This window comes from Sceloporus occidentalis, unplaced genomic scaffold (genome assembly GCF_023333645.1).
Source record: "Sceloporus occidentalis isolate IW3139 unplaced genomic scaffold, rSceOcc1.0.p SCAF_81, whole genome shotgun sequence".
Taxonomy (NCBI): domain Eukaryota; kingdom Metazoa; phylum Chordata; class Lepidosauria; order Squamata; family Phrynosomatidae; genus Sceloporus; species Sceloporus occidentalis.
This window is the reverse complement of record NW_028317061.1, coordinates 1,103,844-1,164,791: the sequence shown is the minus strand read 5'-3', so window position 1 is coordinate 1,164,791 and position 60,948 is coordinate 1,103,844. Positions and strand designations below refer to the sequence as shown.

Genomic DNA, 60,948 nt, shown 5'->3' with positions numbered 1-60,948 from the left:
TGCTGAAGGACATAAAGGCTCTGTTCCTATGAGCTTACAGTCTATTTGTATATAGACAGTCTATGTATAGTAAATGGAGCGATATGAAAGTTTCGTTCAGCTGCAGTGTACGTGTGTATAGTTTTAATTAGGAATCCCAATAAGAAAGGGGGTCTTAAAGTTTGCACTAGATGGGCCGTGAATATAGCATAATGCACCATAGGTGTTGGGTGATCAATTGTATACTGTGACTTCATGACAAGGAAACATAGTCATCAAAAATGGGTTGTCTAAATCAGCGGTCCCCAACCTTTTTGGCACCAGGGACAGGTTTTGTGGAAGACAATTTTTCCACGGACCGCGGGCGGGTGTTTTGGGTTTGATTCAAGTGCATTACATTTATTGTGCATTTTACTTCTATTATTATTAAATGTAAAATATAATGAAATATATTTGCAACTTCCCTGGTTGTCTTTCCAGCTATAAAAAGTGCATAAAATTGTGCCACTCTGCCCCCCTTATATGCTTTATGCCCCACCAGATATGCCTATATATGACCCCCCCCCCCCGACTTACCAATGCACCCCCAGACTCCCTGGTGTCCTAGTGGGGGCAGCCGATGTACGTCTGTCATAGAAGCCCCGGCGGAAGTGCCGGCCGCAGCGGAAGTTGTCTGCGCGCATCAGTACCGGTCCGCTGCCCAGTAGTTGGGGACCCCTGGTGTAAATAATTAAGGCTAAATTAGAGCTCCTGGTCGCCAGGAATGGTTGGAACGGGTGGTTGTTATTGTGTCCCTTTAGTTACCGGCAGCAGGCGGCAGGAGCCTTTTTTCTAGTACTTGGCCGGTTGGTATCCGTGGTGGCCGTGCAGCATTTTTGATCCCACTAAGAATATGCCAGCGGTTATCGATGCGCTCAGATACAGAAGTAATAATAAAACAAATTGCAAACAAAGTGACTTTTTATGTTCTGTGCCGCAGGCAGGGGCAGATGGGAAGACTTCAGAAACAGGTTTGCAAATTGGTGCTGGACTACTTTGAAGCCACGTACACTAAAGAACTGGGAAGCATCGCATGGAGGAAGATCAGGTGGGTGAAATACACAGCACTGATCGATCGGTTCACCCGTCTAATATCCTGATAGTGGCGCATCACCACAGCTCTATGCTTATCCCAGCCGTTCCTTGAATTCATTTTGTGGCAGATGAAAGGCTGTTCCATGTATTTACTACATTTTTCATAGCACTTGGGATGCTCCCCGAACCATCCACTCCAACAAGAGCAATGGGCCCTTCTTCTATATGCGCCTCTGAACAAGCAAGTAACTTCCCCTTGTAGCCGAGTCCTGGATTGAACTTGTGTCCCGTCAGCACCATTGGCACTCAGACCAATTGAATGACCAAATGTTGTTGGAAATGAGTGGGAGGCTACACGCAATGCTACACGCAATGCTACACGCAATGCTACACGCAATGCTACACGCAATGCTACACGCAATGCTACACGCAATGCTACACGCAATGCTACACGCGTAGCATTCAGGAGGTGGTTCAGCTCTTGTACCCTATAAATTTAAGCTGTGCGCTCTAGTGGTATATTCACTAAGCATCATAGTGACGTAACTTTCCCACCAAGGTCAATATTTTTTACTTGGGATACTTTGATATGTTTGAAAACCACCTTCAACTAACCATAACACACATTTGTTCCCCGTAATATATAATATCACAAAGGACCGACATTTTGTAGCTTTGGATAATTCTTCTATCTATATACATAATTTAAATATATATTAAATAAAATATAATTTTTCTAGGCCGGCATAATAAAATGCTGAGAAGCAGCTGATATATGGGCCGGAACAGCTCTCTTTACTGCTTGAAGTGTGGATTTAAGTAACAGCGAGGTAACGCTTCTGGTGCAACCGCACCGTTTTTCCGCGTCGACATACAATAACAGAGATAAATGTCTAGTTATTTAGAAGTGTAACACTTGTGAGAATTAACCCATATTTTATTTTACGCAAACTATTAGCCGCTCCAGGCGATCATCGTGCCTCAGTCTATCCTACACGTGTGTTTTTTGTGGAGTGTTTGCTTCTACTTCTGTCCGTTCCTCCGTCTCAAACTCTCCGTAAATTTAGCGTGTGGCGATGTAACGTTAAGTTATTTTATTGCTTTTTATTATTTATTTATTTTTATTATTTTCTGTTTAGGGAAATCCTTACGGCTCCTGAATTGTGGCAGTATGCTGTCTTACTGAACAATTTCACATCTCCCCGCGAGGTGGAAAAGCGTCTTCACGAGAAAGGCTATCACCTGCTGCTTCAAGAAGCCTTATCAGCCCGTCCGGAAACGTTGAAGTGCTACGTTAATAAAAGCCCTGGCAAGTTTCCCTCGCAGCGGCATCAGTTTGACAGACTTAAAGAGTACTATATCCTAAACGCCTCGTCGCTGCTGCCCGTGCTGGCGCTGGATGTCAGAGACGGAGAGCGGGTGCTTGACATGTGTGCCGCTCCGGGTGGGAAGTCCATAGCGCTTCTGCAGTGTGCATTACCAGGTAAGACGCCGGACACCTGTCATCCCACTGCTTACACTGTCGGATGTTTACTCGTATCGGGTGTAAAAGATCGGTCAACAATGACCCCCCCGTTGGTTTATTACAGCTTTCAATTTCTTTTGATGTCTCCGAATCACATTTCAGCCGCAGAGTATATTTTATTTCTCCTTTTCTAATCATGGTCGCCCTACGTTGTCCTTCAAAGCAGGGAGAATGCCATCCACTGAACCAAATTCACTACAGAAAGTAGTTATTTGCGATGATTTTAAGATGAAACGAGTCAACTCCGTGAAGGCCCACACTGGTCTTAGAGGGGAGTCGGTGAAAAGAGGATAGCACAGGCTTAACTAGCCAAACTCATGTGATGGATATAGAGGATCCGAACAAGTATTGCCTGCCGGGAGATGGACAGCAGCTAAACCCGAAGAAGGAAAAAACCCTACTCTTCTATTTTAACACAGTGGGTTTGTTATTGGCGTGTAACAGTCATTAACCCCTTAATCACAAAGCCCGTACATGTACGGGCTCAAAATGCATTGTTTTCAAGGGGTTTTGGGACCGCCCATTGTCCTTAATGGGTTAAAATGTAGAAGTCACAAAGTTGGGTATATTTAACTTTTCAGCATACCCATTGAGAGAGTTTATGCCCCGGGCACTTTGGGCATGTGTCTGATTTGCCCCTTCTTAGTGATTTTTGCACCAATCATAAAATAAGGTTTCAGATCCATGCTGGTAAATATTAAGTTCTCTAGTACTATGCGAATAATATGAGTTACGATATAGGGCTTGGGCACGAAACATGGGGAGGAAAGGTAGATACTAAAAAAGAGGAGCGACAATAGCAGGCGTGTCCAACCTGCGGCCCTCCAGCTGCTGCAGGACTACATTTCCCATAATGCTTTCAGCTAAGGTGCTGGCTGAGGAGTATGGGAGATGCAGCCCTGCAGCAGCTGGTGGGCCGCAGGTTGGACAGCCCTGGACTATAGAGTGTGTTCCCATACACCTTAAAAGCAAAAAAAAAAAACAACTGATAATTGGAACTGGTGCGAATGCTTATGGAGAAAGTAAAAGTAGGATAAATAATCACAGGTATAAAATGTATTCAACGTCAATTAAGTCCTAAAACATATAAACATAAATTATTATTATTTTTTTAATAAAATATACCTAACGCGTTTCGCCTCACTGGGCTTCTTTAGAGGCGAGTATTCCAGTGATAACCCTAAGAACAAGAAAGAAAGAAAGGGAAAGTAAGAGAGAGAAGTGCCTTCCCTTTTTTCCTTCTTTCTCGTTCTTGCTTCCGCTAAGAATTTATTCTATTGACCAATTTATGTTAATATGTTTTAAGATTTCATTGCCGTTGAATACGTTTTATACCTGTGATTATTTACCCTGCTATTGCTTTCTTATTAAGCGCTGGCACCGGTTCCAATTATCCGCGAATAATATCTAACAAATGCACAGTTGTTTAGGAGGGGGGGACCTTTTCCATCTGTGATTTAATACAGCAGGGTAGGGCTGCATTAAACGAATTCTGCATTACACCTCCGACATCGATCTCATTCACGTGGAATATTTTCCTTCACGAGTTTCAGAATGCGCACATAATACACGTATAATTAATTAAAAATATTCCTTTTTACATATGCGTTTTTTTATTTTGCTGATATCTCCTGTGAAGGTCTGTGGTTATATAGACGTAGCCCAATCTCTAAAATGACATTTCTAGAAGCGCGATAATGCGGCCATTGAGACGCGAGGGACACAATAGTGCTTATCTAGCTGCCGGGATCAAGTCGCTCGTCGGAATCCTTGCTCCGTGTTCACAGCCCTCTGATAACTGCTTGCGCGGAGCATCTCTCCAGCGGTGATTAATGTGACGAGCTGCCAGCCCAGAACTGCTTAGTAGGATATTACAGGCGGATGAGGATTTTGCGTCCGCGTTATCTGCTTTTAAGGTTTCGCTTACGTTCATGCTTTTATTAGATACTCGTGTCTTGGGATTTCTTCTTAGGTGATGGTTTTTGATTGTTATGCCTTTAAGCAAAATATAATACCAGCGGGGTTTATTCGCTAAAGCAGGAGTTGGCTGGTGGGTGGGCAGGTGAGTTTTGGGGAACATTCTTCATTATTAAGGGTCAGTGAGCTTTTCCTGCAAGAAGAGCTTGGATGGTCCTCTGTGATCTGTAGAGATTTTGTGGAAGTCGCCTCCCCAATGGAACTGTGATTTGTAGCCTAAATTAACCCCTTTCTTCCTGGGAGCAGATTTTTGACGGCAGATAGGAACTCTTCAGCCCTCCTGGTCTGCTCGTTTTCCGTATTGTAGAGGCTCAGACCTTAATCAGTCGTTGGCCTCGTTTTTGGTTCGGAAGCCATATGCCTGTCCCATTCATGTTTAAATTCCCTCACTTTATTTGCCTCTACCACTTCTAAAGGGAGCCTGTTCCATTTATCTACCACTTCCCTACAGTACTTGCAACTTTGGCAAGCCTTTGCTTTTTTAAATAAACCACAATGTTCCAACATATTACAGCCGCCAGGTATTTGTAGTAATTTGTAAAGGATCGGTTATACTTTAATTTTTTTTTTCCATCCTCGTTCTTGTATTTGCCTTTGGTCCCTCTTCCTCTGGCACTTGGGCGAGATGCGCAGTTTAGTTACCCGGTGGCCATGTGCTGGCAGTTTATCTGTTTTAGTGGTCCGACTGCCTTTTCTGCTTGCCGTTTTCAGTAATGATCCCGGTAAAACCCCATCCGTGCCATCAGCGTGGAAGCTCTCATGACCGATTGTAATACCAGCTTCATCGTATTACATTCTATTTATTTATCGAGTGCTAGCAGTATTACGGCATTGTGAACACGGGCACGCGGTAACAAATACCGGCACAGAGGGAGAAGCGGACCCTGCGTCTGCGTGCTTACATTTTTATTAGATTCATCAAACCGAAGGGACTGTTAGATCCTGGGATGCTGAAGAGGCGATTATAAAATCTATTCTGTGACACTTGATTTAGGAGTTAAACGCCACGCAAGAGACAGATGCAGGCTTGGTTACATCTCGGGTTTGTGCACGTTTTCATAATGAAAGGCTTCTTTGTTCCACTCGGATAGGGGGATTAAGCAAACCCGATTTGAATTATTTGTTTTATACAGCGCCATCATATTCTATAGTGCTGTACAATGTAATCTACTGATCCCCTTAAACGTCATACAACCATCCCAACCACTTGTGTATTTATCCTTTTTTTAAACACATTTCTTTATTCCCATTATTTATTTTCTAAATTACTGCCTATATGTGTTCTTTATATCTGCTTGTTCGTTATAACCATACCTGGGAACTTCTCGGCTCCGGCTATCCGGAGACTTCACTTGCGGGACGCGGGCAGGGCTGCACACTGACGTCAGCAGGCGTTCCCTTGACGTCAGCAGGCGTTCCCTTGACGTCAGCAGGCGTTCCCTTGACGTCAGCAGGCGTTCCCTTGACGTCAGCAGGCGTTCCCTTGACGTCAGCAGGCGTTCCCTTGACGTCAGCAGGCGTTCCCTTGACGTCAGCAGGCGTTCCCTTGACGTCAGCAGGCGTTCCCTTGACTGGTGGTACGGCTGACGTCGCCGGGGCGGTACGGCTGACGACAGTGGGAAACACCCCCTTTTAAAGGGAAAATGGGCGGGGAGCGGGGCTTGTCTTGACCCGGAGAAGCGGTGCTTTACCCGGCAATCTCCGGGTTTGACCAGGTATGGTTATAAGGATCAGGTACAGCTGTATAACCGGTAATATGCCTTTGAGTGTTATTTCGGTTCTGGGGCGGCTCCTCGCTAAGTGCGTTTGCTTTGTCCAGGATATCTCCATTGTAATGAAGCTGACGTTCACAGATCAAGACGGCTGAAGCAGACCCTGGAATCTTTTGTTCCAAAGTTTCACATGAATTTTATCACCAATTTTGATGTGGATGGGAGGTCAATAGGGAAGCTCTGCCCTCAAATGTATGACAAGGTTTGTAGTTTTTTTTTTTTTGTTTGTTTTATCAAATGATCAGTGGTATTCATTTGCCTTCAAGTAAAAAATATGGGTTTCGCTTATACTAAAAAAAAATAAAACAAACAAACAAACAAAAAATCCAATTACACCCTTGGGTATATAGGTAAAGCGGGATAAAATAAGTAACGTTTGCCACCGATTGAATATTCTTACTGTTTGAGCTCCCTGCTCCAGAATTGCTGCCATCAGAAAGTATAGATTATTTAGGAAGGGTAAAACTGTGAGATACACTTAATAAACTTACTGTTTACAAAGTAAACTAGGAATATATATTAAAAATTTGCTTTATGTGTACCTCGGGCGCTGGCATTTATTATCCTCCTTCTTAGGATCTCCATGATTATTCCTCCCTATCAAGTTATTTCCCCTACTCAATGAGGTTATGGATTGTCTTTGGTGGCGGCAGAGGTTCACGTAACCTTTTTTCATAGGGTAGAGGGAGATAAACCTCCGGACAAGAATTAAATTGATATGCTAACCAGCAAAAGTAAAACTGTCCCTTTTTGTCCTCTATATATCTCGAAAACAATCCCTCTTTATTGTCAAACACAAAGCGAAAAGTGCAGGTCCTTTTATTTAAGGAATTTATGCTAAAAGCTGTGCTGTTCCCCTTTTAACCTTAATGGAACCCATAAAATAGTAAGAGATGAAGAAACTGGAAGAAAAGATCTATTAAGAAAAAAATGTGACCTTGTGTGTGTATACCCCTGTCACCCCTGGGTGGCGCTGTTGTAAAATAGATATATACATTTTCAAGTGAACTATCATACTATATAAAATACATAAAATTCTAAAAAGTAAGTAACATTTTATTATATGAATAAACAAATAATTAGCAGAACATACCACCAAAAGGAAAAAAATGTTCACTGTGGAACTAAGCCCTTAAAAGCTATGGCGGTAAGACCCTTTTCAAAGATTGCACCAGAATCCCTCCTATCTATCTATCACTCTCTCCATACACACACCCCCAACATCTCCACCGTATTTGACTGCATAGCAGTAACTTAATATCGAACGCAGGGAAAGATTGTTGGGTGCTAAAAAGTTCCGAATAACTAGCTGTAGATCCCACGACTGTGATGAAATGATGGAACGGTCCAAATAACAATCCAAATAAATTAGGAAAATGATTATTTATGTTTTAACGAATAGTTTTAGGATTTTATGAGCTGATCGGTTTGAGTGCCGTTGGGGCTGCCTTTTGGCATTGAATGCTTTTCTGCCGTCGTGTGTTTTCAGGTGTTGGTAGATGCCCCTTGCTCTAATGACAGAAGTTGGCTATTTTCTTCAGACGCTGAACAAGCCACAACTAGAATACTTCAAAGGAAGACCCTCCCTGGCATACAGACAGCGCTACTCAGGTATACACAATACTTTGTAACACCATTTTCTATTTTATTCATAGGTTCACATGTAGAACATACTCGTTATTCATTATTGATTCATCAGGATACATTTACCTCTGACTGTGTCGCACATTAATGTTCGTTACTCCATGTCCTCGGGAGCCCCCTGAACAATGAATGCATATACAACTCCTTAGTAGTAGGTACTTTTATATGCATTCATTAAACTTGCAGGGAGAAGCTGCAGCTCCACTGTGGCATGAATCCACAGACCATGGAAGAGGAGGGCAGCTTTATTCTTGGAGCATGGAGGTGACATTAGATGCCCCCAAAGAGCACCTACTGAGCCTGCGCTGGAGCTGACGGGCAGTAAGTATATCACCAGTCCGGGACAGGGACGTATTCTGCAGAATCTCCCCTGCGGTTAAAGGAGGACCATGAAATGTATGCATTTAAGTGCATATAATGACTGGTAACTGTATCACACGAGGACTGGATCGCCGCTTCTTCCAGCTGTCAACATATCTTAGCCTTCTGCTGGCTGTGCATGATGGGATTTGATATCAAACAATGCCTACAGGGCTGGCTCAGGGACTGCGTTGCGCTTCTCTTGGTTTTATAATATGAATATAATATAGTATGAATTATAATATTGTAATATTATAAAAAAAAAAAATGATACTCCTCCCCCAAAAAAGACTCTAAACTAGCTGTCCTTCCGTAAACCCGATGTGCATATTTGTTGTAAAACCAAAGTTTTTTTTAATCTAAAACATTTTTACGATAATGAATAAATTGTATGGGTATATGAGAACCCATTTTATTACCTGCCCTTTTTCCCTCTTTTCCTTTTTGTATACTTTCTCCGATCCTTGTGCTTATTTTAAGTGCGAGGTGTCATTATTCCTCAGACATTTGCTTATGTTTCTGTATTAGCCAAAATCCTCAGTTTCCGCACATTTCCCTTGAGCGTAGCAGGCAGCAGAGTCGGGGCATGACCTCTTGTTCTAGCAGTTTTTTTACTCTATAATATGCTTTCCCCTCCGACTTAATGTTAAATCGCTTAATGTGCTGGTTTAGATCCTATCCACCTCCTGCCTTTGCAAAGCTAAATGTATTAAAGTAGCAGAGATGGTAAAAAAAAAAAAAAAAGCGATGTGGGGTGGGGGCAGCAATGTTTGCCCAGCTAAGAGTGATTAAATAAAACCATCGCCCATCTTACGAAGTCCAAAGGGCGAGAGAAGCGGAACAGGGCGAGAGTACAGATTACTACATAATTCAAACCCATAGGACTGGAAGAAAGAGAATTTGTTGAAAGTATGAAGAAGGCTGCTGTTAAAGGGATATTCCAGCACACTCCGCTAAATGCTGCTCAGGCAATGCGTCGACTACTTCAAGCAGCCAATAAAGTGGCAAGAAATGTCATACCAAGGAGGGAAGATGCTGCAGCTTCTAGGTCAATTAAGTGCTGTATTTTTTTTTTATCCTGTTTTGTTTTGGAAGAACGCGAAGAACCCACAGGGGGTCAGGGTTACTTTAATATGCATTCTTCTATAGTGGGGGTGTCGGGCACAGCAGCTGGAGTACCAGGGGGACTCGCCTTAGTCCAATTTTATTTTTATTTAATGTAAAAATCAAGGAGACAAAACACAACTAGGAGACTGGAAAGTAAAATGGCAGATGCATTTCAACGTGGAAAAATGTAAAAATACGCATTTGGATGCAATAAAACCAATTGAAGGCTTGTTTAACCCGCACCCTTTTTCCTTAAATTGGCCCTAACCAGCTTTCACAGTACAGTTCCTTAAAACCAATATAAGATGGCTAAATGGTTTTTTTTTTTCTCAAAAAAGTTATTAAAGTTTTATCAGAAAACATTTTTGTAACATAACAAAATGTATGAGTTACGTAAGATGGATACATTTTAATCTATATGCTCTTTAAATCATTTAGTTTATGGCTGGTGCAGGATTTTTCATGATCCATAATCCAAATGTACTTTCTCCCAGGTCACCAACTTCTCTCACCAAATGTACAGCACGTTTAACCTCTCATGTCCTGTATTCTTCCACATCTCAATATTCCACACTTTGGATAGAAAAAAAATTACATCATCCATTTTTTTTTTTTAAATGTTACTGATGACAATGTTGCTCTTTTGATCTCAAATTAGTCATGGAAAAATGTAAGTAAAAATTACCATTTGCTCAAAAAAAAATTAATAAAAAGCAATTGTTTCATCACACAAAATGTTTGGATGCTATTGACGTTTACAGAATGGATTTATATAATATATATATATAAATATATATAAATTTTTTTAGAAATCCAGAAAAAATTTGATTATTACGCAAGATAGTTAAAATTAATCAGCCCCTAAAATCTACATTGCGGAGGCAAAATATATATTTTTTAATTATACCACTTTTTGCAGAATAGAAAGCTCTGCTCTAAGAACATTCTGATTTATCGCAGAAATATTTGAGCACCTTATTGAAGTAATGCATCTTGTCATCCCTCTTCTTAAGGTAAAATCAATCACAATCTCAGCCCTTCTTTATAATACTCTAGCTCTGTACTCGACGTGAAAAATCAAATCTCTGCATCTGGAGAAAAACGAAGGCATACATCATTGTTTACTATTCCCAACCTCTCGCATGCTGATAAATAAGACATTTTGCTGCAGTTTTTTATGTTGCGTATAATGGGCTGCTAACGCCGGTTAATTGCCCTGTAAAGCCCTGAAGAATCTATAGAAATAAGTGTAAAATAGATTTTTCCGCGGTTAGAGAAAGAATGCTCAATCCATCTTATTTAACAGACTGAGAATGTTTAAATGAAATAAATCTCTTACATATTTTATAATCTATTCACTACTCGTGTTGCTGTATAGTGTCTTTGTACTATTTTAATGATATAATATGCATTGTTTATTAAATATATAATTTTAAGGCCACTTCTGCAGGCCTACTTATTGAGATGGGCTCTTAAAATAACACCGCTAACAATAAATAACAATCAATGCTTGGAAGTGGGTAGACCAAGTTGAGTAACTTGTGGTAATCCATAGGGGAATTTAAAAAGACATTCCAGCCATTATATACACTCTAATGCATATGATAGCTGTGTCCTCCTTAACCCCTTAAAAACCAGGGGTTTTCTATACAGTTTTACCATTTATTTGTACGTATACAAATGAATATCGATATCTACCTATATATTCTGGGCAAGTAGGACTTTTTTTAAAAACACAAGAACAAACTATATGTGGAGTTAAAAAAAAATAATAAAAAAAAAATAAATATATATATATAATACTTATTCCAAAAATATGTTTAATTTGCCCAGATTTGAAAACCACCCTATACCCGTATCTAGATAATGCTGCAGTAACGCACACCAAAATAACTACCCAATGTTACCCAAAAGTACCAGTACTACCGATACTTGAAAAATTACATAAAAAAAAATAAATATATATAATAATCTATTTTAAACCTGGGTCTTGGGACCCAAGAGATCGCTGTTTCTTACAGTTCTGTGTCATTCTCAAGCAGTGCCTTTGTCATGTGACTATCCGTGCATGCAATGTGGTGTAGAAGCAATCAAATGCACGGAAGCCATGGAGCGGTTAGCGATAGCGGTAACCATGCAATTGCGGCAACCTTGTGATATTTGTAAGGCATTCGTTGGGGTGGAGAGGTGATTGGCGGCTCTATCTAATACCATGTGTTTTTTTTTGTTTTTTTTTGGAATCCGACTGGAAGAATTAAACAGGTGTTTAGGTTCCACTGGACATTTTTATTTTAAATATTTCTTACCGACTTCTTTAAAAGCTTTTCTACGTGAAGAGATGTTATATTACCCTAGTTCCACTAAAATAATATAAAGCAACCACAGCAAAAATAAAATGGTCAAAATCAACGTAAGAAACATTTAAATCACAGTTTCTGAAACCTCTCATGTTTTCTGAAATACAATATTGTGGGTCTTTTAACAAAGCAGGTTGAGCCAGTAGATGGCAGTTTGGTGCCATGGAATATTTATACACTGTATATTATAACGTGAGCGGCGGGGTGACTTGTTTCTACTGTCCTTTTAACTTTGAAATTGAACATATTACTCAGACCCTTCTCGCAAAATTCAACATGTCCATTCATGCGTTAGAGAGTACTTTATAATATATTAAAATATTAAAGATGAGAAATTCAGGTTTTGGCCATTTTCTTTAGTTAGATCCAAGGACAGATGTCTCCAAATACTCACCCCCTGGGGTGCTGAATACCTGCTTGCAAGGTAACCTAGAAATCCCAAGGGGAAGCGTTAAGAAATGTGGAGGAGCCTTCCCAAATGTACTTCAGAGCAAAACTGTGGGTAGTGCATCGGAAATCATGAATTCCTCTGTGGTCCTCGTTTGATCCTAGCGTTATATTGGTACAGATACTCGTACTGCTTGATCATTTTGTATTAAAACTCAAATTAAACTAATTGAGGTACATAAAAGTAAAGAAGCAATAGCCTAAAAAGCCAGATTTACATTGCAACAAAAAAAATGCTTTTTGGGGAGAACACTAAAAAAGGGGTGTGTTTGGTGGGTGGAGTTAGCATTAGGCCCTGCCCATTTTATATAATAGGCCGTCCCTAATATGTGGTGCTCTGTGCAAGTGGAAAAATTTGGACCACTTAATCCCAAGGAAACATTTTTTATATTATTTTACGGTATAATAGGCACTTATAATGGGGGGGGGGCAACTATTATGTCATACAGAATCTTCGAAAAATGATCTGGCCTGCATTGTATTATTCATGCTTCAGAATGCAATAGGGATAAATAACATGGGGATATTAATAGCGTAGAAATAATTTTGAAAGTCCAGAGGGGGTATAAAATGAAATATAAATCAATCAAAATGTATAACACACATCACATTAACAAACGAGTCACTGGGTGTTTTTCTTACAATCCAAACAGAGAAATCACGTCTTCCGCCAAGTTTGAAATTTCATCTAATTAGCAGCAGAGCGGTTTAGCGACCTTGTGCCTTCCACCAAAAATGTCACGTCTTTCCGTGGAGGAAGAATGGAAGAAGGCAGGTTACCGTATGCAAATGTTCTTTATTTGCTCTGTGTCATTACTGTGCTCAGGGATCTTATTTTGTCTTCAGTCATTGTATATGTAGAGCAATAACCAACAAGTAGTGTTGCACATACAGTTACATAATGTCCCTTTAGTCTTCCAAACCTTCCGCCTTATTGGTATCTCAAGCATATCAAAGGATATCACTATTTCATTGTAAAATATAGATTGTTAGAGTAACATGAAAGGGACTCTCTGATGTCCTACGCAGGCCCCTTAACAAAGGATGCCTATGCTTTGTAGTTGGGGGGGGCGGAATCCTCTACTCTTAGGAGAAACTGTAGCTCCAGAGCTGCAGCTCAAGATCTCCCCCCGGGCCCCCATTTTGCTCATGAACACAGTGGTCTCATTAAACCCCCCCGGAGCTATTAACAAGCCAATGCAGGAACGAACTGCTGGTAAGTGTATCACGGGGCAGAAAATGTGTCAAACCAAATAGCCGGGGACAGGGAAAAGGTCAGATGCATATGGAGTGGGTCTACAGAATCTCTCTGTGTATTGGCAAGGGGATCAAATGAGAATTTAAAGGGTGCTTTTTTCTGTAATGTTGGTTATGTGATAAGTGGACAACATGATTGTGTACTGACAGGGTTGGTCAGCACAGTGCTATTGGTGATTAATAGTCACATAGTCTCACCATAGTCACATGATTTCATTAATAGTCACACCGTCGATGACCCTAGTCCTGAGAATTTATCTTGACAGCCGCACGCTCAACACACACTTCATATGTAGATTTTTGTAGAAATAAAAGTTTTTATCTCTGGGCCTTCCTGGCCAGACGTTTGTAGAGCTAAGTCCATATATCCTACAAATTGAGGCTCAACGCGTGTGAAATTCTGCCATATTTCTAAGTACTGTGCAATGAAGCTCGCACTATTCACACAGCCTCTCATATCTTACATGATGTGTAGGAACACAGTTGCATAAACTTTGTATAAATCTGTCAGCCTGAACAGTGGTGGCATTTAGCTTTACGAGCTACAGAATCATCCCTGCTCCATTTCACCAGTAGTCTTCCACAACGACCGGAGAACTGAACTTTTAATACAACATCAAGTAGAGGCTGATCCGGAAGAACAAGATGAGATTCATATTTATAAATAGTATAAGAATTTTAATGATATCGGAAACCGCCTTTCTGAAATTCACCCAATCCTATCTGGTTGTTGTGGGGGGGGGGGTCTAGGTTGTCTGTAAAGAATTTATTTAGGAACCTGTAATGTTTGAGAAGCATGATGTATTTTCAGATCGTGAAATATTTTACTGTGACGTTGATTTTTGTTCTTGCTTAATGTACTGTGTTTGGTCATTTTAGGTTGTGAAAAGGCAAGTTTAGGATACTCTTTGTGTTATGTTTTTTATTTCCAGATACTTTGTTTCATGCAAAAGTTATCTCATTAATACCCCTACAATAAGTGTCTAGAGCATCACTGGCGTTAGGATAAATCTTGGGATGCTTATTTAGGCTTTAGGGATGGCCATGCTTCACCCGACAGACAAAATGCAAAGTGAGTGAACAGAAAAAAAAAAATCTAAAATCAAAATTTGGTGTGACCTTACTTTGCCTACAAAACACCATCAACTCTTCTAGGTGCCCTGACACACAGTTTTTTGTTTTTTTTTCGTCAGAGATCAAACTCTGATCTCTGACAGCCGGGGAAGGTCTGCGCGATAGACGCAGACAACCCCCACTGCTAACCACACCTCCTTCCTGCTGCAGCTGAAGTTGTCTATGCGAATCGCGTAGACATCTACACACTGCCCAAGCTACACACCGGGGACTCAGAAGTACCGGTAAGTGGGGCGGGGGGGCAGGAGGATCCAGGTCCCCTGCAGCTGCGGGGGATCTGGATCTTAGTCTCATAGTCAGACCTATTTGAAGTCTGATTATAAGACGACCCGATTATAAGACGAGGGGTATTTTTCAGAGCATTTGCTCTGACAAAAACCTTGTCTTATAATCGAGCAAATACGGTATATACATTATTTATTTATATATATTGTGACAGGCCTCCCTTTTCCTTGGGATTTTTGTGAAGGATCTTGGCTGTAACCACAGTCTTCTAGGGTAAATGAAGTCCAGGACACATCCAGCTCAGCTTCAATGTTTATTTAAAAGGAATAAACAGCAGCAGTTGTAAGCAGAATAACAGTCTTTGCTTAGGACAAAACGGGTCACAAGTTACCATCAATATGGCTTTGCAGAGAGAAAACCACCCCTCAGTTCATCAGCTCTCCTAGCTGGCATAACAGTGGCTTCCCCCTCTGAATCAGGCTCAAACCCTTTAACCTTCTGCCTGCTAATTAATCAGCCACAGGTGAGCTGTTACTTAGTCCACACCTGTGGAGCTCCTATCCAGAATGCAGGCTCTGGACTGGATCAAAACAGCAATTAGTGCTGTTGGAGCACTGGCCCACCCTGCTCTTCCAGGTGCTCCGCCCCAGGGACCCTTACCAGGTTTTGCAAACTGACAGTAGTGCAGTTTGTAAACAAACAACATATTTCCCTGGGACATATTTTAAAGCAGGCTACTATTGACCAAGGCTGGTCTAATATACCTGCCATCTATCACTTTACCACACCTTTTGTCACATATCCTCCCCCCCAGCTCAGACCTAGGGGGTTGAGCGACCATGGATATCAGAGCATGTACTCTGGAAAGGCCATCAGCATTTCCCTGTTTGAGGCCTGCCCTGTGTTCCACTGTGAAATTAAAGGATTGCAAACTCAAAAACCACCTGGTAATTCTGGAGTTTTTCTCTTTGTTTTGACACATCCAAGTCAAAGGTGCGTGATCTGTTATTAACCGGAATTTCCGACCCAGCAGGTAGTATTTAAGAGACTCTAATGCCCATTTAATAGCGAGACACTCCTTTTCTACAATAGAGTAGTTTTTCTCTTGTGGGTTTAGTTTCCTGCTCAAAAAGAACACAGGATGTTCTTCACCCTGATATTCCTGGGAAAGGACAGCTCCTAAGCCCACATCAGAAGCATCCGTCTGAACTATGAAGCTTCTGGAGAAGTCCGGAGTTACTAAGACTGGTTGGGCACAGATAGCCTCCTTCAGTCTTTTAAAAGCTTTTTCTGCTTCAGGGCTCCATTTAACCATAACTGGGTACCTTGCCTTAGTGAGGTCAGTTAGAGGAGCAGCAATGGTAGCAAAATCTGGAATAAACCTCCTATAGTAACCAGTCAAACCCAAAAATGCCCTTACTTGTTTTTTCGTAAGTGGCTGTGGCCATTTTTGTATGGCTTCTACTTTTGCAGTTTGTGGTTTAACCAATCCTCTCCCAATTGAATATCCTAAGTACTTAGCCTCTTCCAAGCCAATAGTACATTTGGAAGGATTGGCAGTTAAACCTGCCGAGCGGATAGAATCAAGCACTGCTTGAACTTTTGGAAGATGGGATTCCCAGTCTGTACTGTGGATGACAACATCATCCAAATAAGCAGCGGCATAGCGAGTATGGGGTTTAAGAATTCTGTCCATCATTCGTTGGAATGTGGCAGGTGCACCATGTAACCCAAATGGCAATACAGTGTACTGAAACAGGCCACTGGGTGTTGAAAAGGCTGTTATTTCCTTGGCCTGGTCTGTGAGAGGGACTTGCCAGTAACCTTTTGTCAGGTCTAGAGTTGTCAAATAGCGTGCTTTACCCAGTCTTTCTATCAACTCATCAACTCTTGGCATCGGGTACGCGTCAAATTTTGAGATGCCATTCAACTTCCGATAGTCATTACAGAATCTCCATGTGCCATCCGGTTTTGGCACCAATACAATAGGACTGCTCCAGTCACTCTGGGATTCCTCAATGACTCCAAGTTTTAGCATTTTTTCGACCTCTATGTTAATAGCCTCCCGCCGGGCCTCAGGTATTCTATAGGGTTTGAGATTAACCCTTTTTCCTGGTTCTGTGACTATGTCATGTTTGATAACATTAGTCTTTCCTGGGACTACAGAGAAAACATCCTTATTTCTTCTTATAAAATCCCTGACCTCTTGCTTCTGATGTATAGATAGTGTCTCGGCTATATTTACCTCTGGCTCGGCCTTAGGAGGTTCTGAAGGCTTTAAAGCTACCAAGACCTCTCTGTCTTTCCAAGGTTTCAGCAGATTTACATGATACAACTGCTCAGGCTTTCTTCTACCTGGTTGCCTAACTTTATAATTGACGTCACTCACTTTCTCGATTATCTCGTATGGTCCATGCCAAGTTGCCAGGAACTTATTCTCTACTGTAGGGACCAGTACCAACACCCTGTCTCCAGGCTGAAACACTCTGATTCGGGCATTACGATTATAACTGTTTTTCTGAGCCTGCTGAGCTTTCTGCATGTGTTCCCTGACAATAGGCAAAATAGTAGCCATTCTATCCTGCATTTGAGATATGTGCTCAATTACGCTCCGGTAGGGTGTGCTCTCCTGCTCCCAGGTCTCTTTAGCTATATCCAGCATTCCACGGGGATGCCTCCCATACAACAATTCAAAAGGAGAGAAGCCTGTGGAGGCCTGTGGAACCTCCCTAATGGAGAACATTAGATATGGCAATAAACAATCCCAGTTTTTCCCGTCAGTGTCAATTACTTTCCGTAACATACTCTTAAGGGTTTTATTAAATCTTTCTACTAAACCATCAGTCTGTGGGTGATATACTGAGGTCTTAAGGTGTTTAACCTGCAGGAGTCTGCATAGCTCTTTGGTGACCCTGGACATAAAAGGGGTCCCCTGGTCCGTCAGGATTTCCTTGGGGATACCCACTCTGCTAAACATCAGCATTAGCTCCTTTGCTATTGACTTTGCAGAGGAATTACGTAAGGGTATGGCTTCAGGGTATCGTGTTGCATAGTCCAGAACGACTAGTATATACTGATGCCCTCTAGCGGATTTTATCAGTGGCCCTACTAAGTCCATAGCGATCCTTTCAAAGGGTACATCTATGATAGGTAGGGGAACTAGCGGACTACGGAAAGCCTTGAACGGGGCCCTGTGCTGGCATTCAGGGCATGAAGAGCAATAGTTTGTTATAGCAGCAAGCACTCCAGGCCAGTAAAAACGTTTAAGGACTCTCTCTCTGGTTTTATCAACTCCAAGGTGTCCTCCTAGTATGTGGCTGTGAGCCAACTTCAATACTATATTACGGAAAGCCTGTGGAACCAACAGCTGCTTAATAGTATCTGCAGCTTTCTTTTCTACACGGTAGATTAAGTCATTTAACGTTTCAAAATAAGGGAATGACAGTGCTTCTCCTGGCTGAGCAGCAACCCCATTTACAACCTTTATATTGTTTCGGGCTGCAATTAAAGTGGGATCTTCCCACTGTGCGCTTTTAAAGTTACCAGGACTGATCCCTATGTCCAATAAGTCATCATTCTCTGCAGTATTAGCCGGCTCCTCACTAGTTTGTTCTGGGTTGTCCCCCACTAGTACTGGTTTAGGGTAGTAAGGTTTTCCCGGGTGTCTCTCCCGATGGTCAAAATCCAATTCGGTATTGGCAAAAGGAAACACATAATCCTCATCAGCTTGGTTAATTTCTGACGAGCTTTGGCCTATCTTTTCTGCAGAGGCCCATAATTCTAGAAAATGGGGAAAATCTCTACCTATTACCACCTGCTGGGATAGTCTAGGTACTACACCCACTCTGTACTTTAGAGAACCATACGGGGTTCCAATATTTACTTCTGCTGTGGGATACTCTCTCTTATCCCCATGAACACAGATAATTCCCACTTTTTGTACATGATCAGACTTCACATAGGGTATTACAGATTCTGCTACTAATGTGACCATACTTCCTGAATCAAGTAATGCTTTAGACATTTTTCCATTCACATTAACATAGCACCAATAAGAGTTATTATCATAGTCATTGTTAATAGACGCAACACAATTAAACAAAAATGAATGCATTCCCTCATTTTCACCCATATTGCACTCCATAGGTTCATCCTTCAAGGGGCATTCTTTAGCCATATGACCAGCCTCATTGCACCTAAAGCACTTCACAGCATAGTCTGACCCCCAATTAGTTCCTCTCCCAGGCCTATTACGTCTGGTTAACCCTCTGAGTCCTGGAGTATTGTCCCTGGTGTCCTGAGAATATAGCTGCAGTTCTTCAGCCCCCCTTAAACCCAGAACAGTCTTACCAAGTCTTGCAGAATCCTTGACCTTAGAATTGCGGGGTTTATCTGGTGAAGCAGGGCTTAACAGTTCTCCTGCAGCCACATATCTTTCCACCAAGGCAATTAGCTGGTCTGCTGTGTGTGGATCACTCTGGCTGACCCATCGACGCAGGGCCGCTGGTAAACCACGCAAAAATCGATCCATCACTAGGATTTCCACAATGTGGCTAGCTGAATTGACTTCAGGTTGTAACCATTTCCGGGCCAGATGTATGAGGTCAAACATTTGGGATCTTGCAGCTTTGTCCTGGGAAAATGCCCATGAGTGGAATCTTTGGGCACGTACCGCAGAGGTTACCCCTAGACGTGCCAGGATCTCAGCTTTCAATTTTCTGTAGTTGCTTGCTTCTGCAGGCTCTAGGTCATAGTACGCCTTCTGCGGCTCTCCGCTCAGGAATGGTGCCAGTACGCTTGCCCACTCGGTAGCCGGCCATTTCTCTCTCTCTGCTGTGCGTTCAAATGCCAGAAGGTAAGCTTCAACATCATCTGATGCAGTCATCTTTTGGAGGTAGTGGCTTGCCCGAATCCTCTTTGGTCCTGGGGATCCCGCCTCAGGGTCCAAGTCCAGCTTTTCAGAAATAGCTTGGATCTCCTGCTGTAGCGCACGGGTAGCATTTTGCTGCTCTTCACGGGTTACTTTAAATGCCTCAAGTTGTGCCACTGCAATCTGTTGCACTAAGGTTTCAGTGCTTTCTATTTGTGCTTTGGCCAGGAGTTTAGCATTCTCTGCCTGGGTCAGTACCAATTGCTGCAGAACTGCACTGTTTTCTGTAGCTCTCCTGTTAGCCTCCTGTTGCACAGTGGTGGATTGGATCAAAGCCTTGATAATATCCTCCATGTTGAGCTGTAACTGACTTCTACCCACAGACTTACGTGCTACCCGCATTCTCCACCATATGTGACAGGCCTCCCTTTTCCTTGGGATTTTTGTGAAGGATCTTGGCTGTAACCACAGTCTTCTAGGGTAAATGAAGTCCAGGACACATCCAGCTCAGCTTCAATGTTTATTTAAAAGGAATAAACAGCAGCAGTTGTAAGCAGAATAACAGTCTTTGCTTAGGACAAAACGGGTCACAAGTTACCATCAATATGGCTTTGCAGAGAGAAAACCACCCCTCAGTTCATCAGCTCTCCTAGCTGGCATAACAGTGGCTTCCCCCTCTGAATCAGGCTCAAACCCTTTAACCTTCTGCCTGCTAATTAATCAGCCACAGGTGAGCTGTTACTTAGTCCACACCTGTGGAGCTCCTATCCAGAATGCAGGCTCTGGACTGGATCAAAACAGCAATTAGTGCTGTTGGAGCACTGGCCCACCCTGCTCTTCCAGGTGCTCCGCCCCAGGGACCCTTACCAGGTTTTGCAAACTGACAGTAGTGCAGTTTGTAAACAAACAACATATTTCCCTGGGACATATTTTAAAGCAGGCTACTATTGACCAAGGCTGGTCTAATATACCTGCCATCTATCACTTTACCACACCTTTTGTCACAATATATATATTCGTATAGATTTGTTATTCATAATAGCATTCTTTAATAAATGTCTCTTCTGTGCTCAGATAAGTAAGGATGTTCCTTTGCTGTTTCTGTCTCTCATAACCTTGAGCACTACGGTTCAACCAAATCCCAGATATGTCAAGTTTCTTATTGTTTTTAAGTCTCAATGCAATTATTCTGGTTCCAGCTTAATAACAGTATCAAGGCTGCAGTTACACCACTGTGCTGTGCAGAAGTTGAACGTACTGGATAGGGCATAACAGATGCAGCATATAACGAAAATGTATTTGAGAGGAAATGAGAAATTTATGGCTGGAGGGGCCGTATCGCTACACTTCTCCGGATCCAGCGCCGAGAATCTTTCTTTGTCATCGCCAATTGTCCTGCAGTGTTGTTGTGTTCCAGTCAAAGCTTAGGGAGTTGGGCAAATGTTTACCAGTTTGTTAAAGTTTTCAATCCTTTTTTTTTTCTCTAACTTTATGATAAATCAATCAATATAGCTTGGTCTGAATTAAAGGTTTGCATACAAATATTTGGTATTGCGCAAACATCTTTGTATTACTTCTTAACATTGCATTGAAAAGCATTACTAATGCAGAATTAGTAGAGATAGCCAAACAAGTAACTGGAACAGGGAAAGAAAGCTTACATTATATTTGGGAGAAGAAAAAATGTTTAAATGTATTTTATTAAATCTTATTTTATAATAATTACGACTATGGGCTTCTAGCAGACATCGCTTCTTTAACTCAGTCCCACCGTCATATGCAGTATCTGGTATCCTAAGCATTGTAAAGTCCAACTCTCATAATGCTCAGCCAAATAACTCAACCAATTAAAGGAGCGTTTCAACCAGTTTACTTCACTGTATATTAAGATGGGTAACAGTAGTGAGCTTTTCCTACAAAAATGGCTGCGCTCTCTGTTTGTAGTGAGAAGTTAAACTATGCACTGTGTTGGGTCAGCTCTTACAAAAGAAACTTCAGGATTGGCCCTTCATAATCTATTGTGAGTTGAAACTACCGAAGCCGTAAAGATTTACACGTGTTTATGGTAGACATGGGCCAACACAAATAACATTAACATGTTGTTAATATATATAGCTCAGGTAGTCAACAAAATGAAGTTACTCAGGTAAGTGAAAACCTTTGACTGTTTTGGCTCTAGGTAGTCATCCGCCTGGAACTGCTGGCCTGAGGCAGACCTGGCCCTTCGCTAGTTTGCCCAATGCTATATAAACCCTCAGTTATATGCAGGAAGAAATTCAGAAATGTGGTCTTGCTGTTATGTCCTGTAAGGTCCACCATATGTTGTCCTCTGCCAACACCTGCATAGGCTGTTGTGGTGCAACCACGTTTGAGGACCAGGAGGTCTGAATTGGCCAACACCTTTCCCCTTAACAATTCAGAATTTGTTAAAATCTGTAATTTAATATAAAACCTGTGGCTGGTTCTACAGGATTAATTATAGATGTATAATGCAAGCATTTAGTATGTAAAAATAATAAAATAGACGTCCCAGTGGTTTAATTATTTTAATCGCTTGTACTTGCATTCTGTTAATTATACAAATACTAAAGGCGGCAGCAATTTTAATATGGCTGCGAGTGAAAGAATGAAAACACCGTGACTATTATTCACTATATAATAAGTGCAGTTATTTGTTTCCCTTTCCTTTGTGTCAGTCGATTATGTTCTATTAGTTATCTAGCTAGACAGGAATTGTTTGTTCTAATGCTTTAGTATTTTATAGCGAGCTTGCCTTGAAATTTGTAAAAAAAAAAAAAACAACAAAAAATACTTTGCCTTTTATTCTAAAGAGAGCTTTCATATTCTTACAGTACATTTTTTCCACGTACCGTCAAAGGAAAATATTTTTTTTTTGTAATTTTAATTTTTTTTATTTATTTTGCATGTGCTGCTCTCGTAATGAACATTTTGACCTCCTACCACAGGAAGTGCCATATACCCTCTATTAAGTATGTCACGGTGGGCCGGTGAAATTTATATTTTTGCTATTAAATCATTAAAATAGTAACATCGTATACTTCCAAGATTATTGCTCTGTAGATTGGGTTTAGAGACATAACAAGGTCAAGCCGTAGTAAGGGTCACACTCCATAACTGCTTTTTCGGAATACTAATGTTTACAATTTGGGTAAAGTAAGTAATTCACCTCTGCATTAATTCTGTGTCCTTGCACACATGCTGAGTTCCTTTCAATCGACTGCAACCATTAATAGAAATCATTGAAATAATAATATTGGGATGATTAGGAATTGAATGCGGAATATTTAGCACTTTTGTGATTTAACATTGAAATTCTTAAATTTATTTAAAAAAAATAAAATAGTGATCACCGGAACAATGTGTTTTTCTTTTAAAATTAGTGGGTGATTTATTCTGATACCACATAACATGCTTTACCAAAAGATGTGATGTTGTGGTGTGGCTCAACAGATACTGGCTTAAAGAGGACCTGTGAGCAAAATAATACTGTTAGAGAATATACAGAGCTAATATTGGCACCCTTGGTAAATGCGAGCAAAGGCGGCTTTGTAAAATTATCTGTATTGTTTAACCCTTTCGCAGATACAAAACTATTGCAAACACAAGTTTATCGCAAAAAAATATTAAATATATTTGTGTGGCACAATTATTGGCACTCTTTTAGTCAGTACTTTGTGTTCCCTCCCTTTGCCAGGATAACAGCTTTAATTCCTGTGATTCTTTAATAATGCCTGATGAGGTTGGAGAATATATGGCAAGGGATCTGAGACCATTCTTCCACACGGAATCTCTCCAGATCCTTTAAATTTCGAGGTTGACCCTGGTGGGCTGTCTTCTTTAGTTCACCCCACAGATTTTCTTTGGGGTTCAAGTCAGAAGACTGGTAGGACCTTGATTTTGTGGTCAGTAAACCATTTTTGTGTTTATTTTAATGTATGCATTGGATCATTGTCCTGCTGGAAGATCCAACCATGGCCCGTTTTTAGCTTTCTGGCAGAGGCAGTCAGGTGTTTTATTTAACATCTGTTGATGTTTGATAGGATATGTGGCATCATAAACGCTAACGCCCAGGTCCTCTGGCAGAAAAACAGCACAAAAACATTAAAGACCCACCACCATATTTAACTCTGGGCATGACTATATGGCTACTTCTCTGTGTGCCAACACCCACCTCTGGTGTTTATTGCCAAAAAGCTCTATTTTGGTTTCCTCTGACCATAGAACCCGATCCCATTTGAAGTTCCAGCAGTGCATGGCAAGTGCGTTTGTATTTTTGTTAAGAGTAACTTCGACGTGAGAGTGACATGGTCATGTAGGTGACCACAGATTGTAGTTTTAGAGACTTTCTGACTCCAAGATGCAACAAACTTCAGCAATTTTCCAGCTGAGATTGTCTGTCCACTTGAACCATCTTCTTTACAGTGTGTTGAGACTTTTATAGACACACGTCTTCTTTCTGGTTTATTCATCACATTTCCAGTTGACCGGACCTTCTTAATTATTGCCTGAAGGTTGAAAATGTGCTTTTGCTGTTTTCTTATAGCCACTTCCCATTTTGTGAGCACCCTTTTGCTGCACATCATAGATATAATCATTGGTCTCACCCATTGTGTTGAATGACTAAGGGAACTTGGCCTGTGTGTTATCTAATATTTATACCCCTGTGAAACAGGAAGTCATGGTTGAACAATATCCTGTTCCCAGTCACCCAGGTGTACTAAAAATGTAAAATACCAGTGGGAATATAGTTGAAATGTATTTTTGTCATATTAATTCATAGGGGTGCAAATAATCGTGCCAGACATACATTTAACAATTTTTGTTTATAAACCTGTGTTTGCAATTGTTCGATACCCATAAGAGCAGAGCGTTTTTGTGTATTTTTTAAAGAAAAGATCAAAGGGTTAAACAATAAAGACACATTTTTACAGCCTTCTTTGCTCATATTCACCAAGGGTCGCCAATATTCGTAGAGGGTACTGCACTTCATCATTTTTGTGTATTTGTATAGTTCCTATGAAGAATCAAATCTATAATCTATACTCTTATTGAGATATGTTGAAGATCACTCCCCTGATTTACCTTTTTTCCCGTGTTTTATTTATTTTTTATTATCACAGGTCAGCAATTCATGCACTTCGCCCTGGTGGGTCATTGGTGTATTCAACCTGCACTCTGTCGAAGGCGGAAAATAGTGATGTGGTCGCCAATATCTTAAATTCTTGCAATGATGTTATACCTGTGGACCTCAGTGATTTGGGTACTGCATTATCTCATGAGTTTACTTTTGCCTCAAGTGTACGTCATGGACTTTTGGTTCTTCCAGACCAAGGAAAATCATGGGGCCCCATGTTCGTAGCTAAATTCAGAAAGAAAATCCAATGACTGCTTTTAGTTTAATAACTAATTATTATTGTTATTTATTGTTTTATATAGCACCATCGTATGCCACATCCCTGTACAATGGGTAAATGGGACATAACAAGTAGTGCATTACATAACAATAACAAAAGGTGAGGAGGGCACTGTTCAAATGAGCTTACAATCTAGGAGGTGGTAGGCATAAATTACAGAAGCTGTGCAAGGGTATCTCATTCTAATTACTGATTAAATGAATAAATATAACTGCAAAACAAAGATTTTTTTATAAATATGTATAATCTAAGATAACATGTAGAAAAGTAACAATTGTGTGTTACTAACAAAATATTTTTTCACTTAAGTAATCTGGTGTTCTGTGTATGGAAGTTGTACACGTAAACTAGATAAACACTTATTTTACATGGGATATATGGCTAGTAAAATAGGGAAAATACGAATGGTTTTGTTTTGCCATCTTATGTATGTACAATGAACATATTTCATGTAAACATTTTGTGAATCCGAACAAGTTGTTCCCTTACAGGCATACAGTCAACCAGACATTTTCCCAACTAAACATAGATTGAGTTCAATTGAATATGGTTTTCATGGAACATGTTTAATGAGGAATTCTGGCAGTTTTTACAGTCTAGGGCAGACCTGGGCAAAGCACGGCCCGCGGGCCACATCCGGCCCGCTGAATAGCTCGGACCGGCCCGCAAGGAGTGTCCTGGTGACTCACCAATGAGTCCGGTGTCCCCCCCCCCGCCCCGGTCACTTACCTTAAACTCCTGTGTTGGAAGCGTTTGTCTCGGGTGCCGGCGCTTTACGCTGGGCGCCGGCATATGACGTCAGACGCCGGCGATCAGCAGTGAAGCGCCGGCACCCGAGACAAACGCCTCACGCTTCCAACACAGGAGTTTAAGGTAAGTGACCGGGGCGGGGGGGGAGATCCTGAGAAGGGGGGGTTAGGGAGTTAGAGGGGAGATACTGAGAAGGGGGGGTTAGGGAGTTAGAGGGGAGATACTGAGAAGGGGGGTTAGGGAGGGAGGTCTTACTGTGTGTGTGTGTCTTACTGTGTTTGTGTGTGTGTGTCTTACTGTGTGTGTGTGTATCTTACTGTGTCTGTGTGTGTCTTACTGTGTCTGTGTGTGTCTCACTGTGTCTGTGTGTGTCTTACTGTGTCTGTGTGTGTCTTACTGTGTCTGTGTGTGTCTCACTGTGTCTGTGTGTGTCTTACTGTGTCTGTGTGTGTCTTACTGTGTCTGTGTGTGTCTCACTGTGTCTGTGTGTGTCTTACTGTGTCTGTGTGTGTCTTACTGTGTCTGTGTGTGTCTCACTGTGTCTGTGTGTATCTTACTGTGTCTGTGTGTGTCTCACTGTGTCTGTGTGTGTCTTACTGTGTCTGTGTGTGTCTTACTGTGTCTGTGTGTGTCTCACTGTGTCTGTGTGTGTCTTACTGTGTCTGTGTGTGTCTTACTGCGTGTGTCTTACTGTGTTCATAGCTTATTCAGTTATTGTAATAAATATTTTAGCCCATTTTTTAGCTCAAAATATTTTTTCCTTTTTTTTCTCCTCTAAAATCTAGGTGCGTCTTATCAGCAGGTGCGTCTTATAGAGCGAAAAATACGGTATGCACTCCGAAGCCTTGTTCATTTTGTTCACTTCTGTGCTGTGCTAATAGTTATTCAGGCCTTACTTATTCAAGCACCTCTACCAATGACGTAGGCTTGAATAACTTTATTAAACAGCACATAAGTTAACAAAATGGACAAGGCTTCGGAGTTTGTAGTTTGTAGAGGTCTGGCCCTCTAAAACCATTCCAATTTCTCATGTGGCCCCATGGGAAAATTAATTGCCCACCCCTGGTCTAGGGTGTGCCGGTAACATGTCACTTAATGAAAAGACTCCTTACAGGGTTTAATGTGCTTTATAACCATTGCAGGAGACACTTTATACACCATTGCAGTTCGTACAGGAATGAATTGCCGTGTGGGCCCTCTACGGCCAGTGCAAAGTAGGTTAACATTAAGGGTAATATTGTGGATTTCACAATATGATTCAAGACATCCAAACTCTTTTTTGAAAAGATGGCGAGAAGATTGGCACAACAATCAGGGATGTTAGAAAACTTGAATTCTCTAAATGCATGTATGATCTGTTTCTCACACGTAAAGGTTCCCAACTGAACAATAATTAGAGAAAGTATTTTGTGTTGCTATACTGGTCCAGATTATAAAGTGTCTTAAGTGTTCATTTGTATTTTAGTGAACTCGTATAATTCTCGTCCAAAGTTACCGCAGCTCTGCAACCACCTGACTGTTGGGGTTTTGTATAAAAGTAATTCACCTGCACCAGAATTGATTGTATCTATGAAAATGATCACTAGTTATTGATTTCTATATCGCCATAATATTCCTCATTTCTGTACAATGGGTAAACAGTGAAAAACATAATAATTTGGATTTACAGAAACAAAAAGATAAGGAGAGCTCCGACGAGCTTACAATTGGCACCTGTAAAAAGTTTTCTTCACAATAATGATATAAATGCAAACATTGCAACTTTTCATGATTATTTGTGCAGTGTACAGTGTCCCATTTTGAGAATAAAACACAATTGTACTTTTTTATTCTTGTATAAAACCCTCTTATGATCTATTATGTCTCATACATATCATGTAGATGTAGAAGTAAGAAATTGGAACAGGAGCGCCAGTTTAAATACATAACCATCTAAATCATATCCGTTAACCGCTGAACCACAAACATCTAAAGACTCAATTTAACAATAGTGAATGTCTCATCGGTATAGGAAGGTAGGATTCTTTTATACAAAAAATGAATGTGAAAAACTAATATTAGCTGCGTCTGGTCACATCTGAAACCCTATGGATTCAAAGGTAACTGAACAGTGAAAGTTAGCATTTTTAAGTTGTGAACGGATATTGCAGTCGGATAAAATAAAATAACTGTAAGACAATTTATAAAACGAAATGTATATATCTGCTATAATTCAGCATATCCCCTTATAGTAAGATTTTTAACTTTTGACTTCTACTATGACAGTGAGACTTTCAATTCTCTTTTTAAATTTATGTACGTCTTATTTATGGTTTAGATGTAACTCATGCATGAACATTAACCGTACTTTCATTTTAAATGCATAAAGATTTCTTTGAGAGACGATTTATATTCAGACGCTGTCATAGGAAAGCATAAAGAGTCTTATTTGCTATGTTGTTTACTGGTAACGAGAGACTTGCGTTTACGGCAAAGGTCAGGGTCTCTATTGACATTGCCTTTCATCTTTTCCAGATTAACTAAATAGAAATTGAAAGGTTAAACTATGTCAAAAAAACAGCTTGAGGTTTCTTCCTCTAGCTTTAAGTAGTCAAGTTGCCGCAGCGTGTAAATTGAATTACCAAAGATGATTAGTAACAATAATTGTTTTGTTTTCCTTGTATTGCATATAAAACCCTCCAACCATGAGAAACACTTTCGCTGTTAACTATAATTTTATTTCTTTGCAATAATTGTCTCCCAACATTCAAAGCAATATTTTGATACCCAATGGGAGTTGTGTTCATTACGTTTCAGTAATTCTGGCTCCAAATGGTGAAAGTGGCGGCATCGGTGGGAACATTCTTTCGGTTACGACGGTAATTGCTACCAATTGGCACCAAAATTGCTCTAAAATCATAACAATTGGGAAAGATTTTTATCTTTTTCTATGTTGGCTAAATAAAAGATATCAGGTCCCTTCTTCGTATGGACTCTCTCTAGTTGAAGTTCTAAAATATTGAGAGCGTATGTGACGCTTTATAATAATCTGCTAGTCCTCTGTCAGAAACATGTTTGGCCTGTCTTCTCTGGAACCAATAAAGCAGTGTCCATTTTTGCGTTATGCTGTTAAGAAATACCGGCAGGGCCAGGAAAGTGAAGAAGAAAAGTATCTTATATACTCAAAAACCTATTTCTGAGGATGTTTGGTTTGCAATTTTTTCTTTTATTTAAAGAATTTCTCAAAATTAGCTGTAAGCGGTTCAACCCGAAGAGGACTGTATCTAGCGGGGCTGACATTCACCCGCTATTGCAACACCCCCTTCATATTTCCTTTTTCAATATGCTATCTTGCAACAACAATCACACTAATTTCTTCCCATCTGTGCTGTTAGCTTTAATCTTGTGCTTCTTTTTCACGATGATCACAAACATAGGCTGGTAACCTATTCATGCACCCTTTAAGGCGACGTTAGCCAGGCAGCTTATTTGTGAATTACTGTGCTTTGCTCCGGGATCCAGTCACGTGGTCCTTGTCTTTTTGTCTCGGACACATCTCTTTCTTGTCTCAAGCCTTTAATCTTTGTTTTACTTTGTACTTCTCCCTTTATCATTAAATTTGTGACCCTTAATTGCTATTTACCTTCCTATGCTGTTTAATCAAGTTTTAATGTTCTTATGAGCATTTTGTGTCTTGATGTGGTGCTACCGAAGTTCTTCCGTGGAACCCATTCCCATTCCCTTCTTGAGGACACACAACCCAAAGGCAATGAAGCCTGAGGGACCAACCATTGGGTGAAAGAGTTTGCGACAGTACATTAGTTCATGTGTAGACCCTAGGTTCTATCTATTCATATATATATGTGGAACAGTGTTATGTCAGTAGTATCACTCCTACATAAACAATGGCTGGCATCTAAAACGTTGGACACACTTCCCCTCCAGAGAGATTACTGGCATCTTATCTTGTGAACAGAGTTATTTATCTCCATTTACAGTTGGATAAGCTGTGACACAGTATGATATTAATCATACAGATGGCTCTGCATTCAGGGTGGTTATTGAACCTGCAACATTGTCCATCAATTCCTGAGGCAGGAAATATAAAACACCTGCTCAAACCATAGGTGGTGTTACGCCTTTAGCTATCTACAGAAATGAAAATGAATACTAAAACACTTTTTGATAACTTAATACTTGTACTAATTGTACCGGCATCCAACGGTGGAAATATATGAAGGACTTTCTGGTATATTCTGTGTGATCGGTATGTCCGTGTTTGAACAGCTGTTCTGTAACAGCAGGTCACTATTTCGCCAGCCATCCACAGAACATTGCAGCCCCATGCTCGGACGGGGTACTTTCTATTATGTGTTGATATAGTTTGTAATATAAGTGACCGTGACCATATCTTTACGGCATCTGTAACTGGCACTCGTAAGAGCTCATATAGTATAAGTATGGCTGCCTTACAAAATGTGCAATCTCCCCTTCTTTCTTCTTATTTCTGTAAATGTCTAATTCTATTTCAATATACTTACTCTGTAGGAGCACAGTCCAAAGACAAGGGGGTGTAAACAGACAGCACATATCTGTGAATCTCGCTATGTCAGAATTGTGTCTAAAGCCAATAACTTCCTTTTATCTCTAGTGTAAGTGCTTCCTCAGCACATTGCTACGCAGGTTGCAATACGATTGCCATCTATCTAGGTTTCACCTGGCAGTTCTGAAATAAAGAGGTCAGTCGGGTCCTGACTTTACCTCAGGTAATGCTGACTTTACCTCAGGTAATGCTGATTTGGTAGTGATTCTAGTCCATGTAGTGTGGATACTGGGCAACCTTTAGATTATGGAAAGTAGCTGACTGCTTCACTTAGCTGAGTCTTGCAACTGCATGGTGCAGGGTGGGATGATCAGTTGCGTAGGGAGAGAGTTGATGCGCCATGTACGCTTGTGTTTATGTGCGGAAGAAAGGTTTGCTTACAGTATTTGGATGTGCTTGTAGGCTTCTCTCCCTTCTCCCTCTTCTTATTTCACTTTTCTTTCCTTTTCTGTTTTCTCTTGTCTCCTTTCTATCTCTTCTACAGTCTCTCTTCTCCTATATTTTTCTCATTTTTCTCCCATCCTCCATTTTCTCATCTGGTACGTTAACTCTACTCCCCCTCATTTCTATCTTCTCTCGTCCCCTCTCTTTGTTCTCTCCCTTCTCTCTTTCTCTCATCTCTTTGTTCTCTCTCTCTCTCTCTCTCTCTCTCAGGAGGGGGGCTATAAAAAAGACTGACCCCATGCACATGGGTAGAAAGTATTTATATTGATTTCAGTGTGAGTGCTTTCCTGCCACTGATTGGCTGCTTTAAACAACCAACCATTGGGGAGGAAATGGGACCATTGTGAGAGTGTTCCGCTGCAGCTTCTCTTAAAGGTAAGTATGTTTTAACAGGTTGAAGAACACATACTAAAGTATTTTTAAGTCCCGAAGCGTGGGACACCAAACTTTCTCTTTAAAAAAACATGTTGCTCAGAACCTTGGAAAATGTAATTATATTATTTCAATCTGCGTATAGGGAGGTAAAATATGTTGAGTCTGAAATAGATATTCATTTTTCAGTTTGAACAATTTAATGTCAACACTATCATCGTGTTTTCCTCGCCAGTCTTATAATCAGTCATTGCTGATCTTTCATTATGCAAGTTGTTTGAGGAATAAGATCGAGCTTTTACCATAAAGTGGCAGACACTGTCCCTGTTAAATCATTGTGTCCATTCCACGAAGCAGCCTGTAAATCATCATAAAAAACATCTCCCAACCATTAGCCAATGTTTTTGCTAATTTCCAGAGTAGGTGATGAATCACGTTGCAGCACCGAAGAAGACATCTTGTACTTCTGTTTCCCCTACCCAATATGATGATCGGTACGATAACTGACAGAAATCAAATACCTTGTTTTCCCAAGTAATATTTGTGGCTTTTCCGTAAATCAGTAATTTTCATCCAGACGCCTGCTTTAATTTGTAAGTCTGAACATCTTGTGTATATTGGAAGAAGTTATTCCTTGTAATATAATAAAATATTTAAGTTTCTGACAGCTAAACGAATAATTTAATAAAACTTTTGTTTTGTAAAATCTATCAATACATTTAATCCAAAAACTGCAGTGGGTGACCATAGAGTTGGTTACTTTTATGACTTCAAAATAGCCACATAGGTTGGTGTTTTTGTTTTTTTTTTACTTTTACTGAAGCGGTGATTGATGAATAAACAGCCACGTAGCCGAAGTGGAAAAGGGTAATACAGTGAGGAAATTTAAACACAGATGGGATAGACGTATGGCTATCCCGAATCTAAGACGAGACAAATGACAAATTTAAGGCCTGAGTTTCTACATCAGGAAAAATGGGAAGACACCATATACTTAAGTGAAGAAAATTAAACATCAGTCAGTTTGGAATTATAGCAATGGGTGCAAGTAGGCCTGCTAAGGTGACTCAAGTGTAAGCGTGTGAACCGGGCCCTCTTTACATTAATAGTCTCAGTCTGTCTATTCTAGTTTTGTCAGACCCTTTGAATGTATGTACTGAAAGAAGCGCTGCATAAATTGGTGCTTTATAAATAAAAGATGATATTAATAAAAAAAGGAAACACCAACACTAGCGAGGCATGCCATAATATGCAGCTCCAAGGAGTGTGAGTGAAGTAAAGGCTTGCAATTCTCATAATATCCAGCATTTTGTAACCAAGTGGAAAACAGACATGCACAAGAAAGCACAGCACACGTGTGGCCCCGGGGGATTTAGTCATAGGCTTGGAACTGAGGAAAGTCTTACTTTACCTTAAGAAAACAAAATGGCTACACCTACTCAGGAAAGTTTGTTCATATTAAGGGCAAGCTGTTAAAAATTAAATAACCTCAAAGTTTAAAGATACGTTTCCAAAAGATGATTGTCACAACCTAGACATGTACCTTTGAATGGATGTATGAGCTTTAGGTGAGGATTCAGCCGCATGTCTGACAGGGGAGTGTTGATTTATTTAACTATTGCATTGATGTTTAAGTGGCCAAATTTAATTTATGTCAGCTTTGTCATTGTTAGGTTATTTTGTACCAAACACTGTGATTTCACTTTTGAATCACAGAATTATAATCATTCAGCTATTTTAGTTATGCTCATACTATTGTGTGTGTATAAAAAGCCTGGGAAACTCACCAACTCACTCTTTGGAAGACATATGATGATAAACTAAGTCCTATCTGCCCACATCCATACATGTCCTTCCTTCCTTACGGAATCAATTGGATTTTTTTTCTAATTTTGAGGCAGGGAGGGGGTTTATTCATGTGGATGTGTCTTTCTGCCAGGGCCTTAACTGTGCCCTGCCTCTTCAGCTCAATCCCTTTCTTTACTCTGGGGGGTCAGTTCTTTTTTTCTAATATTAGGGGAGATTTAGTATGTAAATAAAATTCTGTACAGACTGGGTTTCTCTGTCTGGCAGAGCTTGTGCTTTGCTCTGTCCTTCCTCTGCTGCTGTGGCTCAGTCTCCTTCCTTACTCTGGAGAATCAATTCTTCTTTCTTTCTGATTTCAAGGGGAGGCAGTCATGTAGAGTTGTGTCTGTCTGCCATTGCCTGCCCTAACCCTCCACCTCAATGTCCTTCTTACTTCAAGGGATCAGTTACTGTTCTTTTTTTAATATGTGGGAGGGGATACAGTTTTGTGGCTGCCCTGTACCCTGCTCCTCAGTCCAGGAGGGGATTCAGTCTGTCTGCCGATGCCTATCCTGTGCCCTCCATCTACTGCTAAGGCTCAATCTCCCCCATAGTCTGCCTAAAAATGAACGCGAAAAAAACAAAATTTTTGTCTGAATCAATTTTGCTTGCTGTGCAAAAGTCTATTGGCCACTACCTGAAGCTTTTTTTGTACTATGTATGCTGTTGCATATGTATCAATTGGGATGCCTAGCTCAACAATGACTCAACAAAGCCTTTACATCCTGACTTAATTCTGTGCTCTATTTGTTGGCAGGACTTTTTGGTGGATATTGAACACATTGTTAACCAGGTAAACCTTGGGCTGCTTTATTACTGAGCCACCAGCCATCCCCTACATATAAGATTAGTCACCCAAAAGGACAGTGGGACAAGCCTAGTGCACAGAAATGTTCAAAACCCCCAGAGAGAATTGACATTATGTGAGGGCTAATGGGAACAATATTTAGTCCGCCAATCTTTCACATGGTGCCATTTACTATGCGGATACAATAAAATAGTATTGTTTTTTAGAGCTTTTATTTCTGCCTTTTCATTTTTTCCCATGTGGTGTAACTAGGACTCTTATGTTAAAGAGGACCCGGGCCACACATAAGCAGACATCCCCAGAAAAATGCTCCCATTTGTGGCATTTAATTTACAATGGAATATAATATATTCAGGCTATTATAAAATGCTATTTCATATCAGCATAGATACATATTTTATTTCATATATATTTTTCCTTAACAAAGGATAGTGTTTTGTTAAGAACCTGACTCGTTTCCCATAATGGTTTTTTTTTTTTCCAGTTTTATGACACTTTGCTAAAAAGATATTATTCTAACTACCTGCTGTTTTTCTTCCTCCTTTCCGCGAAATCCTAATCTTGCGGCTTCTTGCTGGGATTCCCTTTTTTGTGTTCTGTGCAGAGATATAATTCCTGAAAGCTACACATTGGCCTGTGTCCCAGAAAATGATTGTTAATGTCCAACAGAGACAAAATGGTACCTAAAGCTGTAATGGTTTTCTATTTTTCTTATCCCTTCCAAAAAATGTGCATCTAAATCCTAAACAAATAAAAAAAGGTTAGAATATTGTACAGACTGATGTAATGTAATGTTCCAATGAAGTAACGTTGTTCTCCTTAAAAATATTTGATTCTGACGTACCTACAGTAATCAGGTACACCAGTGCTGTGGGGTGTGAGTAGAGGCAGGGGCCAACACACCCATCTTACATGAAGGGCAACCTCACTGAGATCAGCTGCAAATTGTTGCAGGGTGGCTATGAGAAGGCTGTAATGGAGATTTTCCATTGACTCTACAGATCCCTAGCTCCAGTAAGGGGGAATCAGATGATCTCCCCAACTCTCCCATGAGCCCCATTGTCTGCAAAAGTGAGACACTTAGGAGCTTTGCAAGTACTTGGGGTAATATTTTTTACAGAAATTTTAACTGTCAATCTAGCATCCTCTGACACATGCTAACACCACACACTAATGCAGTGATACAGATATTTGCTTTTACCTGCTAAGTTGGACCCAGCTGTTGTCACATGATAGCTGGGTGCCACAATTCCTGCCCATCCTCCCCTAAATGTCACGCGATTGGGTATTTAAAAATGTAACAGTTACCTCATAGGGCAGCAGAAAGCCGATGCTGGCACTTGCTGTCAGCCTGATCTCCCGTGTAGCGGTAGGGATGTGTACCTGCTGCTGCAAGAAGGGCAGAACGTACCGGTATGTCCATAGGGGATTCTTGAGATGAGTTTTTTTGATGTACCGGTACGTCCATAGGGGACTGAAGGAGTTACATCTGTTGTCCTGTCTTTATTTGACCCAAGTCCATTAATTATTGCATGGTCATGTACGCAGTGTGACATCACGATGATGTGTGTCCCGTGTTTTGCATCTTGTCACCTATTTAATCCTGATGCTGAGCATAGTTCCTCCTCTGAGTAGTGAGCCTTGGTAATGATTTTTGGGTACACTTTATTGTGATTGTATATCTGACATTTTAATTATAATTGTGACTTGCAAGTTCTTAGCCTGTCCCAACCCTTTGGCGTGTTTATTGGTTCTGTTTTGGCTTTGCCCCTAGGGGTTATTTGCACCTAGAAGAGCAGCTAAGTCCTGGTGGTCATGGTACTCAGACACATGAGTCCACCCTCAGACGTGGTAGTGTCACAAGAGTTGAAAAAAACTACAATTCTATAGTGCTACACCAACTCAGCGCTCTTTCTTACTTTGTTTCAAATGCTCATAAAAATCGTGTTTTCGAAGAGGCCTACTTGTCTCTCTGCTAACCCCAGCCATTTATACTTTACTAAGACTTCACATCGCCTAAGGTATTCTTTCCCCTTCTCTTCAAACTGTTGTGCCCCAAATCTTTCTAGACTATAAAGTTATAGGTCGCAGCCTTACAACACAATGTATGAGATAGCCTCGTGTCTGTCCTTTAACAAATAGTTTCTTGCCTTGCACTATTTATAGTTATGATACAAATAAATGAAACCACATCGTAAATTAGATCACACAAAGATATATAATTCCAAATGTCTTTTTTTTTTCACTAACGTTGAGCGTGTCCAAAAATTTGAAGTTGCGTCTGAATCCAATTATTTCAGGGCACACAGAAGAGTGAAAGCACTTTCAATCTTACGTTCCGAAAAGATTTAGCTGGAGATATACATGGATGGATCCATAACCCTGAAAAATAAGCCGAGACTTGTAGCAGATGTCAGGAGTCTTCAAATTAATCTATTCTCTCACTGCTAGCAGATGCCACAGTATGGTAGGAATTTATAGGAAGCTATAGGGATGTGTTCAGAGATTCAGATTAGTAGCAGTGAAAGATGTCAACAAAAGGAAAAATGTTTCCTAAATACCTTGAGTGAGTATCCTAAACAAGACATATGCTTGTTTTTATTCATTTCTTCCCCTTTTTTGCATAATAAGAAGTTTAAACTCCACTAAAAGCACAATACATCTTGCAGGGAATGTGAATAGAATCTTAACTGAAAGTGTGATGCTAGACATACTCAATCATGTTGTCTTGCCTCATCACCTGGAGCATTATTCCTCTCATTTTTTACATAATGCCGAGAATATTTATGCCAGGAAAACAAGTTTGCACAGTTGGGGAGGGTACGTGGAGTCTGAAAGCCATAACTTTTATGAAGAAGTTGTCAACTCTAATGTAATTGGTGTTCATCTGGCAAAAGAACGCAGCGAGAGCGTATTGTTATTGTTTTGATTCTCCCAGAAGGACAAAAAGTATAGATTCAATAAAATGGGTAAAACTAGGAAAACTTTGGTATTTTACATTACTTTATAAAAGCTATGCAATACAGTTTAATACTAAAAATAGAGAAAAAGATAACAAACATGTATGTGCTTAAATGTATCAACAAACTGCTAGAACAAAAAAGCTACAAAGCCAAAATTCGTGTTGGTGAGGACCGTCTTGGATATTAATGTGACCCCAGTAAAACATTTGCTTTTGGCCCCCAAATCTCACAGAATTCCAAGTTCCAACTCTACATCTTAAAGCTTTTTCTTACGTTATCTCTTCTGCCACAGAAGGTGACCCATTGTGGACTCCTGACGAATGAATGGTCCCATTATTGTATCTTTAAAATGACCCTGAATCTGGTTCTCAAATCAATGATAATATTAGGGCTAAACTGTCTTCTTCCTGAACTAGATATAGTTTGCCAAGTTATAGAAAGAGCTTTACGAACAGTGAAGCAAACATCAATTTTAGACGTTTTTGTTACATCTTATAACAAATACTTGTAACTTGTTTGTTTTAAACACTGGCACGAGTTTCTTTATGAACTACCATAATAGACACAATAAAAGTTTGGGCTCAACAACTATAGCACTAGTGTTATATTAAATTATTACTATATTTAAAGATGGGAGTTGGTACCGTGTTAGCCGTAGAATTACAGGAGACAAGTGGAGTTTGAATGATACCTTTATTGGCTAACTGAGTAGATATAGATTGCAAGCTTTCAAGACCTCTCAGGTCCCTTCATCAGGCATGTTATACAATAATGTGAAAGACCTCTCTTTAAGTATCAGTCAAACAGTATGGTTACAATTGGGAAGCAGATAACATAAAAATGTCCAGGACAAGGTTCTTTTTAGTGTTAAAATCAGAGGTGGATTGGAGTCATAAAAGGAGGTGTCAGGAGGTATTCACAACTCTAATGGGGTCAGGTTGTGTGCATGTCTGGTTTGTTATCTACAAAGTGATAATGGGATACAAATTCCCTATCCCGGTTGAGGCCAGTGTTTAAAGAGTTAAATTTAAGTATTAATTTAACCTCCCATATTTTTCTCTCCCTCTGAGTTTTGAACAGTCCCATTAATACAGCCAGTCTGATGTCACTGATGCTATGTCCATTTTGGCAAAAATGTTCTCCCACTGGTGTCTGCTCTCTTGTTGTTGATGTTAAATCTGTGTGAATTAGAAGATTTGCAGGAGAAGGCACCATTGATCTTATAAATCTTCTAATGTGGTTTACCTTATTATGTGTGCAAAGTGTCCAACAGCCTATATCTATATCTACTCAGTTAGCCAATAAAGGTATCATTCAAACTCTACTATATTTAAAGGATAGAGAAGTACCATTTATGGGAAAGAGTATCCTGTGCTTACGTTATATATTTTAACACTGAATATATTACAGTATGAAAGATTGGTGTTGCCTTCATTGTGTTTCTTATATTTTAAAATCAATGTAGCGCTTCCCGAAAATGGGCCAAATGCTTCTCTTTTGCGTGTTATTGTATAAACGTATCCATATACCTATTGATTCTAGAGAAGAGAAACATTGTATTAGTGCTATGTCAGCATATTAAAATATTACGCAAACAGGAGAGTTTTATGTATCTGTTCTTTATACTTTCTGTTTCCATTGTTCATGTGAATAAGGAATTACGGAATTAGTGTAATCCTTATTTCATTTGCTGGTTTTCCAATGCACATACAAATGCTGAGAAAAAATGAAATGAAAGGTTTCCTTTACATTAAGGACATTGAACAGCAGAAGAAATGGTATTATTAAGCAAAATATAATGGATCACCCTTGTAATAAATAATAAAGTTGAATTCTACAGTAGGAGTAGAAGTCACTATACATACCGTATATTCTGGCGTATAAGACGACTGGGCGTATAAGACGACCCCCAACTTTTCCAGTTCAAATATAGAGTTTGGGCTATACTCGCCGTATAAGACTACCCCTCTACCCAGCGTACAACAACCAGCCAATCACGGCAAGCGATGTACCTTACCGGTGATTGGCTGGTTGTTATACAGACATATACATACATACACTGCCCTTACACACACACACACACATATATATATATCTACACCTACTAACATATGCCTGTCAATGCATACACATTTATACACTGCCCTCACCACACACCCCTGCCTTTACACACACACGTATATACATATATATACACACACACACACACACACACACACACACACACATGTATATATATTGTGGGAAAGTGGTGGATGGGATATATATCTCACCTGGTTTCCTCAGCCAGGCACGGTAGCAAACCCAGGAGCCCTCAGGTGAGGCTTCCTAAGCTCATTACTGGGGAGGAAGCCTTAAAAGAGAGGGCTGTTAGGTTTGAAGGGAGGAGGAGAAACTGAGTGAAGGAGCAGCTACAGCCAGCGCTGCAGCCCACAAGGTATGAAGCTTTACCTATGGAAAACCTGTTACTTTGCTTTGTGCCAGACCTTAGGCTTGTAGAGAGGTATCCGGATGTTTAGTTAGAGCCGGACAGGCTTAGAGTTTGTTTTGTTTACAAGGTGCTCTGTGCCTACAGCATCCAAATAAACACGCTTTACGTTTGAAACCTGTGTGAATACTGTTATTGCCGCCCCATGCGTGAGTTGTTCCCTACTATATATATATATATATATATATATATATATATATATATATATACACACACACACACATGTATATACCGTATATATATATATATATATATATATATATATATATATATATATATATACACACACACCAGCTTACAAACACACTGACCATCTCACACCAACATACATACACTGCACTCACACCCCTTTCTCCCCATCTCTTACCTTTCTCATCTTCTTTCTTCCATCCAGTTGTGGGAGCGCGAGGTCTGTCATGTCAGACCTCTGTTTACTGCTCCCTCATCACTACGCGCCGGCAATTAATGCTGAGCGCCGGGACATGACATCATCCCCGCGCTCGGCATCAATAGCCGGCGCGTAGTGATTAGGGAGCAGGGAAGCTGAGGTCTGAAGTGCCAGACCTCGAGCTCCGTAATGCTGGGCTAGTTAGAGGGAGGTCGTGATCTCCCCAACCAGCCCTGCTGATCAGGACTAGTTGGGGAGATCACGATCTTGGACCTACCTCGGCGCGGCCCCGAAGACCGGCCCAGGGGAGGCGGCTTCTCTGCTCGCCCCTCCCCTAGAGATTCGTGGCTTCGTGGGACTCTCCGGCTGGGTAAGTATTCGGTACTCGGTTAGTACCCGGCGTATAAGACGACCCCCGACTTTTAAGAAGATTTTCTGGGATTAAAAAGTCATTTTATACGCCGGAATATACGGTATTTGTTTTGCATTTCATGTTAGTTATGCCCTTTTTGATGAATTGTTTTGTATATACTACTAATCTAATATCCTTCTGTTGTCCCCTTCATCTTTTTTTCTTCTATATTGTTATCAAACTGCATCTGATTGTGTTAACCAGTGAGGTATTGGAGGTGCTGCATGAACCAGGACCGGCTCCTTGTATGCTCTGCACTAAATAACATAAGATAATCATTATGCAAATCTTCTATGCACACTTTGAATATAAGTAAGGTGTGAGTAAACCGTCCTTACAAATTAGTGAAGAATTTTCAGCATTTTTATACTTAACGATTCAGTGTCCTACGCTTGGGATAGGAAAATGAGACGATCCCAACCACCAACCACTTTGGCTCACTTCACTATACCAAACTATTGGTAAAACAGAGATATACCATAAACAAAACGCCACACTTTGACTTGTCAGCAAAAATTCATAGAAACAAATCAATATAAAAAGCAGAAAGCATGTAACAAGAAGAATGAACATTCTACTGATTAAAATCCCTAATAAATGTATGGAAACCATGATTATTTCCCATTTTGTACATTTTTTGCCATAACAATTACAGTAGGTTAAATTTGAAACCAAGCATGTTTTATAAAGCTGTGTAATCATTCCAGCATGCTTAAATATTTAGGATTTTTTTTCTAACCTATTTTTAAAGGTTTTTGATGACGGATTCATGCAATCCAAATCCCAACAATCTGTGAAAGATCATACAAAAAGTGAATTTTTGGTCGCAAACCTATACTTTTTTCAAGACAGTTCGTGAACTAGGTGTTGACGCCTATAATATCTTTCAGTAATTACAGCCCGGTCCTGGCTAACTCAAGAGATGCATGTTATGTGACCTTACAGATAAAGCAAATTGCAAAAGAGACAGGGAAATGACAGTGTGGTGCGCTCAAATTGTGACTTAATGTGTACTGCCACATTCTATTTTCTCTAATCTAATTACATTCCGTTTTGAGCTTTGGACTTGAATAGGAAAAGGTAATGAAGGAACTTAAACTGAACACCAAATGAATCGGTACAGTCGGCATTTCCATTAATGGACTCTGTCCATTATTGCTATCATCACTATAACGGCTAGGATTAACTCAGTCATGCGCCAATATTGACAGATGGTGCAAGTTAAATTAAAGTGTTTCAGATCTGCTTTTTTCAAATGAATTTTGGCAGATCCAAGTCCGCTGCCCCAAAATGTGTATTTTTATTGAAGCAATCAAGATCTCATTACATTAGGCAAACAATATACACCGAGAGCAATAGGACATATAAGGAAGTTTAATATTATTCATGATTTTGGTCGTCGGCACCCACTAGGAAATTCGATATAGCAGTTCTCTTAGAGATGACCTTGTCTAACATATTGAATGCATTATTTTATTTCTCTGCTCAAAAAATTGATAATGCATTTTCTACTAAACAGTAATTTATTAGGGCCAAAAGTAAATGCAAGCAGCTCTCTGACTAGTAATATTTTACCTTTTATGTAAATAAGTATAAACTTAAATTAAAATGTTACCTTTTAAATTCCAAATGCGAGTGGATGGTTAATTGAGCTAATTTAGTTTTTATTTTACATGAAATAATATAGAATAGAAAAAATGAGTTTAGAGTATATACAAGCCCTGAAAAATACCTTTTTGATCAAGTACATATTTACTACCCTCCCGTTGGATGAAGTTCTAAATTAATCACCAAATAATAAAATGTCAGCCAAAGGGAAAAAAAAATATTAGGGAATACAGTATTTATATGTAATGTAACCTCAATAAGTCTTTTCTGCTATTACGTTTCTTTTCTAAATAGATTTTCATTCATATATTTCCTGTTTTCTTGCGAATATGAGTTAACTCACACATTAATATGTCTTAACAACAGACAATAGTCTGGATCTATCAAATCCTAATTCAAATTCCATTAACAAACTAAATACCAGAAAGGGATATAACAGAAACCAGGTACCCAAACAAATATAATATAATAGAAACCAGGTACCCAAACAAATATAATATAATAGAAACCAGGTACCCAAACAAAGCAGTCAAACAATGATCTCACAGACACAAAAACAGGGTTCCCCAGAAACAAGGTAGTTAAATACCCGGTATCCACCCAGTGTCCCAAAGGTTCAAATAATAACTATTACAGGCAAATTATATATATATATATATATATATATATATATATATATATATACATATATATATATATATACTCAGTCTCAGCTTCCTCATATGGTCTTCCAAATGATATACATCAAGGAATGAGCAGTCCCAGGAGTCCTACCAAATCTTTTAGTAGGTCCCATTAGAGGCATTTTCCTCTTCATTCAAATATACATAAGTGTATATGCAAAATATAAAATTGAGAGTTTATAGTGTAGCTGTCTTAATCTTTATTGAAACCACACTTTATTGCACTCTCATTTAAGATGATTAAAGCAAGCACTTCATCCAAAATAAAGTAGGGAGAAACAGCCCTATTGCGATGCATCCAAATGATACAGCTGCTCTCTTTACTCGGGCTATTACTCGTTGGTTACACCAACCCGAAATAATCTAGAAAATCTGGCAATCAACCAAAGCGTGTCTAAGACTCAGTCCTACCCTATGCTTTTTGTGACATCATCACCTCATCCCTATTACTATACTATCCCTATATATTTTGATTATATGTGGGTCATGGTATCTACCCTTGTCTTTGTTGGTCCTACACTGATTGAATATTAACAAAGTCCATCAACACAAGTCCATCAAGTTCAGACCCACTGGTAATCCAGAAGAAGGCAAAAAAAACCACATTTAAGTGATATCCAATTGTGCCTCAAAAAGGAGAATATTTCTTTCCTGAGTCCAAAATAAAAAGAAGATGACTGATATAGCGGTAGAGTACTACTGGTTTTTGCCATGCTGTAACACAAGGGACACATTCTTTGTGTTTAAAGCATTGTGAACATGTAACTTCAAATACCTGTCAAAATTAAATGTGCAAATAGCTTGTGCATACAAGACAATAAGCTGTATCTTCTGCATTCTCCCTCCTCATTTTTAAACACCTTTCAAATATGTTTTGATTTATTTTCAGGGCTTTTTTTGTCATGCCACGTTTTGGCATATGATGTATTTTCGTAGACTGCAACACTTTTTTTTTTGTATGTAAATTAAAATGTTGACAACTTTTAAATCTTTAGCTGGTGAATCACTGTTTTCTTTTTTTTTAATTGTTAATGTTTCTATTTTTTGAAAAATGATATACTTAGATGTAGCGATAAGTCATATTACTCTGCCTGTTTGTGGACAAGAGATAGAAGAGAGGGAGAGAACCATATCAATTTGATGTGATATTCCATTTTATTTGTTTTTGATTTGATTTGTTTCAATGAATTCAGCATGTGATTTCGTTAATATGGAAAAAATGGTAAAAATGGACTAGATGAGACTGGAGAAATTTTTTTTTTTAATCCACTATCAGATACTATGTTTCTAAGTTTGTGTACTTTGTGGTGTGCTCTGATCATTAATAGAGATATGGTAACTAATCATAAGACGTATCATATTAATAGTGATGCCATACCAAATCATTGTTTCTATTTCTCATTAGTTCATATTTTTAAAGCATATTTTGCTTTTATAGAGAGATAATCAGTGGCAGACATATGTGAATAGGAATACAGACAACAAGCATAGCAGGCTGACATCACAGCTATATACTGGATAAGTGGTTTATCAAATAAAAGATAATTATGATTTAGACCGGAAACGTAAGTGAAAGAATAGATAAGTAGAATAGTGGACGCTATGACAATATAATAACAAATACAACATCTATCCCATGTATATTAACTGAAAATGCATCTTGGAATAGTATAGATGGTAAGAGGGAAAAAAACACACATTTTTAGGTTAATAAGCGACAAACCACATATTTCAATAGCAGATAACATTTTGAAAGCCCGATAAAGGCATTTAAGGGTTTATACTTAGGTATTTTGTTACTCAAGAAAAATATAAAACATCTAGAAAGATCAACAAATAAAGATACAATATCAGAACCTTATTTCAGTTTTGTAAATTAGTAAATTAAGTCTTTTCAATGTAGCAACATATTTGTGAATGCTAAATGCACTTCTTTTTTAATTAAAACCTGAGTCATTAACAAAGAAAACTTTCTCTCGGGTTATAAACTTTTAATGGCACTTGTATATTTTTTATTCCTTAGAAACACTAATAGTTTTGTATAATGTTCTGGTTTCATAAACTGAATTTTGCTTAAGACAAAATAGTCTTTAATCTTTTCTCTGACTTCTTCACTTTATACTCTTGTAAGGAGTTATAATAATTAGTATTAAAAAATGGCAAAATCTTCAGTAATTGGATTTGGATAGTGGGTCAGTGAACTGGAACATTTTTTCATTGTATTAATTATATTCTCAATTTGCAAGTTCCTTAATTTGCAAGTCAGCAATTAGTATGCCTCTTCTTTTTTCTATTTTAAGGCATTTTTTTTGTTCAGGCAACACGTAATACAACAAAAAAAATCTTTCTCAATCAATTATTTGTAATGCTCATTAATGCCAACACAGGTAAGTCCTCCAGCAATGCATCATTAAGGTGCCAAAGAGGCTTAGGCTAGATACCCTTGGAGATGTTATTCAAAGGTGCATAACCTTAAAAATGCAGGCTTTCTGTGTAGCATAGAAATAAAAAAATATGCCAAATTTAGCTGTAAACCCATATAAATCTAATATAATAAAGTTTGTAAATACTATGAAACACTCTTTGGTTATAATGTATGGAGATTTGTGAGTTGGAAATAGAGGAGTGTAAGCATGAACATACCAAAGCATACAATTATGCATTACCCCCTCACTTACCATCCCCTGGGCTGCAAAAAAGCTAATATAAAAAAAAATGTCATGACCTTCAATATCACTGAACTGAATGGGAGCCTTGCTTCTGAACAAATGCATGTCTCTGTTTAACCCTAGTGTTTGATGAGCATCCCTGGTGCAATCACTCTGTTTCTATACAGTGGTGTCAGGGGAGATAGGTGGGTTAACCAAATTTCATTTGACAACCAGTTTATTCCATAGCTCTATGGGATTAGTAATACCCGAGCAAGTGGGATGGATAATGGAGCACGAGGCTTTAGGGAGCCATATGTATTGGTTCACTATATCATGCGTAAATAAAGAATGTTCAAGGCCAACCCAGTTTTTGTCCCCTTGCAAACATGAAGTTGTTGAATTAGTGTAAACTGAGAGGCTTGGTAATATTGGGTTAAGTTCCGGAGGCACATTCTGAAAGATCCACATCATGTGCTTTCCTCATACGGATTTCGTGATATGGGACAACATTGGTGGATTCCTCAGCAGAAGTAGGGTACATGCTTCTCTTTTTATTTTTCCCTAACTATACAAAGGTTTATGTAGACTCTCCTAATCCTCCACATCCTTCTGGGTGCATACTGGACCAGTGCATGGACTGGAGATCCTACCTGTTGCTGTACATAGAATAAATGAATAAACAAATAGCTTTCAGTGCAGGGTTTTCAATTTCCAATTCCTTAAAAAGGTATTAGTGAAATAGATGAATACAGGCAAGGTCCACTGCTGTAAGGCGATTTTAATTTAGCACTTTAACTAAATGAAGATACGTCTACTTCTCCAGGGAAATATCAAGCCGAGTCTCAAGTGTGTCCTAGCCAAATTGCAGTTTAATTATTTGCCACATATTTTCTCTAAAATAATGTGGATCCACCAACCTCTGGAAAAGGACATCAGGTCTCTACACTTATTGAATTACTTCTTCGTGCTATATTGGCTTTATTTTATGGTCTGCTCATGCTCTGATTATATTATCTGTTTAAGAAAATGGCCAATGGCAATGGTGTGTTAATGAGAAGCTGTCATCCTCTCCTGAGGTACAAAGTAAATGTATGAAACATTAAAGTATATGTTTACCTTAATGAATTCCCAGGCGTATCCATCCAGACATTGTGGCAAGCCCATAAGGCAGGATTCAGGGGCCGTGAGAGTTAAGAGGTTGAATACAAAGTTAGCCATTGACCAGCTGCATAAACGAAGGCGGTTAAAGCATGTACGTAAACAAAGTGCTGAAATCTGTCATATAAAACCAGAGTTCCACAAGATACAAAGTGCAGAAACTGCACCAAATCATCTATAATAAATCAGACACACTGCTGGGTAAGTTAAAGCGATGGGAGACCAACCAGTAATTCTCACACTTAATGTCTAGTGAGTGGGCTAACATTTATGATTTACAGTCATTCCCAGATCGCTTTGCTAAATATTACTATAATCTCAGAATAGACCATCATAGAACTCAACCTTCTTAAACATTAACTCCTTCATGCCCGGATCTATCTGCTTCAACTAAATAATGAAACTCATGAAGCTCTAAATGACCTGTTGATATTAAAGGTGTTAAAATAGCCACAAAAGCCCACACATTAGCAGGGCCAGACAAGATTTTTCACAAGGAACCCCCCTCTCTGTTCAAATTACTCAAAAAGTGTGTGCAGGGGGGTTATTTCCCAGTGTTATGGCATCTACAGGGAGGTATAGATTAACATGGACTTTCTTCTTCTTTTTTTTCTGCTTAGAGGTAGATGTTTATGTTAAACTCCAAGGCCTTCCCCTATCTTGTGGGAACAATTGTGTCTTTTATTAAAGGTGCTATCTGTCAGTGTTATATGGCAATATAATCCAATTGTATCCTGGATAGGTCTGGCGAGATGATGAAGTGGGAGAAAGGTTTGAAGGAGTGTCTTTAAAAGGATGAGTGTGGCCAAGCCATTTATCATTGCTGTAAGGTCACAAGGTATATAACTCACAGGTTAAATGTATTCCATGTCACAAAAGCTTTCTGTCATGAATGTACAGTATCCGCCAACCCCAACTTTTGAAGGAAGTGCGAAGGTACTTGTATATTTTTCCACTTGTGGTGATCTCCTCAGGGGTGTAACTAGAAACCACAGGGTCCTGTTGCGAAAATTGCCCAGGGGTCCCCCAACTTTAGAACCTGTCTGTGCCTTCTTTGCCCCTTGCTCTCATAGCTTTGCCTATAATCTGTCCAAATGTAAAATAGTTTGTAGGTATGCTGTCCTGGTGTAGACATTTCAGGCATGCTTCTAGTCCATCATCGCAGGGAATTCGCTATCTCTCCTTCTAAAATGATTGTAGACAGAAGATAATTCCACTGCCAGCTGTTAACATTTTAGAAATCCAAAATGTCACTTTACACACCTTTCCCAGCTGCTTCTTTGTTCCAGTTAAAATAATTCGGCTAATTGTATGAGTCCAGAACCTTCAACTGAAGATCATGTACAATATAGAATCAGACTTATATTTTGTTAAAAACCTGGCAAGGGTACTATTCCATAAAAACTACTGATTCTGAGACCATGGCTGTAATTTCTTGTGCGATGCCTGAAAATCAGCCAAGTCTGAGATGGCATACATCTGTTTGCATACCGATTTACAGCAAAGGTAATAAACTTGAAATGCTAAACAAGGTATTTGCATTCGATTTTGGGGGGAAAAAAATCCTGTTAACAGTCTGTGGTATTTATTGATAAACAGGGTAAAGAAAGGGAAATATATTTTCTTTATTTTCAGTAGCAAAAATGACTTATACAAATATTATATTAAAATTTAGAGTACAAAACTGATAAAGTAAGTACACTAAACACAAATGTATAGTGGCTATAGGGAAGGGGGCCTTACCAGTTCTGTATGAAGTTCCATATGTGGTAATTCCACATTTGTGCCTCCTGATTCACTGAATAAACTTGGTCAATCAGAAATACCAAATAACGTCCCATATGGAAGCTCCCACTGACTTCAAAGCTGAATCCAGAACATCTCAACATGACAAGTAGCTGAAATGTCTTCTCTCACGTGTATCCTAAGGTGGATAAATAGTAACGGCTTATGTCCTTTATGACTTTATCAACACAGCTTTGCTGCTGTAATAGTTTCGCAAGCATGCATGCACATAATATCAAGTAACAAATATGGCAGAGAGCAAGGACAAAGTAGTAAGTAATTCACAATTCCCCCTCATGGATAGGCATGGACATGGTTCATGGTGGACATTTTTAAAGCTAAGCGAAGGACATTCCAGTAGACACGCGCTTACCTCTACAGGCACTCTTTCAAAACACATACCCACTCGCTCTCTTTCTTCCCGTTCTCTCCATCTCGTCACCTCCCTCTGACACTGATGACCCTTGGTTTCTCCCAATTTTGTATTGCTAACCATGATGCTACATGGATAAGATTAACTTCAAGATGATGTAAGTTGAAACTAGACTTTTACAACCCATATAAATAAATAACAAATGTAGAAGAAACAGGTGTCCCTTTGGACCAATTTTATATGGATTATATGGGCAAAAATGTGCGCATCATTATAAGGGATGAGTGGATAAGGCATGTCAATGTGCCACCCTGTAGGGTATATTATTAACCAATGCCCTTGATTATTAAGGCATTCAGGTAATCTGTCTTTAATGTATCCACTTAGATTGATTAATTTATAAGGAAGGGTGGAATTTGTTGCAGTTGAAGGTAAGCCAGTTGGAAGTCCTGTTGACTTTTAACTCGCAGCTTCAACAGCAACCCACAGTTTTTTAAAGACACAAAGCACTTGCAGAAACTTAAAAACAACTTAAATGTTAATGAATATTTAAATTGATTTGTGAGTTATAGCACGTAAACTGTGTCACGTTCTGTCATTTGAGTTAACGCTTTTATGAATAGTTCTAAATTTGCCAATCTTACTGATTGAGTCAGACACAGCCGCGACTGGAAATTGAACCCAAATAAACCGAAATGTCGCCCATACTGTCTTGTTTAGAAGGTATTAAATTGTGCTGACCTCAATAATTATGTGCATCATTGCGTGGATTGCACAGCTGCCATCATTTTGCCATTTTGTATTAATGGAACCTCAAACAGAAAAGTCATATGCACCATATAATGAATGGATTGCTAAATTCTAAGCGGACTTTAACTTAATAGTCCATGTAGTTTGCGCCAGTTTATTTAACTGTTTTAACTTTCTATACAATGTTATTATCTACAGTATAGACACAACATTAGACTGCCATTAATGCTGTGGATTATTTTTTTTATTGCTCACATTCTACGTGTTTTCCGAGGTAGGTAGCCTGCCAAGTTGAGCTAACATTCGGTTCTTAATGGGGGTCTATTCACTAAACCTTCCTCTACATTGTCCTGTGCCTGATGGGAGAAGAATGCCGAACGGCTCAGCAGCCCTACAACACTACAAGTCTACATTATAGTACTCCTGAAGTTGACTTTGCCAACTACATACAGCATCCCATATATAAGGTCAAACTGGATCAAACAAATCAAGGGACTGTCATATATAAAACAGGTATATCGCACTCTAGTCTAAGTCTGCAAAACAATAGGTAAAAAATAAAACGGTCAGATGTATGCAAAAATGCAATGGAGTGCATGCAACATCGATTAAGAGATGCTAAATGAAAATACTTCCCTGCAATGACCCTGCAAAAGCTGCTATTAACCTTTATTGGCTGCCGATGCCGAATAACAATCGCATTCGATGTCTTGACTGAGAATGGTTACTTTTTCTGCGGTAACCCTTAAGGTTACCTGTTTTTACAATTAGCTGGTTGTGTGGTCTCCGCTACTCAAGTCTCGACATAAAAAATCATAACCCCCCAAACCGAGTTTTCGGATTTTATTGTTCTTCTTAATGCTTTCACGGTCAGAAAATAAGTACATATGACTGCTTTTAGAGCCTGTGATGTGAGTAGCAAGAGGGTCAGCTTCAATCATTCTCAAACCTGTATTGAAAGCTCATGCCAGGAAGGGTTTTGCAATTAGTTGAAAAAAGCACGCAATTCAGTTTCACTCTGCTGAACCCAATCTGCTAGATTGACAGCCTGGCTCTAATAGATTCTTCCATAAGATAATTAGACCAGTGTAACGCAAGCATAAAATGAATTAACATTTGCACTTCACAATGAATATTCAACACTGTAGTGTATTCTATATTGTGTGTTGTTTTCTTTGATTAGCAGTGTTGCTTATTAGAGGCTTGTAACATTTATTGGTGCAGAATGAGTCCAATTAAATGTTTTATAAAGTTCCCGGGGTTTCATGGAATCGACAAAGGCAGTTGAGTTTTCTTTACCTTTGCGGATAATGCATCCTGGTCAGCGGAAACCCCCCCCAGAATGTATTCTTTATTGTATTCACTTTAGATACATCACAAAGTAGTTTGGGGAATCTCGGAATAACCTGCTTTTACATTTATGAAATATCTGTATTTAGATGTTGGTAAATGCATCTCGGATTCCAATTATAAAATAGAAACATTAGCTTATTCAAGCTTGACTTCTGAAATGATGAAAGAATACAATTACAGAAGAATACCATAATGGTATGCACAGAAATGTTTATAAAGTGATTTGCTTTTTAACCCTGCTGTTAAAAACAGCAATAAATCTTTTAGATATTGCACCATGAGCAAAAAGGAATCAGAGATTTGAGTGATCTAAGCACCTACATTTTTATGCCCTGAAGCCCTCAAAATTTAATATTATCTATTAAACGTTTGGATATTTTTCACAAAGCAAAACAAAACAACAAGAACAACTCAAAATATCATTTAGAATATGAATATTGAAATTTCCATGGCGAAATTCACTTATAAACACATATTCTGCAGCTTTTAGGTCCTTAGAACACTGTAATCCATGAAAACATTCTGCGCTCCAAAAACAGAGGGACTTTGGGGCATGAGAGAGGAAAAGAGGGTTTAGGGAGGTATTCTTGGGAATATCTTCAATTAATTTATATAAAAGATACAGGTTAAGGAGACAAGAAAAATCTAACATTGATGCGTTCACAAATAATAACGAAACCAGTAAAGAGCTGTCTATCCAGGGCTCACGAATTCTTCAGAGGCCCAAAGAAGGTCATCTTTGAGAGCAATAACAAAATAACAGATTAACGGCATTACACACTGAGCACCCAACGTTCTTAGGGGGCCTGCACAAATTGTTCCAGGGCCCTGATGTTCTGATGTCTCTATACCTTTCACCTGTCCCATGAGGCGTCCATCCGATCGGGTCCAGCAATGTGCAGCAGTCATCTGCACTCACTGACACTGTGTGAAAAAAGAGATTATGCAAAAGAAATTGCTAAAGAGGGAGGAAAGAATAGAACAGAAGGAAAAAGATCACAAGAGGAGAAAACCAGGTTGCTAAAGAAAGTCCTTGACACTTGACTCTAACACTTCATGGTGAAATGTTGGTCTTTTAATAAGGTATTTTGTAGCTGGAGTACATTTAAAACATGTTGAATACTGTGTATTATGTGAGATACCTGCCAAATCTATTTCAGACCAATGTAGCACCAGTTGGATGGATTTACCCATGGACTGAACGTAGCCAGCCCTCTTATGAATTGTTTTCACTACAGTCAGAACTTGAATAAACTGAATTTAATGATTTTTTGTAAGCTATGAAGATTTGTATTCTCTAGTACCCACCAATGCATAGTCATTATGTACCCATTACTTTTAATCCTTCAAGGAAGATTACATTGGAATCATGTTTTACACAGTCCTGTGTTAACTATGATTGAATCTTTAATCATTAAAAACTAGTCTCCATGTCTTAGTTCTTCTGTAATGCTATTATCACAAATATCTAAGGGTGAGGTGGCAGTTTATAAAGGCTGCACTGTGATAGTAGCTTCCTCACACAGCACAAGCAGGTCTAGCTCTACCATGTAGGCAAAGTAGAGTCCCAAGGAGCTGGGTGTGAATAAGTGAAAAGCTGGTTGGGAAGAGCTTTGATCCTTTTTATCTGGCCCAATGCTAGCATTTTGAAATGGCACGTCATGCAGCTTGAAGGTTCCTCCATACATTAGCCATATTGACAAATATTGTAAAATACTTAAGCTTCATCATCTGATTAAAGCAAGGCAAACTGAAACACATTGTGAAGATCACTGGGGCACAGTATAATTTGGCTGCTTTAATGTTCAGCAGTAAAGGGTAAACCTTGTTTTCATCTATAGCTGTTATTCTTTGATAATGGAAACCCAGCTGGCCATCTTTGTATGCTGTGAACCAGGCAAGAAAGCCTACATCATAATGGATTTACAATTTTTTCATCTTCTATTAAGAAAATATTTCATTGCCGTATTCTGTGCTTCTGATTTAAATCATTACTTTCTCAGAAGGGGATGGGTCCTCAAAAGTAAGGGTACTCAAACATGTTCTCAAGAACTAGCAGTGATCCTGGCAGTGTGTATCCCCGCTGGACTACAAATAGGTAATCACTTTATTCTGAACAATTTCCAGTTCTTGAGTGAATTAAATATACATCATACAGGAATTTGTTTTTAAAAGCAAGATTCCATCCCACTTGGAGTCACTTGTCTGACCCTTAATATCAAATGTTTTTGGAAAAATGAACAATTGGCTGGATTGGAACGTTACAGAAGGCTTCAGGATACAACCCACTGGATGTAACCCACTGGAGAGCAACATCTTAAGGCCAACACCAATACAATATATTCAATTCACTAAATAGATCTTACATGGGAAAAATTTTTATCTGTATTCCATAAAATAGTTTAGACATTAAACATTATACCCCAACAATCTCCTATTTAAATTAATATAATCATTTAACAAGAAACTAGGCAAACTTTGACCGAACACCAGACACACGTGGGAATGATTCAATAAGAAGGGCAATCATTTAGCCTGGTGTCTCTTAAATTAATGCACGAGTTACAATATGGTTCCAATGCAATGAAATGTAACTTAAACATAATTGTTTTTGCTCCAAAGCTATTGTAAAAATTCATCAGTGCTAACAGAGCCATCTACGCCTTACAAATAGCAATTTAACAAGCGACAGAAAGGAAATAAATTGCAATTTGATTTTTTTGGACTAGTTTGTTACCCATTGGGCCACCTGACATTTGCTACATAATAAAATTGTCTCCTTCGATGAAGCTACGTTTATTTACATTTGTAAACCTATTTTAAAAAAAGTATTTCATAAACTTATACCAACGGAAAACGTCATTATCTAAACTGACCAATATTTTCATGGCAATTACTTTTAGATTTACAGTCTGCATTATAACATCATATGTATTTTATCCATACTGTTTGAATGCTAATGTGCCGGGGCATAATTAACAGCTTCAAATTATTGTTCACAAATTAATTTGTGCATTTTATGCGAGGTTGGAGGCTTATATTGAAAACCAAAAAAATATTTATTAGTGTTTTTAGCATTTGTTCTATGTGTAATTTTAAAACACTTACAATGTGCCTGCAGTATAAAGAATTGAAAATATTTATTATTAAAATATACAAAATAGTACAATCATTTGGAATTAGGCATAAGCATATTTAAGTGTAAATCTTCCCCTTGTAAATTTCTGTTACCTTGAGCAGTATTTCGTATGTATAACACAATTATAAGAAGCAAAAAAGTGGAGAGTGGACACTATAATCTGCCATTATTGTGCACTCACCAGCAGTGCCTTGTATTTGAGTGCTGTGAGCACACACTCGGTTTTGTCTTTGGCAGTCATTTTTCCAATATACAATTTGCAAAGACATTACTTGCAGGTTACGAAGCCATTAAGTTGGCTTGTTATCCTCCCCTCTCTTGTCAGTTTATTCTACTCTGGGCATGCTGTATATATTGATCCTGAGCCTCATTGCCAAACCTGGCTATTCTTGACTACGATTTGGTCTCCCATCCTTGTTACGAACCTTTGGCTCTTGACTTTGACTACTCAAAGTTCTACTGTTTGTTCTGTCCCCCAGTACCTTACACTTGTAGTCCTTGTGACAGACCTTTGTCTCGTGACCCTGACTACTCTCCTTGTCTTGTCTTCTCGTATTTTTTGCCTGCAGCTAAATCCCGGTGGGCACATAAGCTTTGGAGCTTCTCTCTGGGGGGCATGTGGCTGTTTCTGGATGAACACCTGGCAATACCATGTGTGAGTTTCCTCTGCATAGGGGGTCCACTAACAACAGACATTGTGAGTGGCAAGTTTTGGCTTATAGAATCTAGTTATATGTTTGCTTTTTAACCTTGGCATCTTGTGTTGCATAGTGACTCTTGTAATGCTGATCTTTCAGATTCTGAGCAAATTGAATAACTGGTGCAAGAAATTAGAATCCTACTTCTGTTTTTCAGCGTAAACATTAGTAGAATTAAATTATCAACGTTGTTAGTTTGTCTCTAATATAGTTGAATGTTCTCATGCTACATTGCTTATATTAGAACATCATCAAGTTGGAATGAATATTTGGGAAGCTTCTCTTTTTGCAAAGCCCTTGACAAGACTATTAAAGAAAGGAACACAGAGCTTCACAAAAAGCTTAGCAATATTAACGATCACCTAACGCGGACAGGGAAATAAATTTTGTCTTAAGAAAGAGTGGTCTCGCTGGAGCCAGCGTGAGAAATTGATAAGCAGAACGCATTGCTGAAACACACCACATGTAGTTCTTGATTTATAATTGGGCACCATACCGAGACTTTTTCAGAAATACATTGCCTTGTAATAATTTCACTTGCACTTCCTCTAACATCTGCAAGATGTGACTGTTCATTCACTAAACAGATTGATTAAAGTGCATCTCGCACTGTAATGGCAAACGGCAGCAGAGACATTTAGCAACCCAGCAATACATTTTATTAATAAAAGCTACGAGGGAAAATTGGCCATGGATAATGCATTGGGCATCTCTGCTAAATTATTTATAGACTGAAAATGTCTTTATTATGAAGCTTGTCAAATAAAACCAACAGATATTTGTTTGAGAATGGAGATTTTGCATGATAGTTTTGAAAATGTTCTTTAACCCTTGGGTGGAAGAGAAATATTGCAATGTCGTAAACCCTTCTCTGCCTTTAAAGTTCAAAATCCCTGTTTTTGCAATTTTAGATGTTAGATGTAGGGGCGTTGTTGCTGGTAAAATGGTAAAATATTACCAAGCTGCTTTGGGTTTTAAATAGTCTTCACTATACTGGGTTCCAAGTGGCCTCAGAAAATATAGCCCTGTATATATGATAATATATCACTAACAGGCCACTGACACCAATGCTATTAAAAACTGGAATATCCAGAGCAGCAATTTTCATGATATATCTGCATAAAGATTATCTCTTGAATTTAAATACAGCCATACAAGGATTCCAGGACTACTTTCTTGCAAAGAGAAAGTTGTGTAGTGTAAATAAATCAGGTCTCCTAGGTATTTTGGTAGACACTATTAATCCCTTTCTACTAATCTCTGGCTTCATATGACCCATTATATGACTGAGCCTGTACAACCCTTACACAGTAGGTAAGTCTACAACTTTTATTACTTTTATTAGCACAGTAATAAACGGTAACTTTTTCCTCCACCGATTTTAGAGAAAACAGACATTCTGATTATCACAACATGATGACGATCTCAGAACAAAAAAGAGAATAAACTTGCTGAAAATTGTACGTTATAATACAAGACATAAAAAAGGAATGTATGACAATGGATTTAGGTTTATTTAGGTAGAATACTGGTGAAAAAAGCATAAATGGGGTAACCCTAGGAAATGCAGGACAAAAAATGGAGAATATGTTTTCACAAAAACTAGAACTTTTACTAATCAATTAAAAAAAAATCTATAAAACACCCCAAATGGATGAGGTAATATAATATCTCTATACTGAGAAGAAAAATAAATGTAATAATAATGAGATGAAAAGAAGAGAATGAAAAATATATATGGAAGACAAATACTATGAAGGTACAGAACACCAAGAGAAAATAGGTAAAAGAAAGATAAAAAGTCAAAAAGATAAGTAAAAAGGTATCCACCACAAACTAGTGACTCTTAAATAATGAATGTAAAATATCATTCCTACGCTATCCAACTGTATAAACTTTATATAGTCACCGACGGGACAAAGGGGAGAGTGAGGTGCCAGACACACATTTCGCAGACTAGTACACCAGTTTCGTCAGGGACAAACACTTATTATGAGCCAGAAGCGACGGTTATAAATGATAGACACCTCCAGCCCAATTATGTGGTGTACAGCAGTAACACACCAAGTGTTACTACATCAAGACTAGGGTTGTTAGGGATGCTATATAAACCCATAAAATCCCTAAAGAAGTATCAAATCTAAGAAATGGAATATGTATCAGTGAAACATAGAAGGGAGCCAATAAATAAATGACTGGGGCAAAAGGAGGAATCATTCACGTGTGATAACGGATGCTCATTTTAAGCCGATGCTGTTAACGTATAAGATGTCTACAAACTGAGAAAATTACACTTCATTGCCATATCAGGAATATATCATCGATATACCGCACCTATTCTCTACCTATTCTCTTTGGAGGATAGTAAGCTAATTAACAGGTCCTCCCTTCTTTCTCCATTTGGCAGGTGGGAAGGGGAAACCCAGGGAGGCTGGAATGCCTGTTTTTGTGAAAGAATTCTCAGAGGGGCTCCCCGGTATTTACCCCCTTATGCCCCCAGTCCCTAAGCTCCTAGTATGGTAGTAAACCAGCCCAGCCCTGCAGCAACTATACTGTTGATGGGCGCTAATGCACTGATCCTTAAACTTGCACTCTGATTTCGGATTGTTGTTTTGTTTGCCACAAAAATGAAGTATATTTTTGTTACATTTATTATTATTATTTATTGTTTTATATTGCGCCATCAAATTCCATAGCGCGTTACATCTATAAAGGTAACCAAATACTTCCAAACAGTCAAAACTAAAGATAGTTGCCAATTTACTAATGTTTGGTAAGACCTTATCTAGATTACTGTGTGGAGTTCTGGAGACTCAGTCTACTAAAATATATTGATATTCTAAGGAGAGTTAAGAGAAGGGCTACTAAAATGGTGAATGGTTTGCAGAAAAAAAAATATCAGGAAAGATTAATGGATCTCAATATGGATATCTTTAAAGAGAGGGGAGATGTGATAGAAACATTTAAATACACAATTTAACAAAGCACAGGAAGCAAGCATATCTCAAATGTGGAGAAATGTTAGAACAAGAGTGGAAAGTCTAAAAGTAGGGGGCAGAGGCTTAGATGTAATGGAAGGAAATTTTACTTATTGAAGCCGCCTCCCAGCAGAAATAGTAGAGGTTAATTCAGTAGGGCAAGTTAAACATGCATGGGATACGCATATGAATATAAGGGGAAACCAAGGACTGGTCGTAAAACAGGAAAAAGGGACAGACAAATTCTATGTTTCTATGAAATTTGAAGTTTCAATTTGATTTTCAAAATCCTAGTTTAGATTTTCTCCTCAGACTTCCTGGTCCCTTTTTGCCTTAAAAAAACACACAGAAAAAACACAGAAAGGCCTAGCAGCTATATAGCATTTCTAAATTGTTCAAGTTGCCTTTCTCTGTTCTCTCTGTGGATTTTTCATCCGCCCCATTCGGAGAAAGTGTCATACTGTAAGCATTTTTCATTTGCAGCCGGATCTCATGCCAGCTACTCAATTACCTAGCAGTCTATCTGATACTTAGTAAATGACACATTATTATCTCACCTAGCAAGATTTTGAAACTTCCTCCACAGATTAATGGCTGTAGCAGTCGCGAGATTATTATTAATGTAACTCTATTTTACTTTACCTCATAGTGATTTGTTTCTCTGTGCGAAGTTATAAATCTTTGCAACAGAGTTTATGCAACGTGCATATGATAGAAAGTTAGAATATTATCTTGAAAAAAATGATAATATTAACTGTTTGAATGTTCAAGTCCATAAATCACAATGTATATTCTAGAGCAGGGTTATTTTTCTGCGGCCACAAATCCAGCCACAGCTATTGTCATGCAGATGGAGCCACAGGCCTGTCCCGGCGTCGGAAAAACAGCCCCATTAATGTACATTCATTTCTATGTTTTTAATATACTTTGTTAAATCACCAAGACCCCTTTTCAAATACCAATAATATTCATATTTTATTAAAGACAATAATAAAAACATAAAATAAAACACTGATTTTTATTGGAACTTAGTTTTGGAGGATGTAATATTCCATCCTCTGCCTTCAAGACCAGTTTTGCAGAGAAGTATTATTATGTCTTCTGTCTTCAAGGGGTTAATAATCACATATTCTGCCAATATTTTCATATTGAAAGTTATTTTATTTAATGGTGTGGCTTTCTTCTTGAGCGTGATTGATACTTCTTGGTTTGCCTTCCTGTTGGTGATATGCCCCTGTGCTTATTCTTGTTTATAATATTACATGTTTCAAGAGAATCATTGTTCTGAAGAATGCCTTTCGTTCCTCACATAGGTTTCAGTCCTGTTTTCCAATAACCTCAGTTTAAAAAAAAAAATGAATTATAACTAAATATATATTGATAATGGAATATATATATAATAAATAATAAAGGAAAACATATATAATTAAAACCAGATGTAAATGTCCTCAGCAATATACCAAAGAATACAGGGAGATACTGGAGTACCTAGATTATTTGGGACCCGAGGTGGATCATATGTTTGACACCCCCATTGGCCCCTTGATCCTCCCTGTAACACATATATGTACTGGCACACTCTCACATTTGCACTCTCATGCACATACTCATTAACACACACCTACACAATTGCGCTAACATACATACACACACTCATAGTCCCTCTCACACACACTTACACATCCATGCTTACAGACACTTACATATAAACATCCATGCTCACACATAAACATCCATGTTCACACATAAATATTCATACTCACACACTTACACAATCATGCTCACATAAATTTACACATTCATGCTCATACAAACTTATGTATACAAATCCATGCTCACACACACATACATACGCATCCATGCTCACACTGGTGCTTCCACATACATATCCATGCTGACACACAAACACACACACATGGTCACACACAAACACTTATACACCCTCACTCTAACATACATATAGTCATACATGCAAACTCTGTCCCTTACCCTCTACCTCCTTCCCTGACATACCCCGTACCTAGCAGGCTCGTGTTTAACCTTGCACTAAGTGACCCTGCTGCATTCCAGCCTTCCTGGGTTTCCCCTTCCCACCTGCCAAATGGAGAAAGAAGGGATGACCTGTTTGTTAGCTTACTTGGAAAGCTGTCCAGAATGGTTGTTAATGAAAGTCAATTTATTCGATTTTCAATTAAGAAAAGATAGACAAGATTGTATACATGTACAGAGGTAATGCGCTTGCAATATACAAGTTATACATGTTACACAAGTAGATATGCTTATACAGTTTAGAATAAAACAAACAGGTCGGAAAAGGGTAACAGAAGACAAAGTAGAAATAATTCTTGATGTGATAGAAACATTTAAATACACAATTTAACAAAGCACAGGAAGCAAGCATATCTCAAATGTGGAGAAATGTTAGAAGAAGAGTGGAAAGTCTAAAAGTAGGGGGCAGAGGCTTAGATGTAATGGAAGGAAATTATACTATCACATTGGTTAAAAACCCATTTTAGGTGAATACTATGGGGTCAGCTATGGTAACTTGGTGTTCACAGAATCTGCATGATTTTTCCACCACGTTATAGGGAGACCTCACTGTCAGTGGTATGTTTGTAGATTCAGAGGAGTACATAGTATGTCGTGTTTAGTTTTCCATGAGTGTCCTTCCTTCCTGGTTCCCTCTGTGTGCACAGCCTGCTGTACCTTCCAACCACACAGGAAGGTTCGCTTCTCCAATGATGCCAATACCCCATGCATTAAGCATATATAGCCAAAGAAAATATGCAGCTTCTATATGGGACATCACTCACCATATAGCACCTCCATTTTACCCAATCACATTTCATGCTACGTTGTGTTTGATGTCATAACTGCAGTGTTCCAACCTCTAAAACCAACAAATAATGTACAGGGCAGTGGGAGTTTCCCATTAAGTTATATATTGCATCAAGTTCCTGATTGTTTTTAATCAATTCATTACTTTTAAGTTAAATATCTCCGAAACAATTAAACTGATTGAAAACCCAAAAGTTCAAATTGTATGTTACAGCCAATTTCTAACTTGCAATATTTACCTTTAAATCTAGATCTTTCAAAAACATTGTTTTAAACTACATTTCCATGGCTACCATGACTTCTTTCTAAATACTTTTGTACATGTTACAGCAGAAGTACAATTTATTAAAGTATGAAAAAAATAACATTAACATTTTTTTCTTTTCCACAGAACCCTTATGTATGTAATAGGCATACCACACGCCAGGTTAATGTATATTTAAAAAAACATACTTACTAAAGAACAATAAGCTGGGTATGATTATGAAACGGAGGGCAAATGTATTAATTGCAACACCATTGATTTGAATTAGCTTTATATATATATTTCATTTGTGTGGCTACTTGAAACTCATATATTAAATCCCAGTAGTAAAGAATGGCAAGTGACTTTCATCCTTTGTATTTATACTCTTTTGTCTATTCAAAGTGTTCCTAACAGGTTTGTTCTCCATTTTACTCCGTGAATAAAAGGATGGGGTACGAGATATAATGAGTAC

General features: G+C 38.9%; 1 protein-coding gene across 1 annotated transcript; it reads left to right on the top strand.

The window, feature by feature from the left end:
* Positions 1–887: 887 nt before the first annotated feature.
* Positions 888–25,134, top strand: LOC149285301 (tRNA (cytosine(34)-C(5))-methyltransferase, mitochondrial-like). Its single transcript, XM_089495526.1, has 5 exons — positions 888–1,066; positions 2,193–2,536; positions 6,375–6,529; positions 7,817–7,938; positions 24,870–25,134. The coding sequence occupies exons 1-5, from the start codon at positions 888–890 to the stop codon at positions 25,132–25,134; spliced, it is 1,065 nt and encodes a 354-aa protein (XP_089351652.1).
* Positions 25,135–60,948: the final 35,814 nt, after the last annotated feature.

What these genes read in the sequence shown, in the direction of transcription:
- LOC149285301 (XM_089495526.1), top strand. Translation starts at nt 888, where the DNA reads ATGCGCTCAGATACAGAAGTAATAATAAAACAAATTGCAAACAAAGTG. An exon ending in ATCGCATGGAGGAAGATCAG is followed by an intron (nt 1,067 to 2,192) that starts GTGGGTGAAATA and finishes TTTTCTGTTTAG; the next exon opens with GGAAATCCTTACGGCTCCTG. An exon ending in TCTGCAGTGTGCATTACCAG is followed by an intron (nt 2,537 to 6,374) that starts GTAAGACGCCGG and finishes TGCTTTGTCCAG; the next exon opens with GATATCTCCATTGTAATGAA.